General features: G+C 41.7%; 2 protein-coding genes across 2 annotated transcripts; one reads left to right on the forward strand and one right to left on the reverse strand.

The window, feature by feature from the left end:
* Positions 1–4,077: 4,077 nt before the first annotated feature.
* On the reverse strand, positions 4,078–43,447 carry mirr (mirror). Its single transcript, XM_065488117.1, has 5 exons — positions 42,486–43,447; positions 30,964–31,287; positions 25,486–25,595; positions 8,472–8,773; positions 4,078–6,010 (listed from the first exon to the last, which is right to left on the reverse strand). The coding sequence occupies exons 1-5, from the start codon at positions 42,567–42,569 to the stop codon at positions 5,193–5,195; spliced, it is 1,638 nt and encodes a 545-aa protein (XP_065344189.1). The 5' UTR covers positions 42,570–43,447; the 3' UTR covers positions 4,078–5,192.
* Positions 43,448–62,132: 18,685 nt separating this feature from the next.
* Positions 62,133–64,072, forward strand: LOC135944103 (uncharacterized). Its single transcript, XM_065490846.1, has 2 exons — positions 62,133–62,461; positions 62,849–64,072. The coding sequence occupies exons 1-2, from the start codon at positions 62,148–62,150 to the stop codon at positions 63,168–63,170; spliced, it is 636 nt and encodes a 211-aa protein (XP_065346918.1). The 5' UTR covers positions 62,133–62,147; the 3' UTR covers positions 63,171–64,072.
* The last annotated feature ends 8,017 nt before the right edge of the window (positions 64,073–72,089 follow it).

Raw genomic sequence — 72,089 nt, forward strand, 5'->3', positions numbered from 1 at the left:
GTTTCTCTCGGCGAGCGTTAGAAACAGCACCTGGAACACAGTGAATGGGCGAACGGAGGGATAATTTGCATTTTTCAGGCGCGACGCCTGCCTGCCTCATCTCTATTGCAATTGCCTTTGAAATATCGACTTGTTTGACAGTAATAATGGGACGCGACGCTTTATATTCGCTGATGAAATTGATATCCCGCTATTAGCCGTGCCTCTTCGCACACACTTTGCTGCGCTGATTTTATAACGATATTTTAATGATTTGATGACGCACACGTAAGTGCGGATTTCTTATACGCAGAAGAAGGCTTAATTGGCACTTACGAGACGCGTTAAGTAAAAAGAAGTGTTTTCCTTCGTTGGCCGTCATACTACACGTTATGCTGTTAACAGCCATCAAAACGTTGTAAACAAACGTTTTCTTTTTCCAGAAATGATAAAATGAATGATAGTGCTTTTGCGCAACTCAATTGATAAACTATATACTTATTTACTCGCCACAACATATTTCTTGTCTATAGTTTCAACTACTTTGTTTTACATATAAAAATAACAGTGGATTATTAGTGAAAAATATTCTTGTTAAATATTTAAGCGTTGTGGATATTCATTTTGTGTATATTTAAAATCGAAGTGCATGAAAACAATTAAAGTGGGTAGTATAATTATCAAATGAAATGTTCTTGAATGCCTTTAATAAAATATCTAAGCATGTGACAATTTAAAAATAATATTGACATATCCAAATAGTACAAAACAAGGTTTTTTCTCTGTACATTATTTTTGTGTGTGTTTATGCAGACAAAAATACAAAATATATCACGCATTAGATCGTAAGATTTTTCACCAAGGCGTTATTGGCGTCTTAAAATCGCAGCAAATAAATACACCAATCAATGCTTCTTAAAATCAATAAGGCGAAAACGCCAGCAACTGCAGACTTTTGGGCGATTTGAATGGGAAATCTAAATAAAAAACCACATTATTCTGAGCTTCCCCTCTTATTGACAAATATTTATTTGTTATATTGGATACTTTTGGACGTTGGATGTGTGAGAACAGTTAGTTCACTGCTGATCCGCAATTAACGTAATTTTGAGTCAACAAAAATTGTTGTTTGTGGCATTTGTATAATATACGAAATATTATCATATATCCTGATGCAAAAACGACGCTCTTTATCACTTTTACTGTCCCATTTATAGCCTGAACACTCAAATAACTATAAACGGCTCGTTATACACCAAGGTAGCTGTTGTAACTCAAAATATGACCTCCTCGAACACATCAGCGTTCTAAGGTATCTACAAACATTTCATTTTTTATTCTCATGCAGAAATTTCTCCGCACTGAAAAATTATTGGACCTCTTTGAAAATCTATAGATGCGGATTTATCGATGAGAAAATGTTTTGAAGTTGCTGTTTTGAAAAATGGGGCATAAGATGAAGACTTCTTTCCATTGCCAACGTTCAAGTCCCATAGCTTGCTTCGCAGGTTGCATACTCAGATTTTCCTGCCGGCCTTTCATATCTTGCACTGCCATACTTGTCCATCATTTTCAAGTTGCTGAAATCAACACCGTGCAAAGCGAAGGGCGAAAAAAGATGGAGTAAACAAGAACAAAGAAGGTGAGGGAAGCAAAGCCACCGAGGAGCAGAGTGTGCGAATAAAAAGGCTGGGCAGGTTGCACGGTAGCGATTCCTGCGAGGGAGACAACTTGGCAGACGAAATGATAAAAATATTTGTGTGTGTGTGTTCGCGGCACCAAAAGTGCAGAAAAGCAGAAGAAACCCAAGCCGTCTCTCTGGTCCTAACAAAGCCGCGTGTAATGCAAGTAAGAAGTCAACCGAGTTGATGAGAAATAAAAGCCGTCTGCGCTGCGCTGTCTCGTAAGTCGCTCTCGTTGGCCCGGAGGCAACCTCGAGACCAACCTTTGGACGCGTTTTCTTGCACCGATCAAAAACACCGCCGCACGCATCAGCAAAAACTATAATTTAATCTTGCATAAACACATCTCAGGGACACCGATCCGCTTGTTTTTACATTTTACGCTCAAAGCGGTCAATCCATCAAAGAAAGAATATTGCATGTTTTCCTCAAGCACAGAAATATTGCTGTCAAACTGATAAGAAAATGTATCCGACATTCTGAAAATAACTAATAATTTTGTCTCCCCACAAGAAATCAATAGATCTCACCGCTGGTTTGCCTTATTTTTTTAAAGAAAAATTAAAATAAAATCGCTCTTCCGAACTCTTATGATGAAAATTAATGTTGATTTTGTGTTATAGGATACAATTTGGCGATACAAATAAAATTGTTCAAGTTGGTTTTTACAGAGTCTTAGAAAAAATCGACCATAAATTACAGGCTTGATTTTGAAACCTCGAAAACAAAATATAGATTTCAAACTTCCTGTTTGTTTATGATCGAGAAATTACTACTTCTTACAAATTTCCAAATCCAAATACTGCATTGTATTTACCACATCTGAAATGCTTTGAAAAAAAATATTTGTTACAAATGGTTTTCTGTCGCTGTTGATGTTTTCTTTCAAATTGCTATGTACAATTCTTATTAGTAATTTCGATATGTGCCCATAAAGCTGTGGCATAAAATTTTTACTTCCATTTGCACCCCAACTGTTGCCTCAGATGGTTTGGCTGAATTAATATTGATCAATACACATTTGAAGAGTTGTACCAGCATTTTTATTTGAGATAGGTATTCAGATTCGGAGAGCTTTCCAATTCACGCTCAACTTGATGCTGCCAGTTAACATTTCCGCACGCGGGCACATCCAGCCTCATTAGCGCCAGCAGTTTGAAAAGTATAAACGCGATTCTCGACTGGCCTGCAACAACTCAAAATGCACGACTTTTTCAACAGTCGTCGCGCGGCAGCAATAATAAAAAGTACAAAATGCATAAAACATCAGCAGCAGCAGCAGCAACTCGGGGGAAAATATATATGAAACACATAAAAAGCCGTGAGTGCAGCGGAAGAAGTAAAAAGTTTCCAGTAGGCAGTGAACAGGAAAATTAATGATGGAAAATAATAATTAACAACGCGGTGGTAGTTTTATTTTTCCTCTCGTTTTTTATTCGAGTGCGACGATTTTATTTGAAATTCATACCCACATTCGGGCGGATGGCGGATGTAAGAGAACGGGGGATGGGAAAACGAGAAGGAATTTTACGCCCTCGCTCGCGGTCTCGTTAAGTCTCGCGGTCGATCCAATTCATTATGGGTGCATGTGATGAGAGCGCCGCTGCTTTTTATTGCGCGTAATAAAAGCAAAGAATCATGATGTGATGATGATGATGTGCTCACGAAAACATTTTTACACAAAGCAGCCGCGCGACTTGGCTGCTAGCTGATTTCAATTGTAAATGATCCGCGAATGGAGAGCAAGAAAGTGTACGTGCGGTCGCCCGGCAGCTATTAAACCCGCCGCGCCGAGCCGACCATTACTTTTTACACACGCGCGCTAAATTTCTCGCGCTAATTTGACAGTCTAGCCAAGCAGAAAAAATAAGGTTCCGCTGCGTGAACTTTTGCGTCAGGTCTGCAAATTTTGGCGCACTAGCTCGCGAGGAAAGCACCTCGAATCCGCTTACCGTAATTTACTCGAATTGAACGTCTCTTTTTGCTTGTTTCATCCTGCATATTTCTTCGTTCCTCAAGTGACGGCGGAGAAGCGAAACTTTCGCATTTTCTCATTCAAACTTTGCTCTAAATAGCTAATCATCCCTGCTCGAATGCTTCCAGCAGTCGCCGCTTGACAGCGCCACCGTTGAAATTCTCTTTTGTCCGACAATTAATAAAAATCGCGTTCCTTTATATTTAAGTAATTGGTATCCGCAGCTAAACGCAAGTTGCGTTGACCGCAAGGCTGCAGAATGACAGCTTGCGGTTAATTATAATGAAGCTGCACATTTTAGATCTAATGGCATCTGCGCTCGCAGTAAATACGACCGCTTAAGAGTAAGAACAATCGCTTCCAAGGCGCGTTGATTGACGTCAGTCAAATGGTGTAGTGTTGCTGACTGGTTAGACGCAGAAATTAAAACAAGGAGGAGACTTCGTTTTTCATTTTCTCTTTAATATAGTTTCATTTGACAAAGGTTTTGCGTCACTGCTGGCGAGTGACAGCGTTTGAGGCGAATTCGACCTCGTTACTCTTTAATACAAGTACACCCACTTTAGATATTGATGAATGAAAAAGATTCACATTGAGCAACACCAAATAATCAATTTTGAACAAAAGTGCGTCGCCCACCACCAGGGGCGCGTTGTGTCCTAAAACGCAAATTTTGATCTCTACGAATCTGCGACAATATGAATTTGGATTAGGTAAAAGTCGATTCGTGTGGCGTGTAAAAATGATCGGACAGAATTTGTGTTCAATCAAACTAGTGTTTTTAAAAGAGGATAAAATGCTTTGGTTGTTTGTAAAGGATCCCTTTTACGGGGAAATCATTTAGAAAAATAACAGGCCTTGGATCGCAACGATAAAGGTTGAACATAAAAACTCTCTCCCTCTTTCGCTCTGCAACTGTTGTTGTCTTCCTAGTGTGAAAGCTGATGATGATATCTAGTATACTCTCAGAATTCAATAAATTTCATTTTTCGTCAACGGAGCAGAGAAAATTAAAGCAGTATCTATCTATACTTCTGACAAATAAAAACAGCTTCCTTATAAAATGCTCGCCTACCATCTATTATGTTGTATGTTCTGCTCTTGGCATGTTTTTACACATATTCAAGTAATTATGAATGACATTTTGTATCACATTGAAAACGTAGCCAGTCATTAAATTCTGCTAAAATAATAATAATATTAAACGCATTCCTCAGTAGTAATAATAATAATTATCAAATATAATCATAACATCATGCTTACATCGCGCGTTTCACAAACAATTTAGTGTGTTTAACTCGTACAATGACAGAGAGATATTCATCGATTTTTAGTGTTCCATTTATAATAATTTAATAAATCGTTTGCATCACATAAAAAACACAAAATCCGTCTATCGGCCGCGGCGCAGAACTTTGGAACAAACGCACATGCTAAATGATCGCTCTACTGTCTCAACTATGTCCACGCACTGATTTGTTTTTCGGCTTTTTTCACCACTGCAGGCCAATGTTCGTGGCGTAGCGCGCACCGGGCCTGGCGATGAGCGCCTGCGGTCAAGCCTTCGCCGCCGCCGCCGCGCCACCGTTACTGCTAGGGGGACTGCCCTTGCCGGGGGTGGCGGCGGCGGGGAGACTGGTGTGCGGGGGCGGAGGGCTTCCGCCGCCGGCCACCTTGGTCAGCAGACCGGCCGATTGCAGCTGGTGCTCCATCGAGGACGAGCTGGACGAGGCGGACGAGTGCGGTGGGATGGGCGTGACCCCGTTCAAAAAGCCCGCCGCCGCGACGGCGCTGCCGGCGGCCGCCGCAGCGGCTGCCTTGGACAGCACGGAGAGGGGGGCGGTGTTGCCGGCGCCGAACTGGCGCGAGTATGACTCGAGCAGCGCCACGTCGCCGCCGTGCAGGTGCGCGGCGTTGCTGTACAGCCGGTAGAAGTCGGGGTGAGGCGGCGCCGGCGGCCGCGCGTACATTGGGTGGTGGGGAGGCGGCTGCGCCAGCCCTGCGGCTGCAGCCGCACGAGCCGCGATCGCCGCCGACGGTACGAGCTTGCCTGCGTAGAACGCTGACACAGGGTGGTGCGCCGGCATGTGGTGGTCGTTTTCTTTGCTGGCCATGTCGGCCAGTGACCAGATACGCGGTTTCGGCACCCCGTCCGACGGAGGCGAGCCGGGGGGCAGTTTCACCGAAGGGTGGTGCAGCAGGTGCTGCGACTTCTCGTACAGGTACTCGGGCGAGTCGGGCCCGCTGTCTGGCCTGGCGTCGCTCCAGTCGCTGCCGGTGCCCGTGTCCGGACGGGGTGGCCGGCTCATCATGTCCAGCCGGTGGTGCGGACGCTCTCCATCCTCGCTGGACGCCGTTCCCGAGTCCTTAGAGTCTGCGGATCAGAAAAAGGGGCTCTCGTTAGACATGAAAATTTTTCTGGAAGCGGAAGATTTGAATGCAGGATGTAGCGGACATTAATAATAATTTCTACAAGCTAAGCACCACTGGAAATTAGACTCTAGACAGGTCTTAATTCTGCTATAGGTTAATGGATTCCGTTTAGAACAAATCTAAGTGTCTTGGCCAGATTCAAGGCAGCTGTCCACGTGACCAAAAATTTGCCGGTTGGCTGAGACTAGAGTGAAATGCGAGGGAATGACACAACATAATTCCCTGTTTTGTTTATATGGTTCGATATAGATATGTCTGTAAACAGAGTATTGGCTAACAATAAGAGACTGTGAACTTGTAAAAGCACGCTTTCCTAAGTTCATTCGAGTTGAGGACACTCAAGGCAAGGTTGACCAAATAGTTTTAATTCTTATCTATTTGTTGCTTCCTCTTCATTTTTATTGAGCAAAGTCCCCCATTTGTTTTTGCTTCATACAGTCTTGTCTACCAGATGTTACGCAACCCACTTGTCATTGAGTTGAGGTGTAGAATCGAATTTCCATGTTAACCCGCATTAGCGGAGCGCAGTGTAAAAATTACCGGCACCTCGTTGTTTGTCTCGACTTGTTTACGATGCTCGCCGACTATGATGTGTAATCATATCCTTCTTGCATTTCGTTATTATTTGCCGACTGCTTTGTATAAATAATCATATTAAGTCGGGAAATTACTAAAGTGCGTGAGTTTGCGTGTTGGAGGCAAAAGGCCCATTTGTTGGCGTGTATATATCAAGTGTTGTGGCAAGTTGCGTCGCTGCTTGGGTTTCTCGCACTGACGTCACCCCCCGAGATTGCAGAAAAATAAATTACCCGGCGCGTATCAAGTGCAGTCCGCGATGAAATATATGCAACTAACAGGATTATAAAATAGGCTCTGGCCGTCTATGTCCGACCGTCCGCGGGGAGGATAACGGTATCTGCTTGAGTAATTGCGCGCGCGGTTAATTTCCAACAAATTCCAAATTCCGTGTCCTGCACCAAGATAATTATGTAACAAAAGTTCATTTCCTCTTTACAGCGGGTGTACTTGTTCGCTTATTATGCGGAAATCGGGAGATATGCCGAATGTGCCTGGGCGGGCATTATTTATTATTGCATGTAATATTCATGTAAAAAGCGGCAGACTGATATAAATTATCCCGGTGGCGCTGCTGAGCACGGCCATAAATAGATAGGCTAATCCGCCGTTTGCTCTCGAACACGGCATCTCGAAACGCAACCTTATTTCCCAGCATAAAAAGCAGTGATTTGAAAGATTTATCTGGCCTGCCTGCCGTTCGCTCGCTCGCGGTTGGGACACATCAGCACAACATCAACACGCCGCTTCTTCCAGCTCCCTATATATCAATTTATTAGGCAGGCATCGCGCATAAATCCAGAGCCGTGACCACCACGATATTGCCATAAATCCAGGGAAAAAAATGAAGCAGCACCGAACGGAGAGGTTATTTTTTCTTTACTCGGTGCAATCCAACAACCTATACCGCGTAATACAGGGTGGTCTATCGAGGATTTTATGAAAAATGCTGCTCACAGCCAGAGTATTTTTATTTTCCAAGCGTGCATTAATATGCAATATAGGGTAGGGAGCCACCGCAATCAGTTTTATATCGAGCGAGGGGGATGAGACGCGGCGTTCCGGTGGCGGCGATATTCTTTTGTTGCACTTTTCACGCTCTCGCGAGGGACGGATTATGCAACCGTCTTTCTTCCTGCTCTCTCTCGCACTCTTTATGACGGGATACTCACATCACGCCCCGAGTAATTTATCAAAATATAAGTATGGTATGTGCGACTGCGACGGCGGCGGCGGCGACAAGCACGTGAACGGAACCCGAAATTGAATGTGAGCGCGCAAATGGTTTTCTTGTTAATAAGGGCGGGACGCATCAGCGAGCGAAATTTATTGTATTGCCGTTCAGCACACACACAGGAAGATTGTAATTACAATTAATTATGCCTCTCGCATGCCAAAAAGCGCTTCTCTCGTGTCGCCCCTTTTCCTGATGCACTAAAGCACAGTTTGGAAATGAGACCGAAAATCGGACATGTGTCGAAATGTGTGTCACCACCGCACCAGAGGAAGCTTTGCAGCCGCGCAATTATGCTTCATCAGTGCGCCACAATTAATGTACGGCGGCGGCCATGTCGATTAATCTGGCGCGATCGAAATAATTGCATTACGGCTGGCCACGCGGAGATACGTTCAACTTCGCGACAAGGTAATTACACACTTCCGCGACGAATCGCGTCACGATACCAGTAAAACTCGGTCGAACTATACGCAAACTCGTTTCAACGTCCAATCAGTGAAAAATACAGTTATATAATGTCCACATTCCATAGAGTCCTCCAAGTATCATTTTGGAAATTAAATTGCAATTATTGGTCTTGATGACTCACCTAAGTGGTCTTTGCCATCCTTGCGACTAGGGCGATCATCGTCGTCGTTGTTGTTGTCATCGTCCTCGACTCTATTGCGCGGCTCCCAGGTCATCTTGTTCTCCTTCTTAAGTCGCCGCCGCGCGTTCGCGAACCACGTGGACACCTGCGTCAGGGTCATCTTGGTAATGATGGCCAGCATGATTTTCTCGCCCTTGGTCGGGTACGGGTTCTTCTTGTGCTCATTCAGCCACGCCTTCAGGGTGCTCGTTGTTTCTCTGGTCGCGTTCTTCCGCCGCGCACCGTTCAAGTCCATGCCGTATCTGTAACAAGCAAACAGCAAATTGTAGGCAGGAATCAATCGAAAATTTAATTTAAAAACCAATAAAAAAGAAAACTGATCATTTGAAAAGAAATAGTTCGATCACAATGCGAGTGCGGATTCGAAGAAGAGGGATAAAGAGGCGACTGGGAAGGAAGGGGATGGTCATTAAGCATGGCTCTTTTTGCATCAGATGTGTACTGATGATAATGGCGGTGATATTATTTCCCTCTGCCCAGGCAGACTATCTGCTCTCCTGCCTTTACTCCCTTCTCAGCCAATCAAGGCCGACCCTATAAAGGAGCCCTTATCAACAGATTAAACTTTTCTCAAGTGCTGAATCGACGAGATTGAAATTAAATCTCTCTCTCTCTCGCCCTTCTTCCGTCGTTCTAACTCTCTGTGCTGTCTGTGTGTGTGTGTGCGGCTGCGTATACGTATGTATTACGTATATAAAAGCATTAAGAGTGTGCCGACGGTGGCTGTGTGCGGTAAAAAATAAGCTCAAATGGGCAGAGAAGAGGAACATCTTCAGCGGCATTAGAAATGGGCAGAGCGAGCTCTCTTTTTACGGGGGGTCATTTATTAAAGTGTAGCCAGGCCGGAAAAATATATGTGGGCCCTTATAAAAAGGGGATAAAACAAAGTGATGCTGCCAGATAAAAAATACATTTCCAGAAAACCAGCAGCCAGCCTGTACGAACAGTGTTTTTAAAGTAAAATAAACGAGCCGGATCTGCCGACGGCGCTGCTGCAGCAGTAGCAGCAAGAAGTATAATCAGATTCGCCACCCCTGCTAAGGGCGTCATTAAGGGAGCGAATTAATCTCGTCTCCTCTTCTTTTATTTTATTCCCTCGCTCTCAGCAGATTTACCTGCCGCCCCGACGCCGACTCCGAAGAGAGATCAATACGTGCGCTCGCGCGGCGGCCGCGTAATAATGACGAGTTGTAAAAGATTTACAGCGCGCCATATTCTCTCAAAGCAGCAGCAGCGCTTTAACTGCCGAGCCGCACTCTTAACGATATAATTTATTGCCCGGCTAATTAAAATTTAAAAAGTAATTAAACCTCTCATAACAAGCCCGCCGCTCTCGGCAGCCCGAGAAAGATATTACGCAAATACCAAACTCTGAAAACACACACAAGCGGGGCAGTAAAAAGCACAGGCGAATGTTAAAATTCATTGCGTTTCTCGCTTCTTGAGTGTGTACCTGATTTGAGACCTTTTTATTGCCTCGGAAGCAAACTTAAACTCGCCATGCCGAGAGTTGAAATAATGTTTCGAGTGCGCGCGCGGCCCCCACACACGCACAAACACAAAGAAAGAGCAGAGAAGGGCTCCATGCATGCGTTTAGCCCGAGAGAGATATATTACAAACAAAGAACTTTTCCTCGAGTGCAGTTGCCAGGGGAATTTTTCCTGCCGTATGCAAATACAAGGCCAAAGCCGAGAGAGGCGCATCATCTCTCATCTCTCTCACTGCGCTGCTGTGTGTTTTGTGCTGAAAGAATAAGGTCCGTCCGAGCACACACACACACACACACACACAAGAGCGCAAACTTTCCCATACGTCAAATATTAATCTACTCGAAAACAGATTGCTTACTTTCGGCCGCACAGCATTTTTACTTGTGCTCGCGCTCAATGAGTTTGTGCAAAGTACCTGCAGTCGAGCAAACTTATCAAATTCGTGGAAAGAATTGGAGAATTCAATTAATTCTTACACCTAACGACAGGTATTACAATTTTTAATGTTGATGGTCAAATTTTTATTTATTGTATGAAAAAATTCACATCGTTCCTTTTTACTGTGTAATAACTGATCGTTAAAGGATTGAAAATGTTTTGCTTTAGAATAAATAGTTTAATATTGGTGTTCAGTGGCATGTAAATTGAATATAAACTCCAAACTGTTAAATTGTGATTCGTCTGAAGTTTTTCCGCGGTTTTCTTTCTCGGGTTTGAGGGCAAAGGGCGTGCAATGCTATGAGGATTGCTGTGTGTTATGGTGTGCATTCAGCGGCGGGGTCTCGAGAGGGCGCGTCGGATTCGTATCAGCAGGGGCGGTTTGCTGCCGCTTGCTGATTTTATGTCGGTCACGTTGGGGGTTAACGGCGGCAGATTCGCGCGCGCCGGCATTGCATTTAATATCCGAGAGAGGCTGCTGTCATCTTCTTATTGTTACACACACAAGCCAGCTCTCTGGCTGCTGTGCTGTGCTCTGGGGGCAGGCCGCTGCTGTGTGTGTGTATTCTTTAGAGCGACTGCGCCTGACACCCTGTAAGCAAGCTGCTTTTTGCAATATGACAGCAGCGAGCCACGCCTTTTCCGTCGCCCCGACCCGCAGCACGGCGAAAGCGACACCTTATTTCATTACGGGCCTCCGAATTAATGCGCTTTTATCGGCAGAAAAGCTCTTTCGCTTCCCGACAACGCCGCGGCTAACAGGCAACCGGCACGACACACTCGCTGTTCAAAAGGAAACTCGTCCGCGGTCCGACCGCGCCTAACATTATATTTTTTGGCACCAAATGTGTACACTTTTGTAATGTTAACATGAACCATCGCAGTCAAAAGCTAGCATTGCTTTCAAGTTACAGACTATAAACAATTTTTTGGATCTTTCGATTCTAAAATCCAATTTTTGTTCAATCACGATTATTTTGGTTTGTATTCTTCTTGACAAGAAAAATCGATTAGACTTTCTGAAAAACCACCGAATTTTTACATGAAGGTCACTGCTTAGGGTCAATAAAACATTGTTGAACCAAAATTTCACCCTCTTTTTTACAATTATGTTGATATTTGCTGTATTTTTTTAAATTTAAATTTTGCAAATGTTTTTGTACACAGTAAATATAAGCCATAAAAAATTAACTTGAATAAAAAATTTAATTTTTTCAATTTTAGTCACATATTGAAATATCCTTTTTATTTCTTATAAAGGCATTTTGTTTCTTATAAAAATTAACAAATACAGATATTTCCAAAATATTTGTAATGCGAAGAAGCCACCAACGCATAACGAGTAGTGAACATTTTATCGATGTCTGTCGTACACATTTTGTGTCTACTAAATATTTTATTCATTGAAAAAAGTTGCCCCCATGTTAAAAAATTGAGATTGAAAAACCTATGATGTGTATCATATCACCTATTATTATGGTGCTCTAGATAGAAACTTTTCATTGGTCATTTTCTTCTAATTTCCTGAAATCCGACGCATGAGGCAAAATAATTACTTTAAATTTCGGTCAGTAGTCTCTTCTACTGTGACTTTCTAGAAAAGGGACTTCAGTCCATATACATTTTTTTATAACCCTTGGCAACATGCCAACGTCTTTATAATTAATTGTTGCTTACTAAAAATACTGTCAATATTTTAATTTTAAATGCTGACTAAAACTTTTTTGAGGTCTGTAATATCTGATTGATTATTTTCAACCGCAAAGTGATATGTATTCCACAAATTCTAGCTCGATCATCGCCTGATCGGGCAGCATTAAAATTCAAACTTTTTAACTATATAGCAGTAATTCGTCAGGATCGCGCAAGCTGAGGCAATTACACGCGCGTTTATGTTATTTGGTCGGTACAAAGTACTTTTAGTCCAATGGCGAGTTAAATGTGCCGTGATAAGAGGACGGTGCGTGACAAAATAAAAATTTATATGTCCGCGTGTAACACAGCCGCGGGCCCCATTAAAAATATATACGTGTATAATAAGGCGGCATGCGAGAGAGAGAGAGAGAGAGAGAGAGAGAGAGAGAGAGAGAGAGAGAGAGAGAGAGAGAGAGAGGAGAGAGAGAGAGAGGAGAGAGAGAGAGGAGAGAGAGAGAGGAGAGAGAGAGAGAGAGAGAGAGAGAGAGAGAGAGAGAGAGAGAGGAGAGAGAGAGAGAGAGAGAGAGAGTGACGGACGCAGCACAAGTTTATAGAACATAATTAACAGCGTGTCAGCTTATCACGAGAGCAGTAATAGTGTAGTTTTGTGCTTTATTCGCCGGGCGGCTCTAGTTTCGTGCAGTGCCATCGATAGACTGTAAATTAACCGCGAACATAACCCTGCACTGCTCGCTCTCCATTCTCCATCCACACACAACGGCCGAAAATCAATATTGGTGCATGACCCGAGCCGGCCGCGGAGATACAAAGTGTGTGCACATACAGCCATGCGTATACATATGTAGATACACGCGTGTAAATGAATGAATAAACGCGCGGCCCGCAACTCCTGCATCGGCGGCAGCGGCGGCTCTGGAGAATTGATTTTGCGGCGATTAATTTCAATTTGCCAACACTGCCTGCGTGCTGTGAGTTATGAATTGTGGATTTATTGGACGGGCATTATGGCGCCGTGGTCAGCGGCCAACCGAAATAAGCGCCGCCAATCAATTTTTAACCACCCGCAATTTGCACCCGCAACGTTTTTTGATTTATCTTCCCGAAGAGAATTTCTCAAGTTTAAACTATGATGGATGAAATAGAATAACCCTGGTCGGAGGATAAAATATGTCTGTCTCTCTCACTCTCATTAGGGGCTGTCGTCAAGGTTTTTTGTGCTTTATTATCGCAAACAACCAATCTTTTTCGCTCTGCGTGCATGTTGTTGTGTTTTATTTTCACAAAAAAACGCGGAACAATACAAAAAGTGAGCAGCCACAAAAGCAGCTTTTGTCGTGTTCATTAATTAAACATTCGAATCATTATCAGCGCGTCAATATCAGCGCTGCTCTCTAATATGCATGCTCGCACACAAACACACACACACACACATGGATCAACTGTGATGGTCGCCGCGCTGCGAGGGAAAATATATAAAATGTACGAACACGGCAGGACGGAAATCAAGCTACGGTTGAATATTCAAACGCGCCCTCTGCCGATTTACATATTTACGATGGATTATGTGTCTATTTATTTGCCTTCGGAAAATGTTTATGCACAATTAAGGAGCACCTGCGCGACTCAGACAATGTTATCCGCGCGCTCAAGTTCAAGTGGAAAGGTTATTTATAAATAATTCATCGACGCGATATATATTTATATACGGGGTATTTTAGCAACATGAAATCAAGCGTGTGAATTGCATTGTATAATTTCAAAGTTGACGGTGCCGAACAATGGAATTAACATAGTGCCGTGTAAGCTTGCATTAGCTTCATTTCCTCAAAATAGGCTATCAAGCGGCAAGAGAATCACACAATTTATCGGCGGCCTAACTGTTCTCCTTCTTTCCTTCTCTCACTCTCGCATCGTTTTATGAAATAATCAAGGCCTCTCTCGCTATATATTTATGCGCCGCTCGTGCTCTTGTTCCATAACTCCGAATTTATTACTTTGCCATGCTCTTATCAATTTAGCTCTCCGTAAAATGTGGGCCTGCTCGTGAAAAAGTCTCGTCAGCCAAATTAACCACACGCCAAACGCATAAGTTTCGAACAAAACTGCGACGATTTTTCCCGTGTTCTTGACTGCCGAGAAAAATCGGCTGATAAACACACTTGTTGGCACCGCACGTCCAAATAACGTGCTGTGCTCGAAATTTATGCGTGCAAATTCGGCCACTCAGGAAATGAACTTGTCTCCCTTCTTTTTTTATTTACAATTCAGCCGGGTTGTGAACTCTGCTTTAGAGCGGCGGCTTTGATAAGCATCGGAAATAAATTCCGCCGCGCTGCTCACAAGAAGTGCAGCTCGCTCTGTTGGTAGTAATATTTTTCTCCTCATGCTATATAGAGGTCTCATAATAAAATAACAATGATAGCATCGTTTCCGTTTAGTAATACTCACCGACATTTGCCAAGCCTGCTTTCCAAGTTAACATAAAAAATAGATAATCGGGCCCATCTCTTGCCCGCTCTTTTTCGACACTATTGTTTTATTAATAAGGGTCTGAACGAGCAGCGATGTGTTAAATACGCAGCAAATAATAAATTGCCTAATGCGAGTGGAAAGGACACCGAGAAGAGGAACGCTTCCAAAGTGACAAAGTGACACTTTAAAATCCGGAATCAATCGATCATCTCGGGCTTTAGTCACGACTGAATTAAAATAAAAAACGCTTATTGCCGCACCTGAAAAGTATTTCGTGGGCTTGAGGAACATAAATAGAAATTGCTTTTCCTGCGCGAGTTTACAATCTGCGGCAGTCTCGAGCCGACGAATTTTGACATTCTGTCACCAAAAGTAACGAGGTAATCTGGCGAAAGCAAAGGTAAACGCACTCTTTGAGCATTTCAACATTCGTTTTGTTTGAAAAGCAATTAAAACCTCGTATACGCCCCCTCGTAGACACGCTGCTTTGCTCGTGACAAATTGTACGTTTTTGCGGCCTATTATTCAGAAAACCAACTACAACTCACTTTACATTGAGCGGCCTTATCTAGTAATTGTAATCAACGCGCGCAGTGTCCGCTACCCTGTAATTTTCTCCCGAAAGCACGTTTTTGTACACATGTTGTCGAGGCTGAGCGGCGCAGCGCATAAAATCGTAGAGCGAAGACAATTGGACAAGAATTAGCTGTTTAAATTCAGGATTGTGTGTATCAAACGCACGGATCAGCAGCTCATTTGCATACGCTGCGGGCAACGAGATTCTATTTAGAGCTTTTCCACCAAAAATGTAACCAGCAATTTCCTGCGCGCAGCGAAACGTGCTGTCAGAGCAAAATATCAGGCATAAACTGGAGCAGCTGCTAATAACTCTCGCACAGCGTTGTTTCACGACGACGACGCGCCCCTTCACCTAATTGCTCAACAGTCGCGAGCGAACGCAGAAACTGCACAATTCGGCAAAAAGCTGGCTGCAATTACACACAAACAGTCGGGCGCGATCGTAAAACGCGACATGAGCGCGCAGTCCAGAGCCATTAGCTCAATTGTAGCTGCGAGGCCTGTGAGAAAATTTTAACCGAAAAATAAATGAATTCGGAACAAGCAGTCAGCCTAGCGCATTTTTCATCTTGCGAAGTTGTTTTTTAGCGTTTAATTAATGCGTGCAGATAAAAGCAGAGCTAAACACGAGAGCTGCGCGTGCTTTTTAAGCTAACTAACCTTTTTCAATAAATTCAGCACCGTATATAGATAAGAGCAAGCAGTTTTTTATTCCTTTTTTTCGGGCAATATGAAAATAGTGTGCGATGATTAAAATCGCATTACAAATAGTTCAAGCAAAGTTCCTCTCGATGTAAAATGCGTCGCGGAGTTAAAAACGTTTCCAGCGCGTTTCACACGACGGGCAATAAAACCGCTGACCGTTTGAAGAGGGGGAAACAACCTTTTTGTGAGGAAACAACTAAAATCAGGTGTTTGTTTAACCTGGCATAATCTGTCTAATTACCAAACAAGAAAACAGAAGAGGAAATGAGTGGCGCAGTTAAGCTGAAAGCGTCATAAAAATCACCGTGAGTCGCGAGGCCATTTGATTCGCAAAAAAGAGACTGCTATTGTCGTAGTGTCAGCCGCGAGGAGGTTTCAATCCGGCCCATTCACGATTTCCCTTACGCATCAGCCGAGACTAATTTATCTATTTTTAAAGAAGCTCGCACCGCTGTATATATTCCGCGCGCTGCCGACTGCTGAATGCGAGCAAAAAGTTTGTTTTCGGCGGTGCGAGAGAGTAGAGGAGAGGAAATTCGTCTTTCGGTGAGCTGAATCATTAGAGAGGGCTCGTCATATACGTAAAGGAGCAGAGAGAAGTGTCCCAAGTTTTTAGACGCCGAGTCGAGCGAAAGAGAAAGAGAGAAAAGTGACGACAAAAGTTTGCCGCAAGAAAAGCGATGTCGTTTTCCAACTAAAACACCCGCCCGCCGCCCTTAAAACAGGAGTTTACTTAGCAAAAGCCGTCGTCTGCGCTGTCGAGGCGCAGATTGGAACCGAGCGAGAGAGAGAATAATTAGTTTCCAAAGAGTTGATAACTTCACTTTTAAGGCGGGAGCAGGGTGGCGCCCGGGTAAACACCCTTTTTAGCTCATGACGCCGCCGACAGCGACGCGCGAGGTAACAGATGGGGAAATATTAACTTTTAATTTACACGCTGAAATGTGCGCATAATTATCGACACTGCGCCGCCACCGCCGGGGGTGGATTGCTGGGGTGCGAAACTCGCGCGCAGAAGAACACACATGCGAGCAGCGCATTTTGCAAGTGAAATTAATTTCTGCGCGCTCTCTCGCTTATTTGTAACGCTTCAGATTACGACGCGTGTTGTGTTTCGAGGGTTCATTTTAAATTTTAATTGCTGCAGCAGCTCGCGGGAAACGAACAAAGCCTCGACTTTTCGCATTTCGAATCTAATTTATTTTCGAGCCTAAGCTATCAACGCAAAGGAAACCGATATCCGTTCATTGTGAGAGACAAGTGCCGATCAGCACTTGATTAAGTCGTCAGCATTCGGCGTCCCACTTGCCATTTTATGGCCTCGGCTGCCTTTCATCGCCATCAAATTTTCGGCCACATTTTCTCACGCGGCGGCGAGAGGCGAGAGAGCGCATCCAAAATTATTTGCTTATCAATCAGCGCTTTGGAAATGCCCTCACGTAATCCACAGGTTTACGCTGCTCTCGGCTGTTTTGCGTGGAGAGAGCGAGCGAACGAGCGAGAGGGGTTGGCAATTTCCCGCCGCCGGCACCGCCGCCGCCGATATGGGAAATTCATAATTTAGCCGCGCGCTTTGAATACAAAAAAGGCTTCGAGCAGCACCTCGTTGAACCGTATCAACAGCCCGCCAGCAGCACCAACAGCAGCAGCAGCCATAACTCTCAAAATGTGTGCACGCGCGCCCTATGACGCCCCGCAATCACCGCGTGCTAAACATAATCACTAGGGGATCGAGGAATTTAGTCCTGCTTGGAATATTTAGCTCTTGCTGAGTGGGAAAATCTGCGGTATCCAAAAAGTCGTCGTTTCTTTTACTGGAAATGTTCAGTCATCTGTTGATAAATCACTCACTGGGCTTATTAAGAAATATTATGTCAGCCAAATTCTAGGATATTTTTAATTTAATTAAAAAGTGGCTCGAATTCCTATCAGAGCCTCAGGAAATTCCCTAAGAATAACTGCTTAGTGAAAATCCAGTGAATTGATCAAATAGGCTAGAGGTTTGAAATTTTTGCTTGTATATGCTAAAAACGTAGAGGAAATTTCACCGAAAACATACAAATTGATAGTTATATTTTATCAAAGTTCCAAAAGTTCAGCCAAACATTTGATTACACTGCCAAATCTAATCTGAGGCAAAAATTGGCATTATGTTATAATGCTTTGACATTTTACAAATAATAAGCATCAAATCCACGACCCAGCAATCACGCTCTTCTTGCGTTCGCCCAGATGATGAGAGATGATATTTAGCAGGCGCGAGGGAGGAAGGAGCGCGTCTTATCGATTTATTGGAGAGAAAGAAAGAAGAGAGAGCCGTGAAAAGATGAAGAGCGCTGCTCCGCCTGCTGCCTCCTTCTCTCGCGTTCCTTTTATGGAGAAATAAAGATGCCATATGAAAAGAGATGGCACGGCCCCCGCGTGAATTTAAATTTCAATTCCCAGCACTCTCTTCCCCCCATTATCGCCCCGCATCCCCCATTTTTATACATTTTTCGAGACCCGCACGACGGCGGCGGCGTGCGGGTTGCCTACGCTCGCTCTCTCCTCTCATTTCCTCCTCTCGCCCCATCAATCATGCTCTTTTTGCGTTATTTGCGTGAGTGTGCGCCCGAATTATTCATGGCAAGGTGAAGAAATGGTACATTCTGCGTGTCGCTCTGCAGAGATCATAACAATTTATTCACAACCGTTTACACCGTGCTTTATGCCTCTCGCGTAATATTGGCGAAATTGAAAGTCGTTTTTCACGCTGCCGCACTCGGTGTGAATATCAAATCGCGCTCTGAAAAGTGTGTACGTATTTCCGCGCTCACAGGTTTAATATCGCATAAATTCGGCAGTAAAACCGCCGAGTTCTCAAATCGATATCTCTGTATATAAAGGATTCGGAGCCCTCGACTATCTCGGCTCGACAGATTCGGAAATGTTCTCCGCACTGCCGGGCAAGACAGATAGGTGCGTGCATGCCTTGTAACCCTTTCCCGAGGCTCCTTTTGATCCGCTCCGCGCGCGGCCATTAAATTACAGGCATTTTTGTGTAGTTGGAAACACCTCGCGGGCATCACCTTTGTTCTTTCCCAAACAGAGAACACATAAAATGCGCTGGAGAGCTCAACATAACTCGATGTATAAAACATGATTACCAAACTCGCCGCGTTGTTCGTTTTCCAAACACAGCACAAAATGTGTTTCCAGCCGGGAACACGGATTTCTCAAATTCTTTATTTCGAATCTAACTTTCACGACAGAGAAAAAGTTTTGGGTGGCAACAAAAAAGTTCATTATTGAATCCTCCGCGCAGCTGGGAATGAAAAAGATTGCCGTGTCATCGCGGGCTGGCGATAATTGGCGATAGCTGGAACTCAATTACCAGTGGCGAGCGAGTCGCAATTAATCATCGGCGCGGGCAAGGTGTGCAGTGCATGCGGACGGATGGCCGACCAGCCCGCTCTTCTTGATAAAATTAACATTGGCTCGGCGGCCGCGCGATTGGCTGCTACACGGCTCGATCTTGTAACCTTAGATTGGTTTACAACATCTCGCCGAGATGAGTGTGGGGCACCCGGGAGGCGTGGTCCGCATCTCTCTCCTGCTCTGGCGCACATCGCAGACTCTCTCTCTCTCTCTCTCTCTCTTTCTCTCAGCCAGGTAGAACCAGACTAACGAGTATGAAAAAAATAATCAAGTTTGTATACACGCCGAGCGAGCTGCGCGACACGTTGAAAGCCAGCCAGCCATCCAGGCAGCTTTACACGACGCGCAGACTGCCGCGTCCGACTGCTGCTTCTGATGCTCGTTGTTGTTGTTCAAAGGCGGCCATATTGGTGCATCTTGTTTGTATACGATACCTTGCTGAGAGCAGAGCAGCATGATGTGACTTTTTTAATTGCACGGTAGCGAGCGAGCCGGCGCGGAATGCGAAAGAACCAAATCCAAGCAGTGTTCACCGAGGGCCCATTCCGCGAGGGGTGCAATCGCGAAGAGGATTTTGTTCCGTTTTCCAACGGTGGCTGGGGTTGCTCTAAATCAAATTTCCTCCAGATGAATTGAGTTTAATTGGGAATTTGAGTTGAGCCAATCATGCCCATTTAATTTAGTTATTATATATACCGCTTATAAATTTTCCATCCAACAAAGTAACAAACATTTTAAAGCAATTAATCTTAAAAGGCATGTGTGTTAATGCAATACCTGCGACACACCAGACAATTAAATTGCAAGAGAATATAAGATTTCGTCTGGCAATCGCGAAGCGAATCAGGCTTGCGAGTCGGCAGGCACTAATTTCCACGCCAAAGAGGAGGCAGCGTTTTACACACAGTTCCATTCCACTCTTTATCTTGAGCATTGTTGAACATAATTTTATTTTATAAGAGCGCATGTAGCGCTTGCTGCATGCTCGCTTTTAACTGGGTGTGTCGCGCTTCTTTTCCTCAACATTAACGTAAGCACCTTTTTAAAATATATATAGGTATATATACACGTACGTGTGTACATGTGTGTGTGTGTGTGAGTACCAAGAGAGACGCTCTTTATCCCAACACGTTTGACTGGCTCCGCTTCTTAATGCGTGCCCGCCGCGTATAAATATAAATATATATATATACACTCTGGCACAGGGTACATAATGTATAAAATGCCTGCCCGGCGATCCGTGGACCGACCCCAAACGCCGCGCGCGTTTATTAATAATAAAATCAAACCGATTCGCGCAGCTGCTGATTCAAATGCTCTTCTCTCTCCTGACTGAGTAAATTATATGCACGGGGAATGCGGCCGCGAGAAAACGATATATTCCAGCTCAACAGCAAAGCGAGTTTGTATGTGTGTGCTTTATCTTGCTCTCAGCTACTAAAGTGCACAACACGAGTTATTCACAAATAAATGCATGTTCAAACTAAGTGCGGAGAGCAAGTTAACTCCGGGTCAGCAATAAAGCAAACTTGCCACTGCTGATTTCAAAACCAGAGTCGTCGCCATCTTCACCACTTTGCAATCCTCCATAGAACATGTTAATATTTTGAAAGTCATTTTGATTTATGATTTGGAAGATTTGTCAGAAAACGCTTCTCCGTTTGTTTCAAAAAATAAAATTAGATTCAAAGGCTATCACTTTTTGTGTTTAAATTCTTATTTGACTGATAAGGTAACAATTGAAAATTATTCAGTTTTTTATTCTTCAGTTGACGATGCAGTTGTTGATGGTTTGAACAATAAATGTAGACTGCAGTTATAAAAAGAGGGAAAAAGCTTAAAATTTTTAAAACATTTGCCAGTTTGCTTGAAAATTTGCTGCGTTTGAGCATATTTTGTAGCTGGTTTCTATTCGTCTCAATGAGATCTAATCAACGGATTCATCATGACAGGGAAGCTTCAGATGTGTAGTGCACATGAACATTCCAGCATTCCATTTCAATAATGTGGCTAATATTAATCCTTGATAGATTGTTATTATTCAATTACAAGAATTATGCATTCTTTTGTTTTTAGACTGGGGCCACAATTTTACAGGGCGCTAACATTTAACAGAGGGGCGCAATAAGACCCATGCTAAAAATTATGGGGGCTAAGAGCGAGCGCCTGCCTCGTCCGATTTTTTGCTCTTTAAAAATATCATTTAGTAGCCATTATAGAGGACTGTTCAAGTTGGCAACATGGTCCAAATAAGGTTTATAGTTGGTTTTAACATTATTGTTGAAGGAGTTCGATCATATATAGTTTATTTTAAATATGTGCCAATACAGTCGCTTTGAACATGCATTTGGTATAAAAAAAAAAGAGAAGAGGGCAGCATTTCTCGAGTAAAAACAAAATGAGATAGGAGGGTATAAAGTCGAAACGGGCCATATTTATATATTGACATCGTAAACCCTTCTAAAATTTGAGATTCACAGCGAAGGAAACACTATTTTAAATTTCAAAGCGGGTGGCATATCAAATTGAAGAGAGGCTTTAAATTTATTCTGTACGGACAAAACCTTAATGGAATTCCAACTTCATATAATAATAAAAAAACACGATCTATTTTGATTTTTCTCTGTGGTAAAAGCGCGAGTGTTTCCATGCTTGTCAGCACAACTCAAACTGAAAAGCGCATGTTTTACAAAATATTCTGCTGCACTCTGCCTCTGAGGAGCTAAAATTCTGAGAAAAAACACTCGTCTTGTGTGTTTATGGGTGCAGTGTACACGATTCTGCGGTCTCGGGATGCTCGAATTCGCACGTGCTGCCCGAAATGGCAAACAACACTTCTATTTCCAGCCTTTTTCGTAACACGCGCGAGAGGGTGTCGGAAACCAAGGGGGCAGCGAGTGCGGTCCCACGGCGCGGCTAATGTAAATCATCAATCAATGGCTAATAGATGTGATCCTCTTTGTCCCCCGCACTGTGCGCGAGAAGGAGGCCAGCTTTTTGTGGCCATTATGTGTGAGCATTAAGATTAAGTCGTATTTAAGTGATGTATCGCGGTCTCCCAAAGTGCATACAACGGCTCTCGATGCGTTTAGCTCGGAATAATTGATTTTGTGTGGCTTTTCTCTCCGAAATATGCCGCAGCACGTGCGCACGATTCATTCATCCGCCGGCGCCGCAGCCGCAGCAGAGTGCATAGGCCGAAAAAGGAGGCGCGCGATGAGATCAGTGAATTCCGTCCTTGAATGGCGCACAACACACGCAGTAATTTTATTCAATGAATCGCATTCATTGCGATGCACATGGCGCGCGCGGAGGATGAATTGAAAATCGGCCTGCGCTTATCACCGCGTGCAGAGTGCCGTTTTTTGCATGAACAAAACTCCGCGAGACCGAAAATGGCAGTGCCGGAAATGCAGTCCTTATGTACGTACATGCGTTCATTGAGGAAGTGCGCGGAATGCGTGCATATTGTCGCGCGGAGGATATTGACGAACGATTCCAAAATTAACGTCGAGAGCCCCTCTCAAAGGCTGTCCATTTGCGGGTGTGCGCAGAGACGTGACCGACACGAGGCTCGCTTGTCCTTTCTCTAATTTACGCGTGCACAATGTTTGCCGACGTGGACATTCGACTTCGCTTCTCGGAATCAGCAGGCAGGCAAACGCCTCCTTTGCATAATGATCGCGGAGTATAAAAAGAATCGAGTGGCGCCAAATCAGATCTGATATGGCGAAAAGCTGCCGACAGAGAGAGAGAGAAAGAGAGTGACGTGGCCGCAGAAGAAGTGACGAATTTTCACCGGGCGGTATTTTATAAAGCCATAAAGTGCGTGCGAAAGACGAGGGAAGTTGTTTCGGGCCAACGTGATTAGCATAACTGAACGTGGGTGGTTTGGCAATGAGCTCGAGACATTCGCCACTGAAAGCTCGCTGGCCCATTATATTTTAAGGGCTGCGCATGCTGGGCATTTTTAATGTTATTTATTGCAAATGAATCCTGGCAGTTTTATGGTGTGTTACAAACGACAGGGTGAATAAAACATGATTTAATAACGAAATAAATTTTTGAAATATTTTGAATTGCATCACATCCGCAATTTTCCGCGATTATTTGTTGCTGCGACGGTAGTGCCTCGATCGGCAAAGATTGTGAGAATGCAAGAGCTCCTTATTCCGTTTCTGCTTTCAAGCTGCTTAGCTGAGAGTGAGCAGCAGGTAAGGACGACGTCATAGTCGCTTGTTAAAGGAAAGCATGAACCTTAAAAAGTCTTGAAGAAGTATACCGTGCACACTCAAGGTTTAAAAAAATGTCTGTCACGGATCAGCAGGGTATCTTAACCCCAATACACCCCCGATAGAAATCAAATATCAACTGTAAAAATAGGGATAATCAGTCGGTTAGTACGGTTATAATATGTACTTGAGTTCTCGCTCACACAAATTTGAAAGAGTGCACTCATTTTCCAGGAACAATTATTCCCATCCTCCTCTCATCAGTTCAGGTCAAGTGGGTAGATTCTTACATAATAGAAGCTGAATGTGAGCATAATATATGTATATGCGGATGACGCATCGAGCTGCGTTTATTTCGTCGCGGACTGGCTGTTGGCATTAAAGGGTTTGAGCGTCGTTTTCAGGTTGATGACAACTAATTGGAATGACCTGCACGGATCCATTATAGAGGAAAACACAATGACAGTGGACATCACGTGCGCACAGGCCATGCATCGCGCCGCTGCCTGATTAAAACGGCCCGTGTTCGCCGCGCGGTGTGCCTTGCATGAATATGGTTACTATTATTGCCGCAGCTATACAGTCGGAAAAAGAAAATTCTCTCATTCACGAGACGTTGCTTGGGCAGTAAAATTGTATTCCGAAGCCGCGGGGGAGGCGAATGGTAAATAGCCAACCAGAACGATAAAAATAATTGCGCAGAGAGGGCAGTTCGGCTATATGCAAGAGTTTATTATGAACTTGTTTCCCTCTCATCCGCAGTGTGTGTGTTAGTGCTATCGCTGACGCTCTCCGCTTAATTAATCGCGCGCCGGAGATGTGTAATTAATATTCGAATAAAAGTTAACGATTATGTGTGTGTTTTGCGGCGCGAGGGAGAGAAAGAGGTCGAAAGTCCGCGCGCGCGATATTAAGAGAAGAGTGTTGCTCGCGATTGGCGATAACCTCGCACGTCAACACGAGATGTAACAAGCAATTAAAAGGTCGATCACTATCGGGCCACACAAACGACACATCATATTATTCGTTCCGAGAAATAAATTGTACGTCACCATGCGCAGCATCAGGCAGTTCTAGTGAACCCGAGAGACCCACGACGAGCGCCCAAGTCTGCTGCCGAGAAAGAGAGAGAGAGAACGAGCACATGTGTCTCCTATCACCAACACTCGTCATCACATTTTGCAACTCAATATATTTTTGCTGAATAGATGACTGGGCGCTGTGTGTGGCCAGCTCAAGCGCGGGGTCTTGACATTCGAAATACGATTTTGATGTGTGTATGTGCGCACTTGCGGATATAATTGTGCTAAAGTGACGCCATGTTACCAGAGGAAAGCGTTGGATTGCACCGCGTACTTGAGATGCAATCCGTGTGTATCTCCAGGCTCGAACCTGAAACTCTGTGAGGCTTCAGTCTCGGGCCAAAACGTAATAATACACTGCAAGAAGTGCAATTTTATTTTTAGTGACCTTCATTTCATTGCGCACGTGCCCCCTCAGGACACACACTGCTCTTTGTATTCATAAATCTGTTGGTAGATTTGACCGTTTGAATAATTTCAATTTGTTCTCACAGCAATAATGTAGTACGAATATTGCAAAATCATTCCGCAAAATCAGGTTAGAAGATACCTTTTTGGTGAAATTGTTCAGAATCAAAAGTTGTGTATATTATAGGCTGGGAAGTGTGGGAAGAGAAATTTTTACTTTTGATATCTGCAGATGATCAAAGATTACGGTCCAATTCTCTAGAGATGATTTAAAAAAACAGTTGTTTAATCTCATAAACAGGACAACCGCCCACTTTTTAATTTCTATATAACCGTACTTTCATATGATAGTTTTTGATTAAATATTTTCAACGTCTCAAAAACCCGTCCCTGCCCTCGTTCATTTTTATGTTTCTTGCAACTCTTTCGACCCTTCAAGCACCAAAATATGAAGGGATGGTGTATATTACTCACCCATTGAAGGGGTAGCCACCGAAGGCAGCGTCGTAGTGGTGGTATACGGAGGGGTAGGGCCACCCTGGCGGCGCGCCGGCCAAGTTGTCCTTCAAATCTAGACCACCGGGCTGAAAACATAAATGAGCGAACGGTGAAAAGGGGTGGCAAAGCACCTGCTGTCTAATTAGGGCGATTTCCCCAAAGGGTGGGCAATTAAAAACACGCGTGCAGCATATAGAGACAAAAATAAAATAAAAGTGTGAGGCGCGCATTATGACATAATAACGGCCAGCACTGCTCTAATTTTTGATGATTGTAGGCTCCACAGCGGCAATTACCTCTATCCGACATTGTGCTGGCTGGCGATAGGGGCAATTCCATTTTGTCTGACGCGTGTCTCTTTAAATTCTTTGACAGGCTGCTGGTTTGCATGTCACACTCTGAAAGAATTTAACAGTTTCCCTTATGGATACACGAGTGCAGCGCCGGCTAAAATGTGCTGATATTACGCGTCAAGTTTCGCAGCTGCTGATCGATTATTAGTTTTTATTGCGGTTAATGAGTAGTCGCGCGTGAGCCCGGCTAATTAGATCGGTATCGGCTGGTAATTAAGTGTCGAAAATTAATATTTCCTCTACAAATTTTCGGTGAGAAAGCTAAATTAGTCTGGCAGTGCCCTTCACTATCTCACCCAGGGTAAGCTGCGCTTTTGCTTTTTAGGAAAAAATTCAATTTCAGGGAGGGAAGGCGGAAGCAATAATTTTCCATTTGAAAGCAGCGCACTTTGCGGGCTGAATTCAATTATCATCTAATGAAGAATTTTTGTGCAACCTTCGCGAGCGAGCGAGCGGCCGACACAACAACACAAAACAACAAGAGTACCTTTTATAAATTTACACGATAAGAAAGTTAATGGCTCTCTGTTTGCAGCGCATAATAAATAAACCGACACACACACACAGCAGAGAAGAGAGTGCAGGTTAAAAGACTCGTGTGATACATGGAGGGCTTGTTTTATTTTCCTCTTCTTTGCCGCGCGAGAGCAGTGGATGAGAAGACAAACCAACGGCCTTTTATTATATTATTCTGCTGCCGAGCGAGCGGCAGCTAAACATTCATCCACGCACGCACTCTCAATTAATGCAATAACTCACAGAGAAGCGCGGCAGAATGCATCGTGCACGGCCGATCTCTCGGCAATATTTCAGCTCATACTTATCCTCGTGCGCGCGGTTATTGCTCGTCGGCCAATAAAGATTTGAATCCGTTTCTTTGCCACGTAAAACCAGCCGATGAAGGACTCATGCACACGTCAGTCATTTGACAATCAGATTGCACTCATTGAACTGCATGCATGTGTGTTTAGCGTTTCAGGTTGCAATATTCCATTGAACTTTCGCTTCCAGACCTTGAAACATTTTGAGTGTAAAAACTCATGTTGAATGCTGGCAATTTAGTAAAAAAAATAACAGCTCATTACAAGGAGCGAGTATCAAAAAGAATGTCGCGGTAAAAACCATAATTTATACTTTTAGTCTCAACACTTAAAACGCGGTGTGATAACAATGTGATAGGCGAGTGCAAAAAATGTCCCGAGACAGGTGGTGTGGTAATTCGACAGTGTAATCGTGGAAAAACGCACTCTAAGAGCCAGATACGTTTTTTATTGCCCCGGCGTGCAATTTAAACAAAATATTTCGTCTGCGGTGACAATATTTTACGAGCGCAACTTATTTTCTGAATCGCACAAAATTGAGTGTGTCTTTTAGCTGTTGCGAGAGAGAGAGAGAGAGAGAGAGAGAGAGAGAGCCGGCTGGGAAGTCCAATTATCATCAAGCAATAAAAACACACACGATGCCAGCGCACCTGGCCTTGTTTCGCGCATTTATTAATTTTACATGACTTTTTGCATGGCTCGCGCGCAAAAATCGGCGAAAACGGCCATAAAATGGATTATTAGAGGCGATATTTTTTATATTTCCGAAATGCAGGGAAGGGTAGGGGTTGGCTGTATATATGTGAGTTTCGTGTCGGGCAGATGCCACTGGGAAGATAAGGGCCATAAAATAAAATTAAGGATGCTGCCGATCTAATGCACGCATTCCCAATATTTATGGTGTCCTCTGTACAGTACCTCGGCGGCGGTTCTCTACTCAGTGTGTTTGTGTGTAATATAAAAGGGACGACATGAATAAGTATCACCTTACACCCTACCATAGAGAGAGACAGAGAGACTTTTATACACCTCGGCCAGACACCTAACTAGCGCCTCTCTCATCTCGATTCAGCGGCCTTTTCCTACTCATCCGCGTGATGCTAACGAGACGCGACGTGACCCGGACAGATTTTGGGAAACCTCACAATTCCCGTGTCGAAGAAAGGGTCCGGAAAGGAGCGATAGTTCCAGAACGGGATTCCGGCGCCGGCCGGCACCGGTGCAAAACAAGGCGGTGGAGGTGGTGTGTGTGTTTGTGTGCATTTGAATCTGCATTTGAATAAGTTTAACGCCGCTGGCCGCGCGCGGCTCGGGAAGAAGACGAGCCAGCACCTGCTCTCGCGCGGACGAAGATATTCAGATGAGATAAGAATTAAGGACGGTGCTGGCTGTAACTCAATATAGCGTCATTATAAGCTCCCAACGCGGTGTGTGCCGCCCAATCCTTTGCTACCGGGTATTAACGCGCCACCTCAGTGAATAAAAACCTTTCGTTTTGTCCAAAACTTCCAGGGGATTTTCTTTCTCAGTCGGATTAAACACACAAAAAATCTGCCAGTCTTAAGCGCGGCGAAACCGGAAAGTGGCCAAATTCGGCGGCTTCAAGGTGGTCGACGCGGCGCAGCATCTGCGCCGCCGTTGCCCCGCGCAAGAAAAACGGCGACTTAATGCAAATTACCTCTACTTACATTAGGGTGCCGTTCAGGACCGTTAAAGGCCCGACTTGTCGAAAAACGTCAGAAATTTATTTGCTGTAGAGTAGCACTGAGATTTAACTTGTTTTGGAGGTAGTTAAGTATCATTCTAAATTTAAATGCAGTGTGCAGATCATAATGCTTTGCATTTTTCTGACGGTATGAAAATATATATACACATAACCTAAATTATGCAACAATCAATCAAACATAAATTTTCATTTATCTTTAATAGTTAAAAATAAGAAAAATACGAATTGAAACGTCCATAATTTTTAATTGTTATACGAAAAAACATATTTTTCAAGCCTGAAATTGTTTGAAACTTACGGCTCGTCTCAATTTTGACCATTGATTGAATCACGTGGGAAAAAAGTTTTTATCCAAAAATGTTCAATTTTAGCCTTCATCCTCATTCAGATCAGCACAGAGAATAATACTTATTTCGTAGCTTTATTTAATATTTTCATTAATTTTCCTGCAAATATTTTTTAATAATTCAAATGGGAAACATTAGCCGGAAGTCATTGCCCAAACTTAACGAAACAATAAAAATATTAGCGCACAATTACACTTTAATCACTGACTATTGTATCATCGGCTATTATTTTAATATCATTTTAAGAAAATTCCACTCGAGTGTTTCAACGCTTGGCTAATTGCAGTAGGAAGTGCACGTCACCTTCAGATACCACTCTCAGGTTGAAATGAAGACGCCGTTTGTATGTGCATGGTGTTGTGTGTGTATGTATAAGTACACTCTCATATACGCAAATTTCCGGCTGCTTAACATGTAACAAAGCTGATGCGCACACACGGTTAATTGCGGCTTCTCATTCTGCTGGCTGGTGTGCCTGGTGGAGGCGAGACGCGCACATCAACCATAAAAGAGACACCTCGGTGTTGTGTGTGTTTGTAATAATCTATGGGGCTCCCCGACATAATCCCACTTCATCACAGCATGAATACTAATAACTTTGCTATATCCACCGCGAGCCAGCCAGCGACCGTAAGCGAAGCAAAGGTGTTTCGTTGCGTCACACAAATAACACAAGCGCCGAGCAGTCAGCCTTGTTTGCTTTTGGCCAATAAATTTCGGCCAGCATGTTTCCAAAATTGTATTATGATCTAGATATTGCGGCGTGCGGTGATAAATAATGAAATGGAGAGAAAAAAGCGTCGGGTTTTGTATATTGATTTAGGGCATAATTATAATGGAGGAGGAGGTTGTCGAACAGCTTGTTCAGCATGCATCGTTGAATGTTGAAAATTAAAATAATATATAATTTTACGATTTCCACCAGGGAAGGGGATCTCTCGTGCCGCGTGGGTTGAAGGTTGCCGACAGATAAAAACTTTTTGAGTCTTTCTATCAGTATAGATAGTGGAAAAAATACACACGTCAATTCAATTTTGAGAGTTATTTTTGCCGTGCGGACTGGCAATAAAATTTAAAAAAAAATCCCCCTTTGCAATGACTAAGAGTGCGAACGGCTTTCAAAATTGGCCTTTAATAGCTCTCCAGCAAATTTCCAGTTCGTGCGTAGGGCCGGAAACCATCCAATTAGCGAAATACCCGCGAAAATGTTCTGGAATCGGTGCGAAGAGGCGGCTACCAGGTTTCTTCGGCCGATTTTATCGCGGAACCGGCCGGTGTGATACAATTAAGGAGCAAAACGCCAAATTACCGCGTTCTGCCCACATGCACGGCCTCAGCACTGCGCGCTGCTGTTTATATTCCAACTACACCGGGCTATGCACACACATACACACACACACAAGCAGCTGCGTGCGCGTTCATTAATGGCATGTCCTAATTTGCGTCGCCTAAATGGTCGACTCGATGCGCGCCAATTAAGGCGGGCCGATTATTTAATTATATTATGATGGGCCCTCCATTAAACGCGCGCGCATTGTTGTCGCCATATACGCATTACAAGTGTCGTTACACCGTGTCGCGCCCAACGGGGTCACCAAAGCGAAAATCGCCCCAACCGGCCGGCCGGCCGGCTGGGCGCGAAATTTGAAAAGACGTGCACAAAACGGACGAAGACCTCGGCTGTGTGCATGACCCGCGAGCGAGCTTACAAGTCTTCACTTTGGTATTAAAACAGTGCTCGTTACACATGCTCACATGCCTGAATTATATTACACACACTGCACACACACGCTATTTCTCGTCCACGTAACCGACCGCCGTGCTCAACCCTCATATTTACAAATCGAGAAATATTTAGAATGCATAATCAGCAAAATACATGTCCGATTGCACGGCTCTATAACTTTATTGTTGAATAGTATGGTTTAATTCTTGCACAAGACTATAGAAAAATATTTCCGTCTCCCAGCTAAATGAAATTTTCCCTTGCAAATTCATTTGAAAAGAACTAGTTTTCTTTAGTGTGATATATATTTAATTTCATTCGTTTTTTATTCATGAACCGTCCCTGACCTATAGGTCAGAAAATCTATATAGTAGTACCAAGCCTCCTCACTGATTTGATTATATGTCGTTAAATAAAAATTAAATTAAATTGATACATCAAGTCTCTGAAATTAACATTGAAAGACAAATTGTGTACTCACTGCGGCATAAAAGGGAGGTTGGTCGGCGGCGCCGAGGGATGGGAAGTAGGCAGCCATCTGCTCTCCGTAAGGGGCACTGTACATGGAGAGCGGCAGGCCGGCGGTGGCCAGTCTTTGATAGTTGAGGAGGTGCGTCTGCGGGTCATACTGGCACGTGCAAACACTCTGTCCGGTGATCGGGTCCGTGTACAGGGGCCGGCCCGAATCGCAGCAGCGGCCAGGGGCGGCCGCTGCCGAAGGAACTGGAGCAACCACAGGAGGGCTGCCGGCTGGTGGCGGCGCCGACGATGACGCCGCGACTGGAGATGGACTGGAGACGGCCACCTGCAACAACATCGTCCGCAACTTTATTTGTGAACATAAAAAGTGGGCAACAGTGACATATTCAGCAAATATACCGAGTAATTCACTTTTGTGGCTTGATACAAGTTGGAAATGTTTTTATAACAGTTGCGAGAAAATAGAATGGATATATTGATTCGATTGTCACAATGTTTGCAAACGCAGTGATAGGTCACTTTCTCCCTAACCAAATAATGAAAACCGTGGAATACGTGCCTGAGCCATCAGATTTTTTTACAATTTTCGCTAGGGATGTGGAATAACTCACCGAAGTACTTTTTAGAAAGAAGTTTGAAATTCATATCGTTCTCTATAGAGTTGAAAATCTAAAAATCAACGCAGTAAGAAAAATTTAAATTAAATAGATGTGTAAATAATTGTTAATTATGTGGACATGATCTTTTTAATTTAATTTTCGGTTTTTTGGGACTCAGATTTTTTGCACAGAGGGATTTTTCATACTATGGATTGATAATTTTCTAATGTGAATTTTAAAACAAAAAAATTAACATTGCAATAAAAACAAGCTTAAAATTTTCATTCCTCTCAACTACAACATAATGACACGTTGACGTGGGGCAATTTGGAAATTCAATTATGCAATAGCCAATGGAAATTTCGCGATTTTGCACCGTCCGCTCCGCAGCATACGAGTTTTATAAAATATAAAATAAAAGCAGACTCGCTACATAGACAATGTGAAATATTCCGCTCTATATAAAATAAAATTACAACGAATTTTATTCGAGTTTTGAAACGTCCTTCAGCGAGCAGAACTACCGCCCACCTGGCCTAAATAACGAATGTCATTTTTGCATAAGAGCAAAATTTTTCTGTAAATTATATTATTAACATTACCGAAAGAATTTTTTCAATTCTATCGTTCGCTCTGTGGGTACACTCGATCGGGTGGATACGTAACGACTTTCTCCTGATCAATTAGAACAGTCGCGCCTATGGTCATTAAAAACTGGCCTGATTTGCAATCACCGCGCGCATTAAAGCGTGTATGCATGTAATCTCAATAATAAAATTAAAAGCGTCTCGTCGTGTGTGTTTGTTTTGCGCGGCGCACACACTTACTTTCTACACAACAATTCGATACATTAGAACACGGAGCCAATTGGAATCGAGCCCACGCGATCTATTGAACTGATTGTAAAACAGGGCTTAATAATAAGATGCAATCTGGCGCTGAGAATTAATCTGTTTGCGCAGCCGGAGCAGAAATAATTGTATAAATGAAATATATTTGAAAAGCAACTTCTCTGCGCCACTGAGCTGCACTGGAGGACGACACAGAAACGCTCAAATCCAATTACCGTCGCCTGCATTGCTAATAATTCCGGCGCCGCTGCCGCTGCACACCGCCGACCGCACCGCCGCACTTGGCGTTCATGTCCTCGTCTGCTTTTTCGGTGCATATCGGGACACAACACTGCGCGATGGAGACTCCAATGTGAGTGCAATTATGATTTCCGCTCGGACATAATTGCCAGGAATATTGCACAATTGGTGGGTGTGTGTGTGCAGTGTACGTCGGCCATACATGTTTGCTCGGCTGGACTGCGCGCAATTAATTTGTTGCGGACGCAGGCTCATCGTTTTGTTTCCGATGAAAAATGTATTTCGCATGCAAGCGGATGTTGCTCTCGATTCGTGGTAAATTGATGTTCGGAATGATGTGCATTTTGTTGCTCTAACTTGATTAGAGCTGCCACGACCGCACAATGTTGTGAAAATGGGGAAAACGATCACAAACAGAGTGACCTAAAATCTTTCCGATTATTTGTCTTCATATCAAAAACCAAATTTGTTAATTCCATTAAACACACGCCTGCACGCTCATTAATCAGTGTTTTCGAATATTTATGTTCAGTAATTGTTTACGTATTGTCGCATATCTTTTTCTCTTACAAACAGTTTGAAGTGTGTTACTAAAGCACTCCGTTGAAAATGGAAAATAAATTAATTACCACCCTATATACAGAAAGTGTTTTCATTTTTGGTTTGGAATTGATACAATTTTCTTAATGAAAGGTTTCTCTTTTTCCAGAGGTGAAATTTGAGCACAGGATCAAAGCGTATCATTCCCATTTGGCCACACAAATCACGGTGAGCCATTTAGTGCGCTGTCAGTAATTTTGAATGAGCCGCTGATGGTGTGAAATTCGCACACGCATATCCGGCGCACCGAGAGCAAACATTTGCCGCCTTTTCAGCTCTGTATGTACGCTCATTTCATCATTTTATTCGCCGCTTTATGCTGCCAAACGCGCGTATATAATTTCCACGCTCGTTTGGGGTTGAATTTCGTTTTGACGGCTGCTATAGCAGAGAGAAGAGCAGCTTTTAGGGGCCGCGCAGCTCGACGGCCAGCCTATAAAATGAAAATTAAACGCACCGCATTGCAAAATAAGAGCTTGCCACTGCTGCATGGCTGAGAGGGCGGGAAACCTCTTTTTTTAAAAAAATTTTCACGCTATTACAAAGCTGGAATTGCGAAAATAAAAAAAAAAGTGAGCGCCCTTGCGTTTACACGCTGTATATACCATCCTCGTACTTATATCGTTTTTCCTATTGTAGAGGCGTAAAAATGTGTTTTGCATTCAGTTCTCCTTAAAAACACTGGAAACTCATGGTGCTAAAATGTAAATTTAAAAAGAGAGAAGTGAAATTTTTAACTCCTTATCAAAAAAAAATGTTCCAAATAAATAAAATAAATAAATGCTGGCCAGTTAGCTCTGAGCAAAGGTGAGTGCATTCTAATGGCCGGCTGGAACAATGAAACTGCCCCTGCCCAATGCTGGCCGAAATACACACACAGAACAAGCGCTACTCTTGAAATAAATAATGGGGCCGGCGGTGAAAATAATTGCTGTCGCACTCGGCCGTGTTTTCTGCGGCGCAGGGCGAAGTCTCCTGCGCACCAGATAAGAATCACCCTGGCGCCAGACGCGAAAAGGTCTCATGTGCTCAAGTACGAGAGAGACCAGCAGGTTCTCTCAGTTGTCAACACGCCACCCCCTACAGGGATGCTTAGCTCGAAAAAGGATTTATTTCGGTTCATTAAGCCCGAGTTGCTCCGTCACCAAGATACACACATGTGACTCATGCTCAAACTCAAACTTGAAAAAGAAGCCAAATATAAACTTTCATGTCCCAATTCTAATATAATTTATCCTTTTCTGTTTCTAAATAAAACTAAAACTATTGGTCATTAATATTAGAATAATAATTATTCAAATTGATTATATTTTATCTTTTCTTCGTGAAAGTACACAACGAGACCTAGAAATCCGAGATAATAGTGCGGCCTTGTTTGAACATAAAACCCGAGTTGCACTTGAAATAGAAAAAATAGACTTTTCTTAACACGAGTCCTAAATATTTATTTCACCAAATGATAAGTTTTGAGACTTTGTCTGAACACGCGGGAAGGGAATTTTGCCGATTCACACGATGGTTAACACGCAGCGGCGTCGCAAGTGAATACAAAGGAGCTGTGCGCAAAGGAGGCCGCCGGTAGTTGGAGCAGCGATTAAGACGAATTACAAGTTGCTGATATTATATCAATAAAAATCACCGCCGCGCACACTCGAGAGTAGTGCCGCTGATAAGCTACTTTTTCATGTCGTTCTAATGATTTATTATTAGCAGCAGCAGCGTCCACGTCTCTCGCCACTTGCTATCGCGCTCGTGACGCATTTTCAACACTCATTACACGATGCGCGATTCAATTACATCCTCAGCCGAGTGCGCAAAACAATTAGCGCACACGTCCCTCCTCTTGAATCAAAAGGCGCCGACAAGCGTTCTTCTTTTTTGTTTCCCTATTATTTGACTGCGAATTTGGGAGAAACGGAGATTTCAGTTTCCTGATGTGTTATACAGTCGCTCTCTGTACTCTCCGTGAGCAAGTCGAGAGCAGGCGGTTGATTACAAAATAGACCTCGAGAGTGGTAGGAGTGGACTTTCGAACAAACACTTGTAATTGTGTACAACTTAATATGCAGCACACACTCAATTCGGACTTTTGCTGCTGATCGCTGAAAATGAGCCTGTCGAGCAGAGATTATTTTTTCACACTGCTCGCGGACACAAGTTGATAACAGGAAAACACAATTTTGCTTTTTGGCGGAGCACGAGGATGGGAGCTGATTAAACGAATACAAACAGCCAAACAGCAATAACACACACACACACAAGAACAAACGCGAATATACACCCAATTATCGCGGTGCGCGCGGATCGGTGCGGAATATATGAGCGAAAACAAGGAAAGCCTTACTCAGAAATACATAAACCGCGTGCATGCACATTATCAGCAGTCATTTCGCTAAGCCCGCTTTTAGGCAAAACTTGTTTGCACGCGTCAATAAAAGTTTTTTCAATGCTCCATAAATCATTTGAATTGGCAAATTTTGATTCAAGTTTCAAACATACAAAATAATATATAATTGCATTTAACATATACAGTTGCTTCTGGACGAATTGTCGTACCGAGAATGTATTCGCTGTCAGCACTAATTCATTAAAACATCTACTGGAGATTTTTCTGATTTTATCCTTTTTTATTCAAATTTTAACAAAACAGATTTTGCGATAGTTTCTGTTTTTCAACAATGCAGTCCTATTAAGATATTTCGCTCATCATCATGGCCATAAATTATTCGGTATATTTTATTTTGATACAATTTTTTAATTAAGGTTTTAAAAATTAAAATCTCAAGATGGAGGGAGGAATTTTTCTAAGACTGTATCACCTGGAAATTAAAATATAATTCAAAAAATAATTTGAAATGAGAAAGACTAACAACAAAATTGATCCAAGCACCGATTTGTGTTTCTATTTCGGCCGTGCAATCTCAGCAGAGGCCTCATCAGCAAACCTGGTTTTGAACCTCACCAACTCGCCGTCAAATAGGGGTGTAAGTGAATCGGCAGATATTTTCAAAGAGCGCGAGGATTTTAAATTTTTTAAATTATATTCCTTGTATAGGCTTATATTTCAGAATTCCCTTGTGGAAAAAATTAAATTTTAACATCAATTCAACACATATTTTTTATCAAACGATTCCTATACAAGTGAGTAAACATCAGCATCTTCTGTGATTTATTGTTAGCCTCATCGGCAACTTAACGTCTATTAGTCTTGTGAAGGACTTCTGTTGCCACAGAAGGACCATCATTAATGAAAATTCCAGATATTCCTCTAGTGGCTTAATTCACGCATGCTGAATAGGTGCAAACACGAACAAGAACACAGAGGTTATTATTGAAAACCAAATATTTATTAGCACTAGTGCTTTGCGCGGGTCGCGGGTTTGAGGGTTGAACCCGCAAACCCGCACCAAACCCGCGGGTGCGGGTCCAGATTTTGCAAATCCAATATGGCGGATTGCGGGTGCGGGTTGGCGTTGTGCGGTTTGGTGCGGGTGCGGGTTGACTCGGCAAGCCCGCAAATTTTATGTAATTGAGCCACAATCTCTGAACTCAACAAATTGTTGTCCAGGGGTCGATGGATTTTGATGAATTTTTGTTTGCGTTAAACTTTGCCCTAATTGACCGAAAAAACAGTTGAGAAAACCCCGACTTTCCAATTTTTGCGGCTTTGGCGGGCGTTCAAAGGTCAAAATATGGGAATTTTGAGTACTTCATAACTTTGCTCAGGGTGGTCCTAGAACAAAAATTAAAAACCCCGTAAACTCGTCTTAACAAAACAAAAAACTTTTATCTTGACCTCAAAGTGGTAGGTCAAAGGTCAAGGTAAAAAAAAATTAATTTTTAGATTTTAAACTCAAATTTGAAAATGAATATATTGAAATTTTTATGGTACGTATTTTTTGTAAATAGGACCACCACAATCCGAGATTCGGGTGTACAAAGTTTTTTTTATCGAGACGGGTGCAATAAAATGCTTGATGAGCACCAAATCTCGAATTCTGCACTAAAAATCTTGTCGCAATTATAAAACAAAATATAAAATCGAATTATACCCCTTTAGTGCACTTAGGGATGTCGAGAGGAGTCTAACGGTAGGTGGTTTTTGAAATTCGGATGATTTGAAGTCGACATTTTTTGGTCAATCACCGTTTTTACCTACCTCGACAAACAAGGGTTTTCGAATTTTTCATTTTTAATTAAAAAAAAAATAGGAAAAACGCCATTCCAAATTTTAACGTTTTTAACTTAATTTTTGTGTTCTACAAAATGGTTTTGAACAAAAATACAAAATTTCGATATATTTATTTTCAAATTTAAGTTTTAATTCCAAAAATTAATTTTTGTGACCTTGGCCTTTGACCTACCACCTTGAGGTCAGTGTAAAAGTTGTTTGCCTTGTTGAGACGAGTTTACGGGTCTTTTAATTTTTGTTCTAGGATTACCCTGAGCAAAGTTATAAAGTACTCAAAATTCTCAGATTTTGACCTTTGAACGCCCGCAAAACCTGCAAAAATTGGAAAGTCGGGGTTTTCTCAACTGTTTGGCGCGGGTCGCGGGTTTGAGGGTTGAACCCGCAAAACCCGCACCAAACCCGCGGGTGCGGGTCTAGATTTTGCAAATCCAATATGGCGGATTGCGGGTGCGGGTTGGCGTAGTGCGGGTTGGTGCGGGTGCGGGTTCAAATTTTGAAAAAGATATGGGTGCGGTTTGGGTGCGGTACGAAATTAGCGGGTTCGGTGCGGGTTTGGGTTGAAAATTTGTACCCGCGCAAAGCACTAATTAGCACCATATATGTTCATTTCTTATAATAATTATTTTTCAGCCAACCTTGTTTTAGTAGCGTTTGCTACACCGAAAAAGGGCTTTTATTTGGATACGGTTCCAATTACACACATCGCAGATTGCCAAAAAGAAGAGCGGATTTGGTGTCTCACAAAGACACACCCTATAAAGCTGCTTTGGTGTCCGCCGCGTGCACCATCCGCGTCTGCTGCGGAGAGAGGCTCGAGTCGATAATGGTGGCTGTTGTTGTCACCCTGGGCGACAGGTCTGGTTTTGAACGGTGTGTGTGTCGGGCTAGCTATAGCTAGCGAGCGAGTAGCCCTTTTATATAAATAAATAAAGCACACACACGGCCTTATCAGCATCCAGCTCTGCGCGTTTAAAGCTGCTGCCGAGCAAGAAAGCCGGCGCGGTCTCTTCCCAATATTGTGTGTGTGCCGTGTGTACACAAATATCGGTTGTGGCGTTTTTCTCCCATATATGTATACCTTGGAGCAGCAGCAGCAGCAGCAGCGAGCGTTTGATATGTATACTGCTGCTGCTGCGTGTGTACATTATAGAAAAAATATTCTATACGGTCTCATCAAAGAGCAGAAATATGAAGACTCTTTTTCAGACTCCCTTATCTGCCGCCTATAAAATAAACATTACCTCTGATTTATGAACAATCCGTATCTTCTGTTCGTCGAGCAGCGCGCCGAGGGCCAGATTTGAATTTTTAATACACGGCACGATGCAGAACATGCAAGCCAGCAGTCATCCCCCAATATTCGATGAGCAGACGACGGAAGAAACGTGCTCGCCGATAAAGTAATGAACTGGTAAAATCGTATTTTATGGATATTAATATGAAAACCAAATGGGAGCTACAGATGAAGGAGAACGAGCTGCATACTGCAGGGGGAAGAAATATTTTTTTGTATCTCTCAGTCAGCACCTGGTGGGCGACGACGAGTAACTGCCGCGCTGATACCGCCGCGGTGATAATTGATTTTCCGCGCCCGGGGAATTACTCCCACCCGTCCGGGCTCCTATCGAGAATTTGTTAAATATAACGTTATTATTTTATTGCATTGGTGATTGAATTTTATTGTAAATCCTTCACTGCTTTTTCTTTGTCACAGATAAGAATAAAATACTGTTTTGAATTAATAAAAAACTATACTTCTCAATCGAATATTCACGGTAACAAGGGTGAAACTGTTATGCCTTCATTTTGTATTTCACTTTATGCCTTTTATAAGGAGAAATTCTTTAGATTTACTTCCACGTTTCTATTAAAAGTCCAAGGTCTTAAAAATGCTCATCTTTGAATCGAAATAACATTATACATTTCCAAATGGGGAGAGTAAATTAAAAATTAAATTATTGCTGTCCCTTTATCCAGCGATTGTGTCTGAGTGAATCGATTTATAAGAAATCTTGTCGACAAGATATCTTCCGATCGTTTCCCTATAGACAATTTTAAAATAAAAACAGATGTGACAGACATTATCTCAGCAACATTTCTTCCTTTTATTTTTATTAATATTTTTTACTATCGGAAGATTGTAACTATTCAAATTACACGTGAGATATTTTCCTCGAATCTGAATTTTGAAATATATATTTTTAAATTATTTTTTCCGAGGTCAATAGCCTGATTTAACATCTTCTTTTGAAACTCCAGCAATTTTTTCTGCAAACTACTTATTATATTTACTTTTAAGAAGAAAATTGCCTTGTTTTTTTCTCTAAAAAAGACACTGCTTTAAATTATCCCTGGAAGGAGTTACGGCACACTAAGTTCCAACATTGATTAATTTTAATATACTCTCTCGGTTTAAAACGCGATCTCAAGATTATTGGTGAATACTAAGTACCCTCAGCCGTTGAAACAAACATGCAGTTAAACTGAAATGTCTCGCGATAAACGGCACTGAACTCAAGGAGTTGCAAATAAAATATAAAACTTCCATATCAAGATGCGCGCTCCGACAGAGTAATTAAAAATGCACCTCGGCGCGGGTCAAGAGCGCCTTTTCCGAAGCGCGCAGGCAAAGGCATCGCATTTTAATTAAGAAATTTACCCTGACAATGCGATATTATGAATGGACGGTCGTGCGGGGCCGTTTTATAGCCTTCGGAAGTAGATTTCTTTTTTAATATCGAATAAAGAGTTACACATTCGTCGTTTCTTCGCAGGTGCTGCGGAAGTGACGCTATCGACGTTGCACTGCGCTCGGGCCCTTGTTGTGAATCGCAGCCAAAAATAGCCAATTTAATTGTAAAATAAAAGCGCCCGGCACTTTTGGCAGGCGCAGGGAGCGGACAAAGCGCGCGTCAAGAGCCGGGAGAAAAATCATCGTGCGCTTATTGAATTACACACGCGCGCGCACAGACACAAACGCGCCGTGCTCTCTTTTTGTAATTTCATACTCGGCTGGCTCACACAAAAATATTTTTGGCCAATTTAATAAATGGAAAAGCGAGTGAGTGACTGCTGAGTGCGGCTGAATAGCATCACGGAATATTCTGTCACCAAGAGACGTGAAAAGCAGAGAGTCACGTTTGTCAGTCAGAGCAGAGCAGGCCAGAGAGGTGAGAGTACTGCTTTTTTCCTCAGTATATTTTTTGGGATCCTGTTGCGTTTGCCCTTTTCATCGCGGCAAAAGTATGAAAAAGCAGCTCTACACACACACACACACACACATCCACGCACCGCACAATGTACCAATGCCGCGCTATATATACTAACTCACACACACGTTTGCTGCCTTTTGTAAATGTACGCAGCGCCGGCCTGTGAAAAGTCGCGCGCGTGGAAATGTAACATTTCACTTCCTGATTAACAGCTCAAATTGCAGCAAATGTGTACAAAGTGTTTCACCAGTCGAGCGCTACTCCGTTTCAATGGATTTTTCAAAAGAATTATTCAACGTCCATTTTTCACTGCGAAACAAGTTGGTTGAATTTCAGCTTGCTACAATGGCCAGCGCAGTTTCTAGAGTTTTTGTTAATTGAAATTTTAGCCTAACAACTCCTAATCCCTCGAAAACTCATTACTGCTAATTAAATTTGCAAAAAAGCGGTACACTTTCGCTGGTTAGTTCAATGAGATTTAAACACCTATATTGCTGTTCTTCAGTGGTTGGCATGATTCGCATTTACTTTGGGAATTAATCCAATGTGAAGATAAAACCCCCGCCAAAGGTTGCACTTTTTAAACAAAAAAATCAAATGCAGGTAGGGTTCAAATTATCGGTATCAAGCATCCGCCAATGAAAATATATCATAGGATGTGTTTTTAATATATAGTTCCGAATTATACATATTTAAAAATTTATATTATATTAATTAGTTATATAAGTTTTGTAATTTAAACATCAGTAATACAAATAAATGCCAATAAAAATAGTGCAAATTCAAAATAAAATAAAACATTTTAGTAAGCAAAATTTATTGCTTATTATTTATTAAAACTAATTTATAAAAATTTATATTTTTAATAAGTTAATTTTTGAGTTAACATATAACATTATTTTATATATTACATTTTTATAATTAATCCTAACTAATATTATATATTATATATTCCACAGCATTAAAGTGGATGAGAGCCAACCGGTTGTCCTAATAAGTCTGAATGAATATTTTGCGGGTAAAAAGTGTTCAAAAAGTAAACATATATTTCATAATCATTAATATTTAACATTTTTTATGTCAACGCTATATACCTGCTATAGAGAATATAAGTTACAAAAGGGGATGAATGCAGTGGAGTGTTGCTCTCATTCATTTTTTTTGTTTATGTATTGAACATTTATGAATAATGAATAAATAAAAATTTGATTCCCACAAATCATAAAAAACATTTTTTTCGTGTTTGTTCTTCAACATCTATCATTATATTTTAATAATTTTAAGTCACTTCCTACAAATGTCAAAATTAATTTTTCCTGATTTTTTTAAATGTCATCATCTATTCTGTCACAAACCACAGAGAAAACAACATTAACTAATGATTTCAGTTTCTCCTGCAGCTACATTTCTGAAACAAAACGAAGGTTAGCGTGCCCGCAGGTGTTGATACTTATCGTCTGCGATAATTGGGCTGCATTTAGCCAAATTTGCGCACACAGCCTTCGCTGATTTTGCGTGTTCGCGATCACGCATTGTCGGGTCTTATCGCCGGTGCTTTTGAACAAACAGTTGTAAAAATTATACAAGCACCAGCAACGGACGGAGAATATCGAGTATACCCTATAATTATGTGCCTGCATGCCTTTCAATTTGGCCGCGCTCGTTAGGAAAATTGAAAAGAGCTCTCCGCCTAAACGCCCGCCCCTTATCGTTTTCTTGACCTTTTTCCTCAATAAAATAAAGAGTTTTTTACTGTGGCCGCGTACGTTATCACCATTGAAATTAACTTGTAAAACGGCAAATTTAAGGAGACGGCGACGATTACTCACTTGCGTGGTGCTTGACGAGTTTGGAGGAGACCCCGCGGCAGCCGTGGCGGGGGTGAAGCCGAACTGGGACATGGTAGCGGTCATTCAAGCTGTCCTCGGCCGTGCACTTTTCGATTCACAACAACGGGACGCCGAGGCGTCACAACAACTGCGGACAATCCTCGGCAACTTGTTGACAGCAGCGACACATGAATGCGGAGCTCGAGAGAGCGGTGCGCGTCTTGCCGGCGACGGGCGGGCCGCTTGCCGAGCAGCGTGACCGCGTGCTGGCCGTGCTCGGGGCGCTGCAAGTGCCGCGGGAGGGGTCGCTCCGTGTGACTGACTGCTGATCCTCCGCTTGCTCTCTGGCCGCTGCCGTTGCACCCCCACACGAAAACACACGTCGTCGGCGGCGGCGACCGGCCGGCTCCTTGCTCTCGCCTTTTTACAAGATGTTGCTGCCGAACAGGGCTGGCTGCAGAGTCAGGTGAGGGTGGTTCTCATTACCGCTGCTTCCCCTCCGCCCCTGCGGCGACAACGGCGACACACACACACTCGCACCGGCTGTTGCAGCAGGGCCAGGGAGCAACGTCTTGCTGATTCCTGAGTCCGACTGCTACTGAATAACAGAATCCAAGAAGGCGCCGCGCCCGGGGAGGGGGGACCCGCCGCGTAATTTTTCTTTCTTGTCACTGCAGCTCACACTACTTAAATATTGAGGATCCTCTCTCTCTCTCTCTCTCTCTCTCTCTGGCTCTAGCTCGCCTGCCAGGCAGCGAGTGTCCGTGTTGTTGTACGACTGACTGACAACGAGTGCTGCACAACACACACGGTGGGGACGCACGCACGCACGCACGAAACAGCGCGTTCCGTGTGGTAGTAAAATAATATAGCAATTGCCGGCCGGGTGGCTTCCAGTGCTGCGGACACGGCGGCAAGGAGTGACGTTAGAAAGGCCGGCTCTCCTTCCTTATTTCACCCCCGAGTACTTTGCATCCCTCGCCATCCTATCGATAGGGCTGCACGTCGCGCATTTTTTGCCTGTTATTGCCCCCCACCCTCTCTTTTTCTCCGGGGGCCCCACCACGCGATTTTTCTCCTCTTTTTTCCCCTCCCGAGGCAAGTTAGCGAAAAGTAAAGTCGGCCCGATAGGTTCCGCCGCGACTCCTCGCTCCGCCCTTTTATACTCGGCGAACTCGCGTCTCGCCCAATCGTGTCGCGCATGTTATTCTTTTTTGTATCAATAAGAGACTACAGCTTGCTTACTCGTGTTACCACCAGAGGTTCGTGTTCATGTGAACTAGGGGTTACTTGCTTGCCATTACAACAACCAGAACCATAAAAAATGACGACAGCCAAGATGTTTTTTATCCACTTTATTCAATACCAGCAGATGATAATGTCGGCAATTCAATACTTTCGCGTCGCGCCGGCAGCCGCTCGTTCTGCCACTTTTTGCTGAGCTCAAATTCAGCCAAATAAATCAGAAAGGCTTTTCAGCCGCAACTGCGACAGCACATCGTGTTAAATAAACAATTTTGGATGGCTCTACAGATTAAATTACTATGGAAATCAGAGAAGTTCAAGTCTATTTGAATTACTCGTGTCCCTTCCAAACTGCAAACACAAATTGAAGCAAACACATTATATTTAAAGTTTCCTAGGCCTTTAATTAAGTGAATTGGAGCAACCTGCAGCGCGAGTGATTTCGACTTTGGAGTTTGGAGGTTAGCGAGGTACTCAAAAATTTTCCAGATGGCAGCAAGCTCTGATGAAATTTTTCACTTGGAGGGGTACTTGCGGGCGGCAGGTGTTATTGATAAGGGAGGTTATTATTTAAATGGGTGGAGCCTTGATTAACAAGAGGGATAAAAAAGGTGTTAAAGAGCGGAGGGAGGGGTCGCGCGCGCGTTTATTATCATGGAACCAAAACACTGGAGGGAGAGTGCGGTGGGAGTATTTAGAAAAAGAGTGAAAGAAGGGGGCTCTGACTGCTCTCTCTGTGGCATCCATATAATCATCGTCGCATACGCTGCACACACATACTCACGTTGGTTATAATAAAAGGTAGGGGAAGCAGCGTGAGCAGGGCAAAAAGTGTCGCTAGCTCTCTGACGCGGCGGCGGTGATAGTACGCCGACATTCCGTGGGAGGACGTCTCACGTCAGGAATAAGAGAAAAACTCGCTGGTGTGAAATATCGCGCCGCGCAGCTTTTTATTATTAGTTCGTCGCAGGGCTAGAGGACACTCGAGGCCGAGCGTGGGTGTCGCGCACCGCACACCACCCCCGGCGGGCACACCGACTCCAGCGCAGCCCTTTTCGCTACTTCCGCGGCGGCACGCTCACTCGGCCAGTCGGGCCGGCACTCCCAAGCAAGCAGCATGCACCCTTAAACGTATCTGTCTTCGCGGTCCCCGCAATTAAAAAGCCGCGTCCCGGCATTTAAATTTCCTCGCCTTTGTCCTCGCTTATTCGCATGCAACTGACGTATCAGCGCCAATTTCCTGGTATTCAACCTTTTTATATGGAGCCTTGCCATGCACGGCGTTATTGTTATTGAAATTAGGCTCCCTCTCACTTTATTATGGACTCTGTTCTTCGCACACCGAGAATACAATTTAATTCCCACAGTAAAACGTGTCTCGGTGCTCCTTTCCATATTTTATAATGTGTGCCCGCGAGTTGTAAAATTTCCATGCAAATTACCCGTATTTTTGCACACGTTTATTGGCACCTCTATTTTGGAGTAACATTTTTATGAACAGAAAAGTAATTATCTCCGCCGTGAACTTTCTCACCGCAGGAGAAATGCAATAAAAAGAATAACTGAAAAAATCGCTTCTTCCCCCTTTTGGTCGTGCTACTTTAAAGCAATTTCTACTAAAGCGATTTCAATTCAATCTCGACAAGGTGCCGTTTATTCCGCGCGCTCTCTTATTTTGTGCTTGTGCGAGCACCCGTTTCCAATATAACAAAATATCCTGCTTCCCCTGCGCATTTTACCCGCGTGTATGTGTGCCGGCGTATGCGAGGAGGGAAAAGGGCTCGCCGAGACTCGCACTCTTCCTCGGCTGCTGAGTGATAAAGGAATCGATAAACTATTCAGATGTGCCGATATAAAGGGGCTTACTAACACCGTTGCAGTTTGTCAGGATTTGTTGAGCACCGACTTATGGAATAGAAACACAAGTTTCCTTTTTCCAATATAACCTTCCCCAGGATATAAGAGGCCGATGTATTATTTGCCTTTGGAAAAGAAGCACACACGGGATGCTGCCCTCCGCGAGAACGCCATATGCCGAATTAATATTGATTCTTTCACCTTTAAACAGAGACATGAATTTGTCTGCGCTAATATCTATTTTCAGCCGTAGGATTATAGATGTTGAAACTCTTCAATAACAAAAAGTACAATATATTCTCTGAAGTCAAAATTACAGTTACATTTAGGAAAAAATAAGTCTGATGCGGATAGCTTGATGAAGGCGTTGGTAAGCACGAAGTTGAAGTGAGCCCAGATTATAGAAATAAAAAACATATTGCAACATAAATATTTATATATTATCATATATATGAGCCTTGCCGAGGGTTGAGAACTGTGCCGCCGAGCAGAAGTGCTGTGAGGGTAGCCTATATATCATCCCGCTCTCTCTGAAAAGAAAGTCAGGATTCATCAGTTCAAAAGAAAGTAAATTCACTTTATTTAAATTTAATGTCTCAATATAGAGCTGCCTTTATATAATGGCCATGTTCAGAATCTCAAGACGCATATTGATTAATAATATTAACTAATTGTAAGTAGCACAAAGCACATAAATACGGAATGCACGTTTAATTTGTCTGAAATTTTGAACAATTTACAGATTTTTTCATGCAGCAACCAGTAACATACCTTACCCATTACGAAAGAAACTAAAAAAATTAGACATCCTATTTAACAAATTTATAGGTACATTGTATACAGTTTCAGTGAAAATGACCGTAAAATTTGTGCATGCTTTTGAAGTGGCAATGAAGGCCCGGTTCAAGTCTATCCTAATACTAAAAAAATATTATTTTATTTCGTCTCCCAAGCCCACAGCTTACACATAGATGTTTTCGAGAGGAATCGAAACTTGCTTTGAAATGGCAAAGTATACTTCAATTTTTCAAGAAAGTTGTTAAAACTGCAACAATTCTGAAAGATTAGTAATGTTAAAAGCATCAACCTCAACCTAAGCCACATTCTGCAAATTTAAATTAACAGTTTTTAGGACATATTCACCATGCACATAGTTTTTCTTTGTTTGAAATCACACTAAGAAAAAAATAATATTTTGCCAATTTTCGGTTATTGTTTGATTGTAAAAATACACATAGTTTGGCAAGGGAAAAAGCAAATAGACTTGCTGTTCTTGCAACTCTCGGTGCTCTTTCAAGCGCATGCACGTGACAAGCTGTTGGAAAATAAGGAAGGATATTATGATTAATTCGCATCAAGATTGATGGCTGCTGTCACATGATATACACACACTCACTCTCGGCGGCGGCGCGGCGTTATTTCTTGCCTCATCCATAAAAGCAGTTTGAGTGGCACCCCCGGCGCAGTGTATGCACCTCTCGTCATTATTTTGCCCCCGTGCGATGATATTAAATAAAGTCGGCACACATATTCAGCAGCTGCGCCGCGGAGAAAGGTGCAAATCACGCTTTTATTCCGGGGAGCTGCACGAAGTGCGCGCATTAGCATGCACACGGCTTAAAATTGCAAAGCATTTTCTGTGGAATCGGTCGCCGCGTCGACACAATGGGCTTTTTGTGTAATAACAATAATACTAGACAGGCACACTCGATCGAGTCTGCGGTGAGTCACGCACGATTTGCTTTTTGGTATGTTGGTCACTTATTCGCTTGGCGCATTTTTGCACATAAGGGACCTTTTGTTTTCGCGTCTTGGCGCACGAGAAGCAAAGATTGAGTGACATTCCTTCTGCCACGAGAAATCTAATCTAATTCTCAATTTCCGAATAATTTTATTATTTGGGGCTGTTTTTTTTTGTTGCTACCGTTTTTTTTTGCACTTGATTTTCTCCTAATTTGTGTTAATTAATTTAGATGAGGAATATATTAGTAATATTTTTGCTGCAGAAACAACAGATATATCTAATCAGAAAATATTTTACCCTTTCTCAACATTTTGCATTTATTTTTTTCTATAATTTAATTTTACACACAAATTTTCACAGGCTTACAGTTTGATATGATGTGTGTGTTCCTACTCTCTCTTTACGTAGACTTTATTTGTTGTCCACCTGTTAAACTTATTTCAGGCTCGAAGCGCTGTGAGCGTGCGTGTAATCATAAAATGGTCCAGAGATAAGACGGCCTGGATCTGCGTTTGTGCGTGCGTTTTGGGACATAATTAATATTCATTTTCTTTTCGCTCCTCGTAATCAATTTCGACTACTATAAATATTGAGAAAACACATGTAGCTCTTAGTTAGAAGATATACAACAGCTCTGAGCGAGAGCGCTTTTTGGGTTCTTCTGCATGTTGGCGCACAAAGCAGACAGCCAACGGCCCGCGGCCAGTGGACACATAAAGGAATTTATTGTTTTACACCACCTTAGCGTGTGGGCTCCTTAATGAGCATCATAGAGCTTTTGTTTCTGGGCACTTCTCCTCGGCTTCGGCACCACTTTGTAAATGTTTCGTCATATAAAAGATCGAATTAGCGTTTTAAAAGAGAGAACACACACATAGTCCGCCGCGCTCTTCTGCGCGCATGAATTTATACTCCGCATACGTGTATGCACACACGCCTGTCATAAAAATTATTTCCAAAGCTGTGTTTATAGAGGAGTGAGAAGGAGAAAAATACTCCCATGGCACTTAAAGCAAACTTTATGTTACCACACTTCTCTTCTTCTCTTCTCTGCAACGCCAGCTTTTTTATGAATCCCTGCGCGGCCGCACGGCACAACAAGACCGAAATATATATACACACACACTCACTATTAAAAACGCACACGCCGATTTTACCGCGGTCATTTATTTATTAAGCCTCAAAGTACATAAAACTCGCGGCGTACAAAATTCCGTCAAGTAATAAAATATCTATTATGCCGGAATTCAAGTTATTTTTTATTCCCACTGCCCACACAAAAATAGCAAAGATGCATTTTAAGAGCGTGTATGCATTTTCGGAAAAATTCCACAGCACTGACTCACCTTGGCCGCGTCTTGGATAGAATTTACGATTGCTTGGCCGCAGCTGCGAGTCACGCGTGTGCGCCTTATGTATGGCAGTGCGATAAAAGCCGGAGAGCAAGGTGTGAAAATTAATTTCCAGGGCGTAACTGAAAAACATGATTCGGGGCTGCAAAGTATTGAATATAAAGGAAAGGAGCTCACGCACGTGTCATTCATGCTAGAGAAAAAACAAATTTGTTCTACGAGACACGTGCACAAAAACAATTTTGTCCATTAACGACCCAACGATGAGGAGAACAGGTCATTCGTTTCCGCCTGTGTTTGTGTGTGCCGCCAGGGACGAAAAGACCCCTATTGCGCTAAGGGCGGCTTCGCTTCTTTAAAAGTTGTAAAAAATCTCTTTCTGACACACACAAACACTCACACTCTTGGTTGCTGCAGCCGCTGTACATATTTTTGTTACTTCCATGTAATCCGACGGGCAGCGAGATGAAAAATGTTGTTCAGGTTGACACGGAGAAGAGCTTTAATAAGCCTCTTAGGACCACACAGGATCAAATTATTGAGTCAGCAGCACTGCTAAGTCGCCGTGTCCAGCCACTGGTTTTGTATAATCTCTCGCTCGCTATTCAGCTTTCTATTCGGCAAGCAGCACGGATTAGCTCCAAGCGAGCGAGCTGAACCAAAAGTTCGCACTGCCGACGTCACAGGGCTGTTTCTATTCGCAGAGATTAGATTATAAGGAAGCTTTGTGACCATAAAAATGTTTTGGTGATAAATTTGTGGGATCTATACTACAAATAGGATTTCGGACCAAACTGTCAATCATTATGTTGCAGGTGTTAAAGTAGAAAAGGGATTTTACAAGATATTGCATTTCTGACAGTTGAATTGGATTTGAGGCACCTTTTTACACTAAATTCCAAGCTAATTTTCCTGTCTGTTATTTACATTCTTGAGAAAATTGGAATTGTTATTAACGCTGAGATAACAAGGGATTTTATTCTATAAAACCATAATTTGGGCTGGCAGCCTCTATGACAGCCGCAGCAGCCGCGGTGTATTATTTCTCATTTTGAGACAGGCAGATATTTTCATAAATTTTTCACCTGCTATCTGCGAGGGAAATCTCTCGGCAAAGTGTCGCGATTGTTAAGTCGCCGTGGAATCTGGTAATAATCATACTTAGTGTCAAGCCGCGCGGCGCAAGATTAAATATTATTTTTATTCCTGGCATGAAATACAAGAAAAGACAGATATGTTTTTCTCCTGCTTCTGTTCCGCGCGTTTCTGCTGCGCGAGCGTAAATTATCGTGGACGCGCTCTCGCACTCGGATTAACTCGAATATTTTATTAGAAACGAGGAGCAGCCTCAAAAAGTGACACTTCGTGCACGAGCAGCAGCCGCGCTAAGCCCTGGCTAAACAAACATTAACGCTCGCTCTAGGTAAATATAACATTTCACTTAATCGTCCCAGACAAAAGGGACGAGCTGCCTTCCAAAATCAGAGGCCCTGCTACTTGATATGAAAATCACAACAAAAAACGGAAACCCGACACCGCGCTCGATGCAGGTTGGAAATCATATCAGATGCGGTGTTAATCTCCTTGTCCGGTGCAAGCTGTTTTTATTCCATCCACGCGCGTTTTCAAAGCACTCTAAATCGAAATAATGGTGGAAAATAAACAAATTCAGTGAAAATCAAATAGAACTCTTCCCGCTAAATATTTGCAACCCAATTTTTGGCGGCCAGAGTGGACTGTATACAAATTCAGCAGTTTATTGCTTTTCGGCGGCGCGCAGGCAGAATAAACAGAAAGCGGGCAAAAATCGGACACTAGAGAAAGCCAATCAATCACCGAATACACACACAAATACGCCTGGTTCATAGGCAACCGTCGAGTGGCCTGGCAACCCTTTTCCGCTCGCTGTTATTGGTGTTTGCGCTGCTCTTGACCAAGGGCGCGGCTCATTTATTGCGATCCAAAGTTTTCACCGCGCTCAAGATGCGCTTATTGAAACATTATTACGCTTTGTGTGTGTGTGTTTGATTTTTTTCCATTCGGCAATAAATACGTATAATATCAGCGGGGCGGTGTGCGCAGATGGAGGCAGCTATACTGGCCCAATTACTGCACGGCATAAATAAAAGACCACCAGCTGCGGGGACAGCCACAAGTGATACATGACCGCAGCGAGACAATGGACCTCGCAAATCTCATTGTCTAGTCATAACCATTAATATTTCCTTCCAGCAGCGTGCTCTGGCCTTGCAGCAACAGAGCTACAACTCATATTTTTAATTCTACATCCTAAACACTGCACAAATCTCTTCTTTTAAAAATAAATACTAAAAGTTTTCAAACAAGAAACGTGTTTTTTATAAATTTCATAGTGAGGAGATAAAAAGTACTAAAACCACTGATTTTGCAAAGCCTGTAAAAATCTGATATGTAAATAATGAAATAATTATTCAATGTCGATTTTCACGTCGATCTTACATTGATTCCGAAATTTGTTTAGCAAACTCTAATATTATAATTGATATTGGGGTTTATGTTTCATTCTAGACTTCTGGTGCCTGAGTGCCTGAGTAGTGCTTCCAGGTCTTGTGCTATCGTCTGTGGAGTGGAAGAACTTGTCGCCAAATCTGTGTATGAACGAGAACTCTATAGTGCTGTGTGTATACGTGGAGCCGTGACAGAAATGCGTCTTTTGGTAGTGCAAATTATTCGTCTTTTATTCAAGTCTCGTGGTTGAGGTATAAGTAATCAAGACTGTGAAATTACCTGAATAATCTAAAATCACATTCACAGTAAATGATTATAACATAAAAAATATCACATTCAGATACAAACAATTATGACACTTACCTCGTAGTGCGGGTCTAATAAGAAATAGTCTTTATGGAATTTTCTCGCACCTATAATCTCATCCTAGCCGAGAGAGAATATTGTATTGCGACTGCTTTGGTGCGAGGCTTTTATAGTGCAGTGGGGGAGAAGGTGCAGTAAGGGTGCACTGCTTGTCGCACACCTTTGCATTGCCACCTGGCGATACAGGTTAAATGCAAAACTAGTTATTAGGAAAGTAGTGGCGCGGAGGCGCCACAGTGCATTCAAACAAAAATTTCTTGCCAAATACTGAACTGTTATCAAAACAAACAAAAATATTTTGTTATTTTTTTGTTGTGTTCTGAATGTGGGGAGGTGTGAAGCACAGATGCTTTGCTGATACGCAATTAAAATGACTTTGAATCTCTAAATTAGGGTTGCAACCAGCAAACCGAAATTAAATAGTATAGGACATTATCCATATAAAAACGGAAAAAACACACGGAGGAAGCAGCATGCTTTCAATTTTAATTCCATCTGTATAAAGAATCGGTATAATTCCATCTGTATTGTATAATTTAAATAATTTCATGAAATTGTGTGTTTTCTATAAATGCTTTTAAGAAAGAATTGACGAAAAAACTGCAAGTTATTAAGATGACCACACAGACCAGTCGTTACGAAAAGGAAGAATGAATGAATGAAATAATAGTTATTTTTTGCAAAATGAGAACCCTTATTGTTTTTTATTGAAATATTATAACCATTTATTTTTAAAATTATAAATTTTCGGAGCAATGTGCCTTCTGAACTCCAAAAGGGCACCGACCGAAATGGTAAACCGTGGTCCAACCAAAAAAATGTATTTAGAAATTAATTCAATACTGAACTGTAGACTATAATATAGCACAGCGTTGGTAAAATATTAAAATTTCAATTGTAATAGCATGGCAAGTTCATTTAAAGTGTTCTCAGGCAGTTAAAGATGCAAGAGGATAATGATAGAATGTAACATTTTACAAATAAGTCCTAATAACACTTCCAACTCTACATATGCAGTATGATGTGAAGAGCTAAATGTTGGCAGCAAATTCCAGTACGGCTCTCAACTTGTCTTTTTATGCAAAAGAAGCGTGTAAAGCTTGATATAAATTATATACACACTCACACACGCACACACATATTCCGAGGGCGCGAGATAGCAGAAGGCACATAAAAGTAACACTTCTTATTAAAGTTAAAAGGCCATTACGGACAAGTGTAAAGAGATAGCTGGCACTTTTGAGCGCAAAACGCGCGATAAGAGCGACGAGATGATGTACATAATCACACACACTCAGCAGCATTTATTGATTTATACTGGAGGCTGGAACAAGGTGTCGAAGAGCGGATTGCCGCTCTCTTTCCGCTATTTTTATCGCCGCGTACATAATATGTGTGTGTATGGTTTGACGAGAGACGCGAATATATACACATTATGTAAAAGCAGATTCGTGTCCGCCGGGATTACTATATTCCTTTTTCATACGCGATATATTGATGGTTAGAGGTTGAGACGCCTGATGGCGACTGATTCCGCTCGCTGCCTTTCAGACCGGCTTTGCTCTTGCCTGCCTCGGCGCCGATCGCGCCAGCTCCGAAAAAGCAGCTTTGCCCTCGCTCTAAAAAAGTGTGTTCTGATCCGATTCCGTCCGCTTTCGCTGCGATTACTGAACAGTATTGTTTGTCGACTCACATCCAAAGGGTGACCGAATTAGGACCTTCCCTATATAGAATCTCAGCTCTGATTTATTTTAATGTAAATTATAAATTTATAGCTTTGGTCTAAAGATTGCAATTATCATGTTTCAACCATCAGAAGCATATTATTCTATAATATTTTTGCCCTTGCGATGGAAAGTATTCTAATCTTTTTAAGAATTTATAAGAGCAGGAATAATAATTATAAGCTATATTTATTATTTATGGAATATTTCCAATCAATAAGCTCTCAATATGATCTTTAGTATTTCAAACCAATTTTTGATCAAATGATTTGATATAGATGATAATTCTCTCGTAATGTGACATTATCGTATATTGATTCTAACTTTAGTTTTCCTTGCTATATTTTAGAAAAGTCACTTTTAAAAGTGAAATTCTTCACAACTTTTGCAGTACGCATTTATGTGTTTGTGACTGCTAGGAAAACCGCTTGTGGCTTGAAAACGTATGGCAAAATATTAAATTATTAATTCAAAAAATTAATTAAATATAATTTACTTATGCAAGAGTAGAACCAAATTTTGGTGAGGTTGAGCTTACATGACGGGATTACCGACAAAAATATGACTTTATTTTATTGTGGGTTTTGCCAATTAAGATTGTTTTAAAGTTTACTGCACACGTTTTTTATGTATATAGCTTATTGCGTGACGGGAAGCACGGAGAAAATTGTCCAACTTAAATTATGTTTGCAATCAACAAATCATAATGCGCTGTAGTGTTGTTTTACATTTCGAAAAACACGAGCTAAAATTTCGTTATTTTCATCGATGGCCTTTAACGATGTGTTTTCGGCGATAATTTTGAGAGCTTGTTAAGTGGTGTTAGAAAAAAAGCAAAAGGAAGAGCGTGCTAATAAATTGCGAAAGGTGTGCTCTCAAATTAAGTCTGGGCAGATTTATATTTTAATTAAGGCAGCAGTCAGTCCGCAGTCTAATGAAGAGGGGCCGATCCCAGGGGCTAGCTTTCCTCGCTCGTTTCAGGCTGCGAGATAGAGACGTGAGGCATAGGAAATGACACATTTGGCACGCCTAAACTGGCCAAATTATGCATGTGGTGCGGCCGGCGTTAATTTATTCACGCACTGCCTCTAGTTTCAGAGTAAAAAAAACTAGGCTGCTCTTCTCGGCAGCTTATACGCACCTTGCTCGACTTTTATATGTTTTGCTCCCTGCCTATTATTGTTATTATATCGCGCACCTGTCCGTTTTATTATGCTGCTCCGAAATAATACCCTTGCCCGCCGAGGACGTAACTAATAACGAGCAGAGAAATGCTGTTTCCCTCTTCATTTGTCAGGTAGGATTTATAAAATTTTGCGCCGCTCATTGTGTGCGAAATGAAGTGTCTGCGCTTGGTCGTTTGGCCCTGACCAACGACTTAATCTTGTGTTCACTCATGCTTTAGTCAACTTTTCGGCCCACACGCGAGAACAGAACTCGCTATAATATAATAATTGCGATACGCAAATGTTCAATCCATTTAAAATAACAAGCAAAACTAAATATAAAATATAAAATTTTAATATTTGGACATAAATAAAAAAATTTCAAAACAAGGAAATTTAACTGCAAATCTTAAAACTCAAAAATCTAAATAAATTTTTATTCTACCTGGCACATTTTTAACAAAAAACTGTACAATGTAAGTGCTCAATAAATAAATTAAAATAATTGAAAAATATGTTTACTCTCTACATTTTTTTCTAAACGTATTTGTGTACTGTTTAGTGAGTTAAGCGTGCTCTGAGTGTAATTCAATTTTGTATGGTTTTTTCAGTGTGGTAAGAACAAACGTTATGCGACATTTTCGTGTGCGATTATTTTTTTATCGGACGATGGTCTGAGCAATAATTTATTTGGTGCTCGCTGTCACCCACTCAGGCAGAGGCAGCTCTGGCCTTTTCTCCTCTTTTTTTTGCATTTTTATTGCTCGCCGAAGTGTCGCCAATGCTTCTTTACAAAATAATAATACACGCTGCCGGCTGATTAGGCACCGCGCTGCGATATTTAAGGCTTGTCAAATTGTGTACCTGACTTTATTATGTTGTCCGCCTTATTATTTGTATTACCGGCCGCAGAATCGTAAAATGACACGGCCGTAAAACGAGCTTTAAATTTAGTCGCGAACCGGAATTTTACAATTTGTTGCCCGGGATATGTTTCTCAGCAACATATGTTCAGGTCTAAAGTAATGGCAAAGTCCATCAACTTATCCGTGTCGGTATTTGATGCGTTTTTTATATCAATTTTGTTTTTAAGTGTGTCTCCATTTGATTAATTATAATCAAACTTTAAGATTTAGTACACAAAATTGTTATTGAGATGTTTTTAGAGTTCGCAATATATTATGTACTATTGAAAGTAACTGTTGGATATTATTAGTAAAACCTATTTCAATACATATAACGTTATTTTTAATAGAGCTTTACAGACCAACAATCAAGAACATTTTTCAATGTTATCTATATATATATATAGCAAGTAGTTCATCGAGTTCATTTTTTTTAATTTAGCAACAGTGTATAAAATGTGCAATAATGAAGTCAGGGCCACGGAAGGGTTAAATTTCACATTTAGCAAAATTTCTCGAAATTGAATGAAACGGTTTTTCAGTGATGTTTTCACTTGATTCCGATCTATCCAATGGTATGCGGATTATGAGGTAAATATCCCTTCTGGTGAAACATATCATGAATTTCAATAAGTTAGACAAGTGCTTACCGCTTTTGATTATCCGATCATTCTCTCAATAACTTAAACGATAACCTGGGAAATTGTTCCTAATTTTTAGATAGTATTTCATGTAAATTTGAAAAAGATTTTCCCCAAACTTTCTGCAAAGCTTTACTTAAATACATTTAGAAAGTAAAAAATATTTGCTTTTACTTGAAAAATGATCTGCTAATGTGAGATTTAATTGATTTTTTACGTTGCGTAATCGTAATCGCTGTGAACATCTCCAATGATTCAACTATGGAGGCGAAGATAGCCTCATTGTCAGGTCGGCGCCGTTGAATTTCACGGTTCATTAATTAAATATAATTCGGGCTTATCCGCTCACACATTTTGACGCCGGGGCAGCGCAGCGTCGGCAGTAAATAAATAAAATAGAGAAGGATGGGAGAGTCGTTGGGCGGACTCAAAGGATCGCCGCCGACGAATGCGGATAATGAGGGGCGAGATGCCTATCTCTTTAATTAGCTCCTTCAAACACGGCCATATCCATCTTGGTGGCCGCTGTTTTTATTTTTAATAAAATAAAACAAGCAGAGAGCGAGCGAGAGAGCGGGCGAGCTGGTCGGCCGGCCAGGCAAAGAAAACCAATGGCGAACGGACGAGCCATTGTGGCCAATGATGTGTGCGAGGTGCGCGCAAACACCTCCTACGAGTGCTTGTTAGTGATTAGGAACAAAGGGAAACAAAACCTACATGCAGACACGTCTGAAATAAGAACCTCCTTCAATTCAATTGTTCCTTAATGCATGCATGCCCGGCGCTGTCGGCCCGACCTCACAGCCAGCCGCGTTCTTGCTGCTTCAGAGACGACAAGAACGCAGAAAAAGCTTGGTTTTTTTAAAAAATCTATGTACTATAAGACCCTCGAGTGTAAACTGCAGGTAGGCAATCCGCCGTGCAAATAAATCCCCCAGGTTGCATAAGCTACGCGCCTCCCCTACAGTTCATGCGCTTCTCGCACGCCACGGTCGTAAATGAACACGCACACGCACAGCATATGCACGAGGCAAAAGAATGGCACACTTTTAATTAGTCTTTTAATACAAAAATAGCCCTTTTTGTCATTAAAGCACAACATATTAATATTAAGTCAACTTTAGTATCTGTTGTAAAATCATTTTGTTTGCAACTTTAAAATAGAAACCAGTAGAAAATACAGAATTATACTCCGAAACATCCATTAGAGATATTTAGTGCATGTAAAAGAGAATTTAACTTGGGCCAATTTCATTATCATTAATTGACCTTCTTATAAACATAAACACTTTTCACTTTATTGTGTACCTTCGGTTTGTGTGTCACTTGGAAAATTATTTCGCTCTTCCCCTATCATATTATTTATTATATTTTAAGAGCATATTGCATGGACTGCAGAGTACAGAATTGAAAATAAATCTTTGGCCTGTTAGGATTACAGCACTTTATATAGAAAATATGACTAATTAATAAAAAAATAATTTTTTTCCTAGACTTGCTCAAGGTTAGCTTATAACTTTACGGGCCTTCAATTCTGTATTTCAACAAGTATATATGACCAGCATTTATCATGATCCATTCATTCACTTGTAAAAACAATCTCTAAATATGGAGCAAACGATTAAAAATTTAAGCGCATTATTTGTGGCGTTTGAGTGCAGCACAATAGCAGTTATGGCGTGCACGTGAATTATTTACGATGGACTTAATTTATATTGGCCGTTGTAGCCGGAGATGTACGACAAGGACAATAAAAACAATACACACAGACAATAGTGCGCTGGTGCTCAATGAGCGCGCGAGCACACACACACTCTCGTGATTCATAATCCGGTAGACAGGGCAGAGACAAGCAGCAGCAGCAGCACACATTATGTGTATTGTGTAGTTAATATTACAAGAGCGAGGCGCATCCCTAATCATAAATTCAAAATATAAACAAAAACTCGGCGGCAACGGCAGCCAAGAGGAAGAGAGACAAACATACACACGTTGATGTGCTACAGGGCAGACCAACATCCGTTTGCTCCAGCCTGCTTTAAGAAATATCAATATTATATATATTTCAAGACACTCAACTATAGAGTGGCACTATATATTTGCACCTAAATTAGGCGCGAAAAAGGGTTGGAGGTCACGGCAGACACTCCTATTTTAATTGATTTTTGTGTTAATTTTCCATTTACTGTGATTCTTTACAGAAAATTTGTGAAAAATCTCTATTACCTTCACTTTCAATAATCTACAATTTAAGAAAAAGATCGAAACTCCCCAGGTTGCGCTTTAAATTTTTGAGAAAATTGACATAAAAATTTACATGCGAATCAAGCGGCGAGCACTTGTCTTCTTAACGGAAATCATGATCTATTTCGCCAAAAAGGAAATTTTACTCATAACTTGCCCACCATCAGATACCATTTAGATAGACCACGATGAGAAGAATAGAAATCAAGTGAAAAATCTTTGACAACCCGTTAAATGTTTTGACAAAATCTTAAATTTAACTGTTCTTCAGTACTCATTTCATTACTTCACATTGAATAGGAAAACTGTTGCTAAAATTAAACAAACAATATACATACATATACTCTATGAATTACTAGCTAGAGTCAACAATGCAAAAATTTCTTAATTGTTTTGGCCTGTAATGCTCTATGTAAACTTCAAGACCTTTCTGAAGAATATTTCGTAATGCTTTCCATTGCGGCAGCGCCATCACGGGACGGCCTGTATCTGAACGCGAGTTTTATAATATTTTACAATACACCCCGCGCATGCATGCATAACATTATAAAGTAGCCAGCTCTCGCATCACGAGAGAGCAGCTTTTTCGAATTTATGTTGCTGTCAGGCGCTTAGCTGGCTGGAAAATACGCACTCTGCTCTCCGGTCTTTGGAATATCCGTTTTGCATGTGTCTGACAATCAATTTCCAGCTCACTCGGTTCGCTAATCAATCTCGCGGGCGCAGCTGCGGTGAAAAGGAGTGTAATTTCTGAAAATTCGCGCGTCGTAAAAAGAAACTCGAATATTTAATAAGCGCTCTTCGGACTGCCTTTTATTGCTACTCGGTGGTAATGAAATCGTGCCAAACGCCTCGTTAAGGCCACAGGATTCTCTGAGCGCCTCTTGTTCAAATAGAACCACCGTCTCTCGCTCGAAAAGAATCATTTTTATTAGCTGCTTTGGTTATGAGATGAAATCCAGCGAGCCGTTTCATCGAATCGCTGTTTTTTTCGCCGCTATTTTCAGCACTATGTGATGCGAGATAATTGGATATATAAGCAGAGAGGGTGTCGGCTGTTGCATTAACGCGTCGAACGAGGGGTGAAATTGATGCACCGAAACCCACAAAAGAGGGTCGCGAGCGGGGTGAGTGCGCCGAGGGACGCATTTTTTAATTAAGATGCTGACACCCATCCCATCGCATATTTAATTTGCATTTAATTAACGTAATATCCACTCGTAAATTATAAAGTATTATTTTATGACATTATTTGACACTCACATGCTCCTCATTTTGATCCAATTAAGCCTCGTAGAACAACAACAAAAAATCTTTATAAACTTTAACAGTGAAATTTCAAGAACTTGTAATAATATTCTTTCATCTCAAAACTTTGGAATTAGAGAGGCACTAGCCACGTGCCGGGAAGAGGTGTCCGCGTGCCAGTAAAAATCTTGGCCTGTGACAATCACACATCCGGACGCCTCCAAACGTCCACGCGTGCCCAGCATTTGTAATGGTCTTGAGGCGTGCGACATGCCACCTAGGAGCAGCAGTGGCTTCCCGCACGTACTCTCTGTTTTCTAGGAATTCGTACTTTAATTTATTTTATTTTTACTATGTGTGACCACTATTAATTCCGATTTGTATTGAAAACTTAAATTCATATATCAAAATAAAAAAGGGAAAGAAGTAGATTAATTATTATTAACCTTTATGTTTTCATTTCCTATAAGAAATTTTCTTATCTTGGATAATTTCCTTATTGAGTCCTATTTTCCCGTGCATTGCAAACAAACTAGGCCTCTTCCCCACTTTTACAACTCTATACCATATCTTCTCACGTCGTAAATTTCGCGGACTAATTTAAGCGTCGGCGGCAGCGGCAAACAGAATAACTTTTGCACCGTGAGCATATATACACCTTGTGGTAATATTTCGCCTGGAAAGCAGATGTTTTTGTAAGTTTGCATGAAGTTTATTATCCGCAGTTGCGCTGCGGTTTGTCTCGCTCTCTCTCGGCCTGCTCTGCATCCGCGCCACGGCCCCTCGAGTACTTTATTTATATTAATGCAAGGCCCTGTCTAATTGCGCGCGTTGGAGAATATGTTTATTACCGAGAAGCACACACACATACATGCGAGAGCGTACGTCGCTCGCTCGCCCTCATGCACCACGAGAAAACAACCCCGGCAACCCGTCCGCCCGCCGACGCAGTGGAATGCGTGAAGAGCCAGCCAGCCAGCCAGCGCCTCAGTCTGTTTGTGTGTGTACATACGCCCGCCTGCCTGCCTGCCTGCTCATGGCTAATGAGTTCTATCACAGAATAACAAAATGCTCTGCCTGTTTGCTCGAATCTCAAGCAGCCTTCCGTCCTGGCAAATTCGCCGATTCACGTCTAGTCGGAAAAATTATAGAAATTCATCCAACCCTTGGAAATGTATGCAATTTTTTGGACGCAAGTGCAGCACATGTTGCATAACTTTATTATTTTGCAGGCTTCCGTCTTGGGGTACCAAAAATGGTGATGAGTTCGATTTCATTGTTCAAAAATCAGATTTTGGACAAATTTTGTTGCTACCGTATAGATTATTTTTTAACGAATCTTTGTTATAACTGCAGCCTCATTTTGTATGGTAAGACTTTTTACCGGACAAAGGTTAAGCGTTGTCGGTCCGTGCCCTTTCGCAGTACAGAAGACTTTGCAATCATTTCCGATTTCTCTTCGAGACCAACCTGACCCAGGTCTCCAAATCTTTCGTCTCAGGGAATTCCATTTAGTTTAAAAGGATTGAGGATTTTAAACAACTCGAATAAATCTCGTATCTGAAAAAGGACCTATTCTCAAAACCTCTCTTTTAGATTAGCACTATAACTTGTCTTCCATCCTTGATTTATAAGAGAGAACATTTTTCAGCAACACAACTTTCTTGAATATTAGTAAACAGTGTTGAGCTCAGACAAAAATAATTTCAGCCAAATCGGCTCAGTCACCGTGCAGCAAAGGGCGCGAGAGTTGGAAACGCGCGTGCGTTTATTTTCGTTTTGTTTTGCAAGCGGCATACAACACACACTCACTCACAGTGCCCATAATAAAGGGGACGAAGTGTATAATGAAGCAGAACAAGCGACGGCAAAGTTTGTCAAAAGAGCGGTGCTCGTGCAGAGAGGAATTTCCAACTAGTGCTGCTGCTGCCGCCGCCGCCGAGTGCTGCGCTGGGGATTTTGCATATAATGCACTCGCATGATAATAAAGTGGATGGCACACGGCGCAAAACACTCACGCTGGCTTTCACGCTGCCTAATTTATTGCTTAATCAAAAATTTTAGCGCCAGCAAAGGCTGACGAGCAGCCGCAATGGAGTCGGCAAATTTGAGGTGAGCCGCCGAAATCGTCACAAATTGTTATTAACTCCAATTCCTTACACGAGGTGGAACAGTAACCACGTCAAAATACAGTTTTTCAATTGTAGTGTGGAAATTCTTACCTTCTTTGGCAATATTTACTTTTTCGTCATACTTATAGAAGAAATTCTGAATAAATTCTGAAAAGAAAACCACGAAATACGCTAATATACTTATTTCAAGGAAAATTTACCAAATCAAAATTTTAATCTCAGCTTGATCCACCCAATTTTTAGTGTTATGAAACAAAATACGTCAGTTGCGAAACCATTAAGTCATTACCAAGCGCTGAAATAAAAATACTCAAGACGAACTTTTAAAAGAATATTTAGAACAGGCGAGGTCCGTTAAATACCATCTTCTAAAGCCATTAAAAATAAGAGGAAAAAAATAAATACTTAAATGTATAAGCAATCAAGAATCTATTTTATTTTGAATGTTGTACAAATTCAATTGTTTGTTTTAAATGCAATACATACATATTCATGACGCAATCATAATTAAAAATGATATTTATTTTTATTCTAAATGAATTATTCTAACAATGCAGCAACAATCACCACTGAAGAGCAAGGAAATCTTGTTGAACCAATTGTTGCGGATGGCTGGCATGGAGACAGGTGACCTGGATGACAAGTGTCCACGAAAATTGTCGTCGCAGCTGCGCGAGGAGGTGGCCGCCTCGTTAGTGAAAAACGGGGCGAACACAAGCTCCCCGTGCCCCATGGCTGACGCTATATTCGACGCCCTGTACGGCCGCCTCTGGATCCAGTCCAAGGTCATCAGATCCAACAAACTGGCTGAGCAGATATTTGAACTGATCAAAATGGACTACGATGCCACCCTGGATTTCTACACGTGATTAGATTTCAATTTTTTTTAAATTCTTATGGGTGCTTCAAGGTTCGATGACGGCGCCGCTTATTAACTGTCAAATTTTGCGCTCCATTTTTCCTTCTTTACTTAGAAATAGACGTGAATAATTTTAATTTAATATGATGAAGTTTTTGATTCAGCTAAATACAGTCGACACGTTAAGAAATAAATTCGCAAAACTGTAATATTTGCATTCGTTTCTACCGTGATTAGCTGAATAAATTAGACAAATCAACCAAATGAAATCACTATCTAGAATGCGTATACATGGTATAGCAGGATTAGATCTAAAATGAGAGCACAGTGCCTCACAAGCCATCTTTCTAGAGGAAACTACGCAAATAATAAAATCTTTTCATTAAATCGCAGAAACCGGCGGGAGTCGACCCTGAGGAAGACCATCTTCCTTGAGGAGGATGAGGAGCTGCGCGAGCTGCAGGCGGCCGTGGATGCCGCAGACGCCGAACTGTCCGAGCTGCGGAAGGGCCTAGAGAGCGTGCAGCAGCAAGAGAGGCTGGAGATGGACGTGTGGCTGGCACAGTATGGCGTCGAGCGACTGGTGCACACTGAGCGCATCTCCGTGCTGCAGCGCAGGCAGCAGCGCATCGACTCGAGGATGCAGCAGCTTGACGAGGACAGGGACCTACTCAGCACCACTGCGGACCTCGTCGAATGGCTCAGCACACTCTGAATGCTTTCTTGTTGCTCTATTTTCGCTAAATAATTATTTCTTTTGGTGTTTCTCAGCATCAGAAACTTAAAACTAAATTCTGATTTCAAAAATTGATGTCATTAAACCCGACCAAAAACAGCAAATTGCCTAAAAGACCCTTTTGGAAAAAGCAAAGACTGCGAAACGAAGCAAAGATAAGTGTGAAATGGCAAATAGTTGATACCTATCTAACATATATTTACTTCAATGTTAATTTTTTTAAGTTTGTTAGCATGTTTGGAAAAGGAAAACAAAAAAATTATAGAGCTATACATATTTAAAAGGTAAACAAATGATGCAAAAGTCCATGTATAGGTTCCAATTCACTTTATTTCATCCCTCACAAATCTAGTAACGAGAGAAAAAAATACTTCTATATAGCCACTAGATCACTTTTCTTAAAAACGTCTTTAATATATCTGGAATAAGTGCTAATTTGGTATTATCAAATATTATATATCATAGCCAGAAGGTTGTTCCTCGTTCATATTGTAGGAGCAGTAGTCGGATGAAATAAAACACGACTCTACTACAGATTTGAACTTGGTTTATTTAACTGAACGAACAGAGACTGGCCTAAACGGATGACCGAAGAGTACGTCGCGAAGTAGAGTTTATTTGATTCATATTTATTGCTGTGCATTACTAATAAGGGTGAAATTGAGTTTGTCTTTATTGTCAGAGTTAATTGTAAGTTTTAATATCAATTAATGGGGGACACAATTAGTCAGTTAATTAAGATAGTTAATTTAAGTACATTTGGAGAGAGTTTCACCAGCAGAGAGGGATATGGGGGTAGAAACGATTGATCATCTTTTCGTCAGGGTAACTTTTCTGCATGATATGTAAACACCCTAAAAATGGGGGAAATAGGAGGAGTAAAGCATCAGGGTTGCGTTCCAAGGGAGGGTCTATTAAGGGTAGGGGCTTTGGAGAGGATCTAGTCGGGTTTCAATTTAATTGCTTTCATATTCGCTCTAATTGGCAACTTGCAATACAAGGTGACCAAGATATCAACAAATATCTTTGGCAATCTACAGTTTGTGGCAGTTCCCGCCACTTACTGGCGCAAGTGAAACTCATATTCTCCCAAATCGGTAGAGGGCAGTGTAACTGTGCGATAAGCGCGTTACCTGCACTGACCCTTCCACCTCGCACGACGATGGTCATGTCAACCGCTCACTCCAAATAGGAAATTCCGTGCGAGGAAATATTTTGAAGAAGCAACGAGATTATTATAACTAACCCGCATTCGATCGGGGTAAGATATTCATTGTGATACATAACTCTTTTTCGTTGTGAACAATTATTTATTTAATGTGCAATATTTGTAATTGTGAATTATATGTATTACAGTCTTGTACTAATACTACTACTAAACTTAGACGTGAATTAAAAAGATAAGTGGAATCAAAAGACGTTTTTCCATTATGGGCTCCTCGATCGCAACCCACAAGTTTATAATAATTTTTAAATTTGATTTCTAAAAAGGGATTCAACTCTTATTAGAAAAAGTGGTATCATCAAGAAGTCATACCACTTTTCCGCGTAACTATTTGTCAGGGAACGATTGTGCATGAGTTTCGTGTAAGGAGCCAGTGCGGCAACAGTGTGTAGGGCTCCTTTTAACGCAAAGACAAGCGCTAACAAAAGAGTTTAAAAAAATTTTTTGAAAAAAATTTGAGTGCATCCTGCAGCACGATTCATTGACCCATTGACCACACATGTGTGAGCTGCGGGGGTGCATGGGAAAGCATTAAAATTTGCCTCGGTCATAGTCGAGTTTAAAAATAGGCTGATAGAATATTTTTAAATTATTATCACAAAGTAAAAAGTGCTTAATTTTTCAGTTCAACTTGCATGGTAATTGCAATATTGATTTTAAACATTAAAGATGAGCATCTCCTTTTAGTCTCGAGTGTTTTGAATTATTTAATAAATTATCAGATTTATAAGTTTTGCTGGTACTTACGAGTAAGAAATTGAAGCATGCAGCATCTCAGCGGCAAACGACTTATTTATAAACAAAACAAATTTCCAGCAGTGCTTCAAAGACTGCACCGCCGCGTAATTGCCCGCTCTTTTTAGGTAGCGGAGTGTTTTTTAAGTGTGCTGTATTCGTCACATAACTCACAATCAGGAAATTTTGAAACGTTCTACTTTTAAACTTTATCGCTAATTGACATGATATTTTAGCACTTACGCTTTATGTAAATGTAGTCAATTCCTCTAGATAGAAACGCTAAAAAAGATTTATTCTGATTTTGGTCGTATAGTTCTTATGAGCACAAGTCCCAAAAAAGGATAAGTAAATTTTGCTATTCATCTCCAAATTCGATACCAAGAAAGTTCACTGGAACTTTTGATGTAACCAGCAGGAAATCACACATTTTAATGGTTATTATTCAAATATAATCAGGTAATTTTTTATTAAAAAAAAATACTTTCAAGCAGGAGAGCAGCAGTAAAGTGGTTTATATCGTGGACAATCTTCCGTGCAAAACTTTTATACTTTTGTCCGTGCGCATGCTGCAGTTGTGTTGCGCGCATACATTTCATTTTATGGAAATATGCTCTTTATTGAAGTAGCGTATTACAATGTGACTGGGTTATGAGCGGAGCCATAAAACTCGGTCATATTACAATAAAACGTACAGCAGAGCATGACGCGGACATGCATCTGCGATCAATTATTTATGTTTTTGCATACAGAACAAAGACGTCATAAAGTATCGCGTACGTGTGTTTTACATCAATTCGCACTGTTTGCAGCAGTGTTCTCCGCGCTCATGAATATTCATTATCGCATTCGGGATGAGGATTTCGGCGCTAATCTAGCGAGTTCATGAGTCACCATTCTCTTGCAAAAATCAGTGCGACTGATTTCCCACGGGGCTGCGTTTCAATTGCGAATTATTGAGCCATTAAAGCTGAAAATAATTTATAATTTTCCGCATGATCAGTTCGAGCAGGCAGCCAGTTCGCATTAAGGCAACACGAGAGCTATTTTTTGCCCTCGTCGGCTGCGACCAACAAGCCTCTTATTCAATTTAATTTTCCCCAACAGTAAAATCTGCAAGAGCGGCGTCTTTGATTCAGCTCAATGCTATAAATTTTTAAGTGAATGCGGAGGTTGCAAGGCGCCAGTTCTGTACTCCCCCTAAAACCCCCAATAAAAATTTACCGCACGGCAAAAGGAATAGCCGACCTAATGCATTTTTATTGCACCTTATAGCTGAGATGCACCAACCGTGCACTAAAAAACCGTAAGGATTTAATAAAGCGGCTCATTGTCAGTGCGGCGTGATATCCCCAGTGATGGATCGTTTTAGAAATTTTTCGCTAGTACTGTTTGCATTTTCTTGCTATCTATGACCTGATAATTTATTGTATTTTATTGTATATGACTAGAGCAAGAATAATAAATACAACCTCTAAACATCGGCAGTTCCGGGGAGTCCCCTGTGACCTTGAATGCAATTGTGCTTAGTAGCCTTGGCAAAAGAGACACCTGAAGATGACAATGTAAGTGACAAATAATGTTGAAAAGACCCTCCCAAAAAATGCCTCTTTTTGTTTTCCAAAACAATGTCACAACCTTAAAAAAGGTACAAAATGTATACGGGATACAATTCTATTTTGCAAAGAAAAACGTTAACTTTTCGGCACTCCCTGACCGTGGGCACAAAAAGAATGCCAGGCAGCAATAAACAAACCGACGGAAGGACACCTATTCTTGGCAGCCGAGACGTTTATGCGCGGCAGATGAATTAATTTAAATCGTAATCTGCGAATTTCGCATATCTTTATTAGCGCGGCGCCCAGCTGGACTCCCCACGAGCGCTTTATTATTTCGACGCGCACGACATGTAGGAAGCAAAGTGGTCATTCGCATCTCTATGACTACAAATTTATACGTCGACGACGTTAATGCTCGCGCGCCTATTTACGGCCACGCTCATGCTCTTGATTTCGTGACTCATTTTCTGCCTGCAGAGAGACAGGGGTTTCTATTTAAATTTAAACTGGATCAAAAAGCTTTCACACGAGATAAGGGAGAGTATAAAATCCGAATTCAAATTTCATACATGATTTTAATTTTATCTTTGTTGCCCAATCCATGAAGATCTATTAAGCTCAGGTCTAAATTTACTCATGCAGCACTGGTGTTAATATTTGAGAAAGTGGATTTAATTCGTGCTATTGAAATGGGTCAGAGTAGTCTCTCCTTATAAGAAATCAACTCAAGCAGTTTCTCTATCTTAAAATATTTTCACCGGAGGATCATCTCGTTGAGAAGAATTAAAATCTGCCATGGAACATTATTTTCCTACTTGCTTAGGATCCTAAGCTTTTGTTTGAGTGTATTTTTTTAAATTTTTACGCAATTTACAGTGATGTAGCTCATTTCAATTTTTTTTCAAAATGGCTCCAAGCGATATCTGAGAGATAAAAATCTTACATGTAAATGGTTATTATGAAGTATTTGAACCAAGTTTTCGAAAAACCGGGGTGGTTTTTAAGACTCGATTGGGTGAGACAAAGTGCCATTTAATTATAGTAACTTTTGGCTGGGTAAATTACGAATAGCTTTAATATTGATTTTAGGAAATCAATCTTAATTTTCCAAGATAAATATATATTGTTAACGTATAAATAGAAGCAAACAATGCAAATAATTTTCAATCCACGATAATAAATTAAATTTGAAAAATCTACTCAAATAATGGCAAAATAAATAGTAATTTTGAGTCATTTTATTTGATGTTTGGTTAAATCCATTATTGCACGCGGCAAAAACCAACATACCGCTAACATACTGCAAGCTGTCCCCCTTTAGCTGGTTTATTTTACAACATTTTAACTCTTTCCGTGTAAAAAGAGCTTCTAAAATGTCCGATGAATGCGTTGTAGCCGTAAGTGAATGGCGCTGATGGGTCGTTTCATATTAGAGACACCTTGTTGACAGCTCGTCTTAAATAATTATACAAGGTAATTGCCGCGGTGGAGAGCGAGCTATAGCGAGCGAGGCGGAAAGCAGGGTCTCCGCCTCTGCCGGCGAATTTCGGCGGCGCGGTGACACAGCCCTTGCTTTGCCAGGGAGACGCAGCAGAACCCGTTTTCAGCTGGGAACACGGCACCGCGTAATGATGCCCATACATCTTGGCCAACTTCACACGGGCCGAAAAGCCTTCTCGTCGGGCCACAATTTATGTTGGAAATTATCGCCACAGCCCGAGCACACACACATAAAATCAAACAATAACCTTGCCGCCGACCAGCAAAAAGACAATGCTGTGTGAAAAATGCGCGGCCGCGTGATTGGTTTCGGATTAACTCGCCCCGGCAGCTCTATATATTTCAGCGGCGGTCCAGCCTAATCCTGCTTTGTCTTCGTACTTGTTTGCCCAAGTCGACACAAACATTATTTTCAAACGCACGTCTGCTTTGACTTTTCACTTGCCAATTTTGTATGGTTTTAGTTTGCATAAATTTGAAAAAATAATATCCTGTATAATCAGGTAATAATTTTTGGCTGGACCTGTTGAAAATTTAAATTGTCTTAAAATGTTAAAAAGTTAACTAAATAATCTTTTTATTTTTATTTTTTAAACATTTATTTGGCAAAAGAAAAATTTTGCACGTCCTCTGAATATCTGCCATAAGAAATAAACAATCGAAACTGTACCATTTTTTTCAAGAGAAAATAATGCTATGGCTCGGAGCAGAGAGGCGGAGGGAAAGAGCAGACGCGACGGGTCATTGTGAATCTTCCCGCGGTCCTTCGGCGCCAGCGTCTTTCTCAGTGTCTCGGCAGTCGCAGGCGGTGCGAGATGTTCTCTCTCAACCTGCAATAAATCCAACCCTGTATAAGGAATATAAAAAACTGGAAATAAGCCGGGCAATACACTCACTACATATATAACATCGCTCTTCTCCGCGCACGGGTTTGTTTCTCTGCGCTGCTCCGACCTTTTTCTTTTAATTCTCATTCGGGAATAAACGTATACGTATGAGAAAAGACAAAAAGCCCGGCTTTTACACACACGGCAGTCGAGGCAAACAATTTCTATCTTATTAAATTTGAATGTATACACAGAGACGCACGCAGTCGTTTTTCGCTCTCTCGGCTCGGGAATTAAAAATAATTTATTGCTCGCCAGATTCGCATTGCTGAAAACCTAAACGTACTCCAAAGTAGAACCTGGCGCCAGAGTCGTTTGTATATAAATTACTTCTGGAGTGAAAGATGGATTTTTGTGACAAATTTCAACGCGCGTTATGACTTTGAGCTTTCTCACACGACGAAGAGTTCTCCCACACTGCCGTGTCCGGCCGGTGAGTGAGAATTCGAGGTGTGAAAATTTCATTGAGGAAAGCGGGGCCCAACCAGCCAGCAATCTTTGTGATCGTGAATACATATAATGTGTGACGCTCACGGGTGGGTTTTATTCACGGACTGAGAGAGGACAGACATAATGTAGAGGCGAGTTATATTCTAATCTGTGTGTGATCGGCACCGACTTAGTGACTCCATATTCCGCCCACCCTTTTATCGCTTTCGCTCTGCCCATAGCCGCTCGCGAGAGAGAGAGAGAGAAAGAAAGAGAGACGAGAATGAGAGACAACAAGTATTTTTTGTATGTGTGTGTGAGTGTCACTCCTTTGTCTCATTAATAATGCGCGCGCCTTCCAAACAGGAAAACAAAACCCTGCTCGTATGCACACTTTTTATTATCATATTATTCTCTCTCCTTTGAGAGTGGACTGACTGAAAAATGGACTTGACGTGAAGAAGTGTTGAAGGCGCGAGAATTCATTATTCAGAATGCTTGCTTACATATATATACATACTTTTTGTCTTTCCTTCAAACTTTCCTTTTTGTTTGGAGCTTTCTTTCGTAGTGTTCTTTTAGGGATGTCTTTAAGTTTTCTTTTAAATAGAAATATGACCCAAGTATATTGGAATATTTGTTCACATTCAAGATCAAGAACGTTTTCCTTTAAATTTTTCCTCTGACAAAAATCAGGTTGCACAATGCGCTTTTGTTCACTTCTCTTTTTTGCCCACAATAATGGGTTCTATACAGATAGATTTGTTGGAAAAAGTCTCATTATTTTGTTATCACCAGGTAAAAACTCAAGCATTACACCTGCTACATTTTCTGCTACCCAGCAGGGGTTTCATTATTATTGAAAGATGCCACATGATGTCTCTTCTTTATTTTGTTATTTACAAATTTATCGATTAAAAGTTGTCATTTCCTGCTGATATAATTTTAAACTGTAAAGTTTGGCCCTCAGATTTAATTTAATTTGAATCCAAGAGCCCTGCTTTGAACATACAAAATTTAAATTTGAATCTGCTGCGATCTGGCGTTTGAGTGATGCGTGTGGGATTGGAAGTGCTACACCTCCGCTGGAATTTTGTTCCCGGCCGCGCCCTAATTTGAATGCAGCTGGCCGTGCCCGAATAGAAGGCAAATAATCCCTTTTTTACAGCCATGGACGCGCGAAAACTCATCTTCCCAGCAGCGGATTTTTCTTTATGTCCTAATAGTTCCGCTTTGGCGCGAAATTGTCGTTTCATTAATGAAAAATTTGCATTTGGTGAGGCAGAAAGTAAAAATTGTTTCACGTCGGCCGGCGCGCGTAATTTATGGGCCATATCACGTGGCAGTAACTCTCTATTTTATGCGATGTTAGTGATGCTAATTTTTGGCCGTGCTGTTTATATATCTCCGCTTTACAACCATGAATGGGAGACAACGAGCTTTATTTATGAATAATAAAAAATCTTCTCCGTTCGGCCAGCCTCGCCGCGCGAAAAATAATACGTGCCAAAAACAATATGCGAAAAGCAACGCACCTGCGTTTCAATTTTTAGCATTGTTCGACATTTGGAGTTCCTTTGATGGCTTTCGAGTGACAAATTGGTCTGATTGATCAATTGTGCCGGCGCCAAAGTCAGAACGTAAAACCACACAAGCAGTCGAATAAACGATGTGTGCGCGTCGCGTCGCGGGGAAAACGCGCTGTAAAACTTTATGATTGATGTTTCAGCGCCCAATTTCGTGATTGATGCCCAGCAAACCATTAATAATGGGTTCTAATCGCCAACAGAGCGCCCGTCCTAAATGACACACCAGGCCAAAATGTATATTCTTTCAAAGCGACACGTCCGCTTCGCCTGTCAGCTGCTGCGTTTGATTAGATTGCGGATTACAATTGCGCCATTTTAGCTATAAAATACATTTTGAGCCCCGCAAGGACAAAACCTTTTTTCCTAGACGGAATTAATACTAATTGCCAGGAAATTATTGATGATGCAATATTTTAGAATCCTTCTTTATGGAAGGTTGAGTTGGATATTATGATAGAGGTCATCAGGCCGTTATTCCTTGTTAATATATAAGGAGAATTTAATGAACATAGTAAACGGTATATAGTATATATTACTACATTTTTTATGAAAGACATTCATATTCAGTATTATTTTTGCCTCTTTTACGTCATACTCTGTCTCTAAATGTAATTTTCGTACTTAAAAATATACATATCGTTTTGATGGATTTATAGGGACCAAAAGAGAGAGCTGCCTAGGTCTTTTACTTCAAACATTCAGTGTTTCGTTGCTTAATTTTTAAATACTCTTTTTCAATTTAAAACATTGCATTCATTTAGTAAATGAACTTTTATGAGCGCACAGAGGTTATTCTGATACTACTTGAGCCCGGCGAGAGGAAATTCAGCTACGATAACAGACATGTTGCAGTAATACGAGTGATAATAAAATGTTGAAACCTTTTGGGCAATATAATACGTATTGCGTATAATACATAATCCCCTGATTTTGTGACGAAATATGATATTTTCTAAAAATGTTTCAAACGGTAA

Source organism: Cloeon dipterum, chromosome 4 (genome assembly GCF_949628265.1).
Source record: "Cloeon dipterum chromosome 4, ieCloDipt1.1, whole genome shotgun sequence".
NCBI lineage: Eukaryota > Metazoa > Arthropoda > Insecta > Ephemeroptera > Baetidae > Cloeon > Cloeon dipterum.

Excerpts from the sequence above, each read along its gene's own strand:
- LOC135944103 (XM_065490846.1), top strand. The coding sequence starts at position 62,148 with ATGCAGCAACAATCACCACTGAAGAGCAAGGAAATCTTGTTGAACCAA. Across the intron at positions 62,462-62,848 it reads GCCACCCTGGATTTCTACAC|AAACCGGCGGGAGTCGACCC; the intron begins GTGATTAGATTT and ends ATTAAATCGCAG.
- mirr (XM_065488117.1), bottom strand. The coding sequence starts at position 42,569 with ATGACCGCTACCATGTCCCAGTTCGGCTTCACCCCCGCCACGGCTGCC. Across the intron at positions 31,288-42,485 it reads ACTCGTCAAGCACCACGCAA|GTGGCCGTCTCCAGTCCATC; the intron begins GTGAGTAATCGT and ends ATGTTGTTGCAG. Across the intron at positions 8,774-25,485 it reads GGTGGCTACCCCTTCAATGG|ATACGGCATGGACTTGAACG; the intron begins GTGAGTAATATA and ends TGCTTGTTACAG.